Here is a 65,097-nt window from a genome sequence, read left to right as displayed (position 1 = left end):
GCATATGGAATCACCATTTGTCATACACCAAAACCATAACATTGTCTTCTTTGTCACATGCTGAAACCTCTGTAATTTCCTGTGTTTGTCAAACACAGCTTTACTCATTTTCAAGTCTATTTGAGTCAGCATAAGAACAGTTTCAGATTATGATAGAAATTCATTGGATAAATAGGAAAATAAATTTTATTTACCTATATATTAATTAATTGAAAAATGAGAGTATGCCTCAGACTATTAGAGTGGAACAAAATATTGAATCTTTCAGACTTAAGGGAACATATCAATTTGATCACACTGTTCAGAGGAACAGAGGATGAAGTGGTAGAAGTAGCATGCAACATTTAAAAATGTGTGTCTCGGGGTGCCTGGGTGGTTAAGCATCTTCCTTCGGCTCAGGTCATGATCTAAGGGTCCTGGAATCAAGCCCCACATCAGGCTCCTTGCTCAGTGGAGAGTCTGCTTCTCCCTCTGCCCCTTCCCCCTGCTCATGCTCTCTCTCTCTCTCCCACTTACTCTCTCTCAAATAAATAAATAAAACCTTTAAAAAAATAAAAAATAAAAATGTGTGTCTTGGGGCACCTGGGTGGCTTAGTTGGTTAAGTGTCTGACTTCTATTTTGGCTCAGGTCATGATCTCCTGGTGGTGAGATCGAGTCCTGCTCAGGCTCCACATTCAGCTTGGAGTCTGCTTGAGATTCTCTCTATCCTTCTTCCTCTGCCCCTCCCCACCACTCGTGAGCATGCTCTCTCTCTCAAAAAAAAAAAAAAGAAGGAAAGAAAACACTGAAATGTCTTCAGGTCTATCCATTTTTAAAATCTTAGCCAAAAGAAAATGAGTTCCCAAGTTTATTGAATCATATTTAGGTAAATCAATTATCTCTCTTCTCTCCCTATATCAGATAAGATTCAGCTACATTTAATGGAAAATCTAAAATTTCATTGCTTAAACACACAAATATTTTTCACTTGAGTGAACAAATCCAGAGGTAGGAAATCCAGGGTAGATTTGGAGGCTCCACAAAGTTATCAGGGATCCAGCCTCCTTCTATCTTTATGCTCCTCCATTCTCAACAAATGTGGCTTCCATTCTGAAATTCACAACAGGATTGCTTGCGCATGGGGCGTCCCATCTGTGTTCTAGACATCATGAAATACAATTGGGGGAAGCAAGGGTACCTGGAAGGCTCAGTCGGTAGATCTTGGGGTTGTGAGTTCAAGCCCAACGTTTGGTGTAGAGCTTACGTAAAAAAAAAAAAAACAAAAAACAACAATTGGGAGAAGAAAAAAAAAATTCTTCCAGCTGAATCAGCTCCTTTAAGACACCTTTAAGACAGCTACTCAGAAACCTTATACACAGCATTTCACTTACTTCTCGCTGGCCAGAATTTAGGGCACGTGACACTTGGTTCAGGGGGTTGGGAAATAGTGGTCTCTCAGCGAGGCACGTAGCCAACCCGAATGAAATCAGAGCTCCGTCTCTAATGAAGAACTAAGTTAGGAAATAGTAGGTAGACAGCCAGCGGTCTCTGCCATCACCCTCACAAAATACCAAGGGACATGTGTTTGTGTCAACAGTCTTCTTAATGTTTAACTTCAAATATATTGAATAAAAACATCAATATCAAATTAGTATTTAATATTACTAGTTAATATTTGACATATTTAATAATTATATTCTCTATTTCTAGGGTACTATAAATAGTTAATATTGATAATGTACTATATAAAATTAAAACAACTCTGAAAATTTGTCTTAACTTTCTTCTACCCAGTCTGAAACAAAAAGAAATAATCATGACAGACTTCGATTACTTAATACCACCACTGGTTCTGACAGGTTCTCAGCCACACCTGTAATACTCAAAGTCAGCTGCACCCAGAAAAATAAAACGTTAGAAATGTACGTGGGGATAAATTGGCTCAGTCAGAAAAGAATACATCAAGACACCTATTTGCCAAAATGAAATCAGGAAACTGAGTGTTTTGCTTAAACTATCAGGATTATCCAGGTTGATTTTCGAACATGATCTGGTAAATTTATTGGATAAGCTTGATCAAAAATAATTACTATCAAAATGTGATTTTTAAAATTTGGGTTAGCAAAATAAATTTACTAAATAAAGTGACAATGAACATGTCATCTACCTAAATTTGGTTACCTTATGTGTCATTGTATACTCTCCAATGCAAGGCACTCTTAGGTATAAAGTTCACAGAGTCAACTATCCAGGTACCAAAGAACACAGAGTGGGAGGGTCTGCTTTGTGGGTGGCGAGAGGCAAGCTGGCTTGAATTTAGGCCACAAGCTGAACTGGGGCAATTTCCCTCCCAGATGGTAGCCACAGACTTGCCGCCTGAGGCTACTTGTGTCACCTACTCTCATTGGCTCATTGTGTTGTTCACATATTAGTTTTTGCAGGTTCCTCTGAAAGGATCAGCTACAGAGGCTAATCAAACTTTCCTGTGTGGGTAGATCTCCTGGGGATCTTGTTGAAATGCAGATTCTGATTCAATAGGTCTGGGGGTGGGGCCTGAGTCCACTTTCCTCCCAAGCTCTCAGGTGGTGTGAACAACACAGAGTAGCAAAGAGCTAGTACTGAGGTGAATTTGATAATACCTCGGCAATGCCAAGAGGGTCTCACCCTCCCTGTTTCCTATCTAATGGATCTGGGGGAAGGACCCCAAAATTAACTTCTCTAACAAGTTCCTTTGTGACGTTGTTGCTGCTGGTCCAGCAATCACATTTCAAGAAGCACTTGATAGAATTTCAGCATAGATCTCAGACAGGTGAGAAATACAGAGGGCATGGACAGTAACATTTCCATCTTGTAGAATACCTACTATGGATGAAATGTCTTTGTGAATTTGGATTTTAAATTTTATATAAATAAACTATATAAATGTCATCTACCCTTAATTCCTCAATTTTCTAAATACATTAGGAGAGGCAAAGCCAAAGCAAGGGAATTCTTTTATTTCCACTTTGGATTACAGAGTTCTGGCAGAAAATAATGCTACAGGAATTTTTAGTATGAATTCTAGCTAAAACCTCAGCTATCTCAAAAGAAGCCTTGAAGTTTCTTTTTAACATTAATAATTCCATGTTATAGCATTTAAAGGTCCCTAAACATGGGCAAATAAGAACACTCCAAAATTAAAGGTGTTAATTATTGCACACTGACAACTAAATTTTAAAAATGTTGTCTCAGGGTCCCGGGATCAAGGCCCGTGCAGGCCAAGCAGAGTCTGCTTGAGGATTCTCTCTCCCTTTCCCTCTGCCCTTCCCCCTGCTCATGCGTGCGCTTGCTCCCGCTTGCGCTTGGTCGCACGCACTCTCGCAAATAAATAACTAAATCTTTAAAAAAAAAAAAAGTTGGACCAAATATAGAGGAAGTCTACACTCATTTCTAATTTTTTTTTTCTCTACAGTTTGGAAACAAACAACTTCTAACTGTAGATTGGCTTTATCAAAGGGCATTTTATTCTTATCAATCAAAAAACTTATTTTAAATAGTGTTGGGAAAGAAACAACAGGCCCAGAATGGAGTCATTTGCCCCCAGGACAGCAATCCATGACTTAACTGTAATTTCAGACTCTCCCAGAAGTGTGACCTTTCAAAAGTCAATCTGAAATTTCCTGATCAGCATCAGTGAGGTAATCTGCATAATAATGCCTGGCCCAAAACAATCCTTTCTTTTCTTTTGCTAAGGACTTTCTCCCCTCACCCCCTTCTTCTGCTATAAAAACCTTCCATTTTGCACAGCTCCTCAGAGAGCCTGTCTACTAGAGGGGATCCTGGTAGATTCACGAGTCCTGAGTAAAGCCAATTACATCTTCAAATCTATTCAGTTAAATTTTTGTTCTTCAACACTGAAGACTTTAAAATAATTCGATCAATCTTTACAAAATGTGTTATGAATGTACTTAACATATTTGTTTCTATGATGCTTCTTATATAGTTTATTCGTATATTTGAATGTGGTTATTTAATTGTTAGTGATAAGGATTTGAGATTAAGTGTGATTTTTATTATTTTTTTTATGCAACACTATCCTTTCAAAGAGTTTTTAAAAATTATGCTCACTTAATTTTCCTGAACCATACAAAATATACAAGGGTCTATCCATTCTTAGTAATGCGTTCTGCTCTTTCTTTTCCCTGTGTAAGTAGAAAGACAAATGCAGTGTTCCTTCAGATTTATTAGAAAAGCAGGTAAGAGACCAGAGACATGCAGAAATATACATATTTGTTTTGTTTCATTACCCTAATCTAATTGAGGATTTTCAACTCATACAGGGCTTTTAAAGCTAAGACACCACAAAATGGAGTTAGCTTTTCTTTTCTATGATAATAAAAATCCTCAACTCTAAAACATCTATTGTGAACAATTTCCAAATAACAGCATATTCCATTTTTTAAAAGTAAACATAAGCATAGATATCAACTTTTATAAAATATTTTTAATAAACTCGAGAATTGAAAGCTCAGTAAAGTTAAAGAGGTATTTAACAAAGCTAATTTATAATAATCGTATCAATTTTCATCTATCTTGGTGTACCATGGGATTTTTTTCAACATGGAATACTTTTGAGATCTGAATCAAGATAAGAAAAACTTAATTGTATATTTTCCCTAACTATAGATTTAATTACAGAAGAACAATTCATAATGACTTATTTATTGACAATTGATGATTAACTTATATGAAATAATCCATAAAAATATAAAATGTTTTATTAACAAACTAAATTGGTAAACAGGCCATTGGAGTTTCATAAATTTTATCAGTCATACAAATAACATTTAATTTTGAGTGTAAACAGAGAACATGGATTTCCTAAATAAAAGACAAATCATAGTTCCTTTGCAAGATAAATTTTAATAATATTTGAAAATATTTAAAATAGCCAAAACTGCTTAATACAAATTCATTTTCCGTACTTTCTAACAATTCTGGTAATACCTTTAGAGTGTCTTATTTTGCTAACCTTAAGCCTTTAGCTGTACTTTACGTTCAGATATAAAATTTCTCTTTCCTATTTAAGTAAATATAAGAAATGAAAACATAAACAAACACATATAAGTTAATGTTCAGCTAATGGTTTTTAATTGCTCAGAAAATGTTCTGCACCTACATTCAAGAATATAACATGGCATGATTTATTTCCAAATTTTTAATATTATACTTAAAGATTTCCAAACAGGTACCATTGTCAGAGTAATGTATACCTCAGACAACAGAAATTGCATTAACCCCCCAAAATTATTTTACTCACAATTGCTATAAAAATCATATATTGTGGACATCCTATAAAATAAAATATTTATTTATTAAAACTACTTTTATATTCTGTTCTAATATCCAATTTCACATCAAGAAACAGCTTTAATCAGAAGCTGTAATTGAGAATAAGAAGAATAATTACAAAAGTTTAAAAAATCAACCACTCTTTTCAATAGTTTACTAGCTAATAGATTAAAGAAAATGAAAGAGTTTTTTGGTCTGAATGAGAAATTTCTATGTGATATATACTGTTATTGTTTATAAATTTAGAGTGTTTGGCACAAAAGACTATTAAAATATTACTGAAATATATAGTTTCTTTCTATTTTAATACAATATAATACCCTATTTAAATGTTATACATTCAAAATAATTTATTAACTCATATGTTCATTCATTTATCCATCATTCAACAATTGTTTGGTTAAGTGTTGCTTTCATAGATTTCCATGTTTTAACATTTACATGCTAGAAATTTGTTATTTTAGACTTTCCATTTTCTTAAAGTAATTACCAAGGTAGGCAGAGTATTAAATTCCAATATGGATGCTCATTCCATTTTTAGCATATTTAAAAGGCTAAGCACCGTGGATCAGGATTGCAAGTCTCATGTTTGCCAGGCTGGTTTTACAAATGCTTGAAGATGGTGGGCCTCTGTCAAACTAGACAGTGCATGTTTCTGCCAAGGTATTTATATTTTAAAAAGGTAATAGTACATCCTGATGGGCAAACAAAACATATTTGTGAGTCTAAGTCAACCATGGGCATCAAGGTTACAATTCTTTCTTGGAAATCCTCCCATCTGATCCTTAAAAATCTCTGTGGCTCACGTTATTGTGGGCTTGTTCTGGTCCATGCCTTTCCAACAAACGTAGAAGCTGTAGGAACCTGATTATGCATCCATATGGGCAGAGATCCAAGGACCAAGCGCTGAAGGCTCCTGAAAGCAACCAGTGCTGGGAGCACCTCTGCAGTGTGAAAAGTGCAGTGAGAAATGAATACTTATTTACCAAATTGAAGACTGCACCAAAGGATACTTAAAAGTCCTTCAATACATAGCCACTCAGGTAGAAGAATCAATTCTCTGGCACCAAAGACAGTATTTCTAAGAATATTTCTAAGAGCAATCTCCCCAGAATTTTAAAGAAAATATTTAATTTTCATCTCAAATTAAAATTCATTTTTCATTTGATTCGACAATACCCAGCTCTCCCACCACACACTTTCATAGCATAGAGAGTAACGTAAGTTTTCGAATAGAAGATGCAAGAATGCACATTGGTAGAGTCCTGAAAAGGGCAATATATACATGCATATAAAAGAAAATTAACACATGAAACTTTTCTTTCTAGCGAATATGGAAGTTATATCAGACGAGGAGAATTTAGGGGAGCTTTGTATTTATAGTATCCTTATCTATACATGACTCAAAGTTTACTTCCAATAAACAAACATATTAGCAGATGCTGCTATCATTTTACATCCAGTAAATTCCTACATATGCATTTGTAGATGTTTCTCTGTTAAAACACATTTATTTTTTTACACATGTCTTTGCTAGCGTCCTAAATTTGGGTTCCAGATGATCTAGAAACTCAAGCCCTTCTTCTTCCTGCCGATCACTGCAACAGCCTACAGAGCCGGCCATAGACCCTTTTCCTTCATAGTTATACGAACGCACGTAGTCTTCAGAATGTCTATGCTCCTCGTCTTGTCCACACAGAAACACCTTCTGTGTCAAAAAAGAGCACATTTTATTATTTTTTTAAAGACACCTAAACATATTAGCATAAAAATAATGTCTTTGATTTACCTTTTACTGTTTAATTTTTAATCAGAGTGTGTCCTCTAATGGATTCCTACATACAAAAAATGCACATGATTGGTGTGTATTATATTCATTCTGAAAACATAGCAGATACATAAATGCTCCTCATGAACACATTTATGAAAATTAAAGATACATATTACAAAGCTAACCTGCAGTTTCCCATTTGAACATAAGATCTGTATAGTTCTAATGTATCTTTTCAGCTTCTTCACATATTTGGGGGAACAAATATAGGCTTCTGTTTATAAACAGTTATATAGTGACAATAATGTAATGTATTCAACTGGCTAATAATAACCAATATTGATTACTCTGAACCTAAAACAAGGAACTAAAACCCAAAATAAAAGCTGAACAGTCTGTCTGGTTGATGTTGACAGCCAGGCCTTCATAACTACACAGAGGATTCAGTACACTAAAAAATGTTTATAAATTATGATCCGTGCATCACTCTACACAAATCTTCCATTCCAGGTGATTTTCCTGGTAATTTTTACAGAAGAAGCTACCAGTCTTCTTACACTCCCTAAACATGTATACATATGCCATTCCTAGATAGTTGTGTAGTTTTGTAAACCTTATTTTAAAAATTAAACTTGGAAAGATCATTTTTCCCTTTGGGCTTGGGCCTGAAATCCGTATCTATGATAATTAAAGACTCAAAAGGTGATGAGTTCCACGTGCCTGAGGAGTAAAACTTTTGGGAAATCCTGATTTATAAATCATTTTTAACTTCCATGGAATAGGAACTTGAAGACATTGGCACTCACCTCGCCAAGCCGAGGTTGGGTAAAGCTGTGCCAGTCGGTATAGGTGTATCTGCCAGGCTCCATTACTCCCTGTCCTGCTCCCTTGACAGATTCCAAGGTCTGATGTCCACCTCCTTTGCTGGAATCCAAAGTGTAGCCACCTTTGACCATCTCAAAGCTTTGCTGTGTTTTGACTCCTTGGCCACCAAGAGTGCCAACAGACATGCTTGTGTCACAAATGTTGGATGTCTGTGTGGGGAGTCTAATATTTGCTTCCTAAAAATAAAGGTAGAGTTATAAAATGAGTGAATCAAATTGAAACTAACAATTTCCTTTCATTTCTTTCCCATCAAAATTCACTATGTTGAAGCCCTAACCCTCAATGCCTTAGAATGTGATCTTGTTTGAAAATAAGTCATTACATATGTATTTAGTTAAATTAAGATAAGACCACACTCAGGGTGGGTAAGGTAAAATTTGGACACGGACATGCACACAGGGAGAAGAATGCCATATGAAGATCTGATTTATGCTGCCCTAAGTCAAGGAACTACCAGTTTGTGATTCTTTGCAGTCCTATGAAACTAATACAATAGAATTATGAAGTTTAATGAGTTAACCCAGGGATGCCTCGTGGCTCAGTTGGTTAAGCATCTGCCTTTGGCTCAGGTCATGATCTCAGGGTCCTGGGATCAAGCCCCGCATCAAGCCCCGCGTTGGGCTCCCTGCTCAGCGGGGAATCTGCTTCTCCCTCTCCTTCGGCCCCTCCCCACCACATGTGCTCTCTCTGTTTTGCTCTCTCTCTCAAATAAATAGATAAAATCTTAAAAAAAAAAAAAATGAGTTAACGCATGCAGAGCAGGTGGAGTTCTGCTTGGCATAGTAAGTGCTCAGTAAACATTAGTTGTTATTATTATTACTATTATTATGTAATAATCAGCTGTTATCATTGGATCACCATACAATTCATTCGGAAGTGAAATCTAATTTACCATCACTTCTTCTCCGGGTCCTTCAGTGTTTGACACAATTAAATTTTGCTGGGCTACATCTGGAAAACATTTCTTTACTGTTCTCTTGGCAGTAACACAGAAACAAGTAAACAGAATACCTAAAAAATAAAAAAAGTATTTAAGTAAAATAGCATTTTTTCATGCTGGAGTATATCATTTAAATCATGATATTTTAAAAGTTTCTTTGCAGAACTTTAAAGAATTTGTTCTATAAATTAAGATCCCTTTGGGTCATGAAATTTAAAACAGAATATTAACAAATGTATTAGTATATAGACCATCACTGTCTTATTGAGATTATGTTATTAGGCTGAATGAGAAAAAGATCAATTAAAAGTAAGAAGGATGAAGTGAGCATAGTTTATTAACAGGTCTCTTCCCAAGTCCAGAATTAACTTAAATGTTTCTCTTATTTCCTCCACACTGAAATAGTAACTCCCTTTGATTGAAATTTAAGCTAGTATTATTGATAATTCAAATCCATACAGAACACACTCAAAGGGCATTAGGCCTAAATACAAACATGAAAAGCAGTTACATAAAATCTGTGCCCAGTTTTGAAAGTGTAATCACTGTGCTAAGGGGAACGTCCAGTTTAACCTGAAACTCAAATCAATGAATTAGGACACAGTAAAGACTATGGGGAAGGTCTGTAAATGCAAATAGGTTCTGTAGTCAAATAAATTATTGAAAAAGAGAGGAAGGCTTGAGGGAAGGTGAGTGGGAAGAAGAGATGAAAGAAGTGTGGGCAATGATTTCCATCACTTTTGCATCTTGAAAAAAAGTTCGCAGAATGCAAAATCTTAACATCCTTTGCATGTATTGTTTTCCTCAGTGGCTCACCATATGACCATTTTCCACTAACAGGAGTCTTTTTTTTTTTTTTAGAATTCCAATTTTCTTTCTTTTTTAAGTTTATTTATTTATTTTTAAGTAACTCTACACTCAACATGGGGTTCAAACTCACAACCCTGAGATCGAGAGTTGTGTGCTCTTTTGACTGAGCCAGCCAGTCACGCTTCATTGGAGTCTTCTTAAGATGTATGTTAAATCAGGGCACCTGGGTGGCTCAGTTGGTTAAGCAGCTGCCTTTGGCTCAGGTCATGATCCCAGGGTCCTGGGATCGAGCCCCGCCATCGGGCTCCCTGCTCGGCGGGAAGCCTGACTCTCCCTCTCCCACTCCCCCAACTTGTGTTCCCTTTCTCGCTGTCTCTCTCTGTCAAATAAATAAATAAAATCTTAAAAAAAAAAGATGTATGTTAAATCCCTTCATTAATAACAGTGAGCATAAACATCTATGTGAATTTTGTAAGTACTCTTCATTAATTCTTCCTGTGCATAAACTTGGTGGTTAAAAGACTATGTTTTGTATGGGAGGGAATCTTAACCAACCTCTTTATTATACTTGTGGAAAAATGAGCTCAAAGAAGAGGAAATGATCTATCCAGTGTCTCACACCTTCTTATTGGAAGAACTAAGTGTACACCTTAAAATTAGTTTAAATTTAATCTGCTCTTACTGATATGTTTCTTCTGTGAATTGAAACCCCCAGTCACATAGTACACACAAGAGTTTTAAAAGGACACATTTACCAAAGACTATAAAGGTCATTAAATAAAGAACTACCATATATATATTTTAAATATTAGATAAACCTTCAACTAACACATTTTAGATAATTATACTTACATAACAGCAATGCGGAACCCAACACCATGGCAAGAATAGCCCATCTTCCAAGTATTACGTTTGGCTTAACATCTCTCACAGTTTTAAAATTCATTTTACAGTCAGATGGGGTTGTACAGTCACATACTCTCACCGTTAACATGTGTTTTGCATGTAAACCATGTCTATCTTTTATTATGATAGGCACATTATAAATGTTATAATCAAGAATTTGCCGCTGATGAAGAATGGCAGTTTTACCTAGGGAAAAAAAGACAGCATGTATATTGATATGACCTTTTAATCACAATATTATTCCTACTTGGTATGCTTGGGGTAGGGTAGGGGTTTGAAGGTGCAGAATTTAGCTTAAAGGAAAAACTCTAGTGGTTCTTTTTTCTTTCTTTCTTTCTTTTTTGAGAGGGAGAGACGGAGACAGAGGAGGGACAGAGAGAATCCTAAGGCAACTCCATGCCCAGGATGGAGCCCAAAACAGGGCTCAATCTCACAACCCTGAGATCATGACCTGAACTGAAATCAAAAGTCCAACAGACACTTAACCTACTGACTACCCAGGTGCCCCTCATTTTTATTTCTTAAAAATGATTTTGATTTCTTGAAAAACCAGGAAAATGAATTAATATTGCTCTACACTTACATTAGACTAATCTATATTTAACATTACTCAAATATTATATTAAAATGGATTGATGTGTTTTCTTAAAAGATATTTGGAACAAGAGTCTAAATATAAATATATTATCCATTGCTTTTAAAAGGTAAGGTGTTGCTCTTTTGTCTGGGCTGCCAACATGCCATCCAGACTGAGGAAAACCCAGAAACTTTGGGGGCCACGTGAGCCACGGCCACGGCCGCATGGGCTAACACTGGAAGCACCCAGGAGGCGGGGGTGATGCTGGGGCATGCATGCTTCACCACCAGATCAACTTTGACAAGTATCACCCAGGTCACTTTGGAAAAGTTAGTATGAGGCATTACCACTTAGAGAGGAACCAGAGCTTCTGCCCAACTGTCGACCTTGACAAACTGTGGACCTGGGGCAGTGAGCAGACACGGGTAAATGCTGCCCAAAACAAGACTGGAGATGCTCCTATCACTGATGTGCTGCGCCCCGGCTACTGCAAAGTTTTGGAGAAGGAAAGTTCCCCAAACAGCCTGCCATCGTGAAGGTCAGATTCTTCAGTGGAAGAGTGGAGGAGAAGATTAAGTGTGTGTGTGTGTGTGTGTGTGTGTGTGCGTGTGTGTGTGGTGGCAGGGGGTGGGGTAGGTCTGTGTCCTGGTAGCTTGAAGCCATGTGGAGGGAGATTCATTAAATGCTAACAAGAGCTTTTAAAATAATAATAATAATAATAAATTTAAAAACAAGGTATTATCCTTTGTGGGGGATCAATAAAATAATTTCCTAGTATGAACGTTTATTTATCATAATGAACTAAGGTGAATGTCAAAACCATCAGCCATCTTAAGTTCCCACTGATTAGAAGATTTAGCATAATTACATACCATCCTTTGTTTCTAAATTCCAAAGTTTGTCGGCAGAATTATCCAGAAAGAATTGAAAAGGTGGACCATTGTCGGGTCCATCAGCATCTACAGGTTTCAGAACAGCATAATCCTGAGCATGCTGACAAATTGTCACTTCTTTATCAATTTGCGGTGGGTGATCATTACAATCTTCCAAAAGAACTACTAATGTTCCTGTGCAAGATCTGCCATCTAAGAAAAATAAAAAATAGGGTATTTCTTCACTTAAAAACGTATTTTCAACATATCTGTGATACACAGCTGACATTTGCTTTCTAGTGGCTGTCTGAACTTGATTTTCACATACTTTTGGATCACAAATACCATTGCTACAAATACAAAATAGTGATATGTCACTCTTCCTTGAAGATTGATGGCTCTATCAGATGTTATCTTGAGGTGCTTTTTAAAATGAAAAGGCATGAGATTATGAGCAATGTCATTACAGAATAGCCACTTGAAAATAAAATTGATTTCTTACAGATTTCTTTGTGAAGAGCATATATTCATCTTGAATATACAAAAACTTCACATTTGGTCATCAATCACTTCCTTTGACTTCCTCTTCTGACTCATTTCCTCACATATTCTTTGCCTGAACTTTGTAAAACTTCTCATCAAACCCACTAGGTGCACTCTTTGCTGTTTGCTTTGGTACATTCCGTTGCCACTGCTGGGACTACTTTTCTCTTTCTCTTTGCCTGGTAATACTTTGTTATCCTTCAAGAATCCACTCAGATAACTCCTCTTGAAACTTGCCGTGACATCTATGGACAACGGCAGCAATATTCTCCTTTGATTTCTCAGAACACTTTGCTCATCACCGTCTCACACACTGAACTGTGAACCTGTTCATCCTAAGAGCTAAGTCATGTTCATCTTGAGAGCCTAATGATCTGCCTAGCATTTCTTGACTAACTTATAACTTCATACTAACACCTTGAACATAATGCAATTACTATTTTATACTTTACAAAAAACTTAGTTGAACAAACCATAAAAATAAGTTTGCACCCCCTCCCTAATTCAATAAATATGTTTTGGGCCTAGGAGCTATTACTCATCTCCAGATGGCCACTGTTACTGGCCTAATGCTTTACACCTTAAGTCTCAATATCTTTAATGAAAATATTGCCCATTATTTGTGTTTAAGAGATAATGAAGTTCAAAAAACATGTCTAAATTTTACCATTTGTGAGAAGATAATAAACTACGATAAATGGTAAGATTTCAAAATTGAAATGAACAGAAAAATAATTGATACAGTTTCTCATTTTTTTGCTTCGAATGCTGGTCTAAATTTGGAGCATTAGATAAATTCAGCATTTATCATAAAGACCACTATAAATCCTAGGCAAATATAATCCATTTTTAATTTGAAATAACACTTAAGCCATATCTTGTAGTATATTTCAGTGATGATTTTCTGTTGAATAACTACAAAATTAATTTATTAAAAGTTATTTTTAAATTACTTCACAAAAGTACACTATTTTATATACCTCTTTAAAAATTATTCTATCTGAACAAATTTTACAATATCTAGAAATAAAAGAGAGATACAGCTCTTCTAATAAGAAATCTGCAATAGGATATAAACATTTTGATACGGCCAGAAATTTGTAGATAAATTTGAATACAAGTAACAGCTTCAAAATCAGCAAACTAACAAAGATGTGAGTTAATTAGCACAATTCGTTAGAGGAACATGATATAAATGAGAAGCAATGAAACACCCTTTTATAGAAAAGATACATTACTTGTGATAATTAACATATCATCCCCAGGGAAGGGAGACTTAAGAGGTATTAAGAGAAGAACTGAACACAGGCAAGTGGAAACAGTCATAGAAGATGTGACTGTCATTCATTTGAAGAAGTTAAGGGACCTGAATTTCAAAAGGAGGGGCAGAGCTATACTAGGCAGAGGGTGCATAAAACAGTGCTTTCTAGAATGACAGCAGGGAAACCGGTCTGCTTGACAAAGAAGACTGACACAAGAAACAGAAGTAAAGAAATTGGATTCAAAGAAAGCTAGAAGAAAGTCTAGTCTAGGTCATCATCTTGAAATATTTATGAGCACCAAAACTAAACATTCATGTGGAAACATAACATTATATATTTGGTCCTTGGAAGTATATATTAATGGATTAAAGTTCAAATACACAAAAGCATTGATGTCACCATGTGGTCTTACAGTAAAATGTCTATGACATCCATGTCTTTACTTCTTCATGAGCACACCTAGGTTATCCATGAGCCTGGGGCATAGATTCTTAAAGATTTGGCGTTTCATTTCCTTGTATTTTTAGCAACAAAAGACAAAGTTAATTTCTTATATTTCTATTCTCTGTATTTTCCTTCTCTTCAAATAGTATTTCATTTTCCTGTCGCTAGCTAAGCGAAACTCCCCTTTATCCTTTAATCGGGGCAGCTCTTAACTAATTTCTACTTCTTATGATATCCATACAATCTTCTATGGGGAAAGTTGTCATACCAAGAACCTCTTATGAGAATATAGTAATCCTTTCTTTCATATCATATGAGAATTTGGCCTTGTCTTCTAAATTCTAGTTTCCATGGTAATTTGCCTAGTACTTGGAACTTACTGGACTATCAACATTTGTGAAATAAATGAGTAAATGTAAATCCTTCTTTGACATCATAATTGTGCTTTTAAACCATTCAGCTTTCACTTCTGCTTATGCAGGAGTAGCAAATCACCCAGGGTTTTAGAGTGGCTGCAACATTAACGATATTTCTCAGCTAATGTTTTCTCCATTCTTTAGTAGTTTTTTTTTCTACCTATATTGAAAGAACTACATTAAAAGCCTGTGTGAGAGGTATCAAGAGGAAGGGAAGGTCATTTAGTTTTTCTTTTAGATTTTGAAAACTAGATATTTTTGGCACATGGAAATAGTACTTTACAAGTGCTTGTTTGTGCATTTTTATGGTGCATACATTAGCCTAGTAGCACATGTATACAAACATATATAAGGAGGTTGCTGTGTGTGGCTCTCAGCCTGTAGATAAACAATTTTGTGGCTAGACTGGCCCTTGTGGTTCTTATATGATTGCAAGGTGTCCCAACCATCAGGAAACTTGGGGGAAAAAAAAGGTTTATTACTTACACGTCCCGGAAATTATGTGGCACTCCCGGGGCCACACAGCGAGGTTGTGGGGGGCAGGGAGAAAAAAAGCAAGCCTGGAATACTGCTTTTATTGGGGTCAAGAGTGGGGGCTGAGGGTTCCTCGAGCTTACTCTTTACTGGTTAATTTAAGACATAAGAGTAGAAATTTAAAGAGCTCGGAAGTGAAAAAACCAGTGGCCGCAGGGGTCAGTTACTAAAATCAAGCAAGATCTCTAAAACAAAGGAGCTTGGGATGGTAGAGCTATTGTGATTTGGTCTGGATCATTTTCTAGTCTGCTTGGCAATGTTTATTCCAGATAGCCATCTTCGAAGCTGATGCCTTAGCAATCAAAGCTTACGTCAGGCAGGCACTTGCATTACAAAACAAACAAACAAAACTGTCAGGGCATACACTGTAGCCCATTGTAATGGTCCACATTCAAAAATGGCGTACTTCGAGGAGTGTACATTCAAAAGGATTTGGAAATTACTACTTTATGACATTTGAAGGACATTTCTTCACAAGGTAATTTCTAGGATTAACCTTGGAGAAGGATTGCAAACCACCACAAAAGACTTGAGTCATCTTTTGACCATTTCTTAGGAAATAGGGTAAGCCCATTAAGAGAGGCTCAGAACAGACATATCTTGAACCCAACTGTTTTAGGAGGGCTAAACCCTTTCAACAAGTTCAAACCATAATAATCCAAATATGTACTCCTAAAAAAAAATGGAGATCTTGGAGGATGCCACCATGTCTTCGGCCATTCATCACTTCCTAGTTTTGCATTACTGATGCACTGGACATTGGGTGGTCTCCAATAAATTGAGCAATCAATGCAAATCTGTTTTGCATGAACTTCTAATATGAAAGTAAACAAAGTTCACCCCAAGATTTCCTTAAAAGTATATCCTCTATTTCTAGAAAATTGCACTCACCTGTATCCATTGCAACCACGGAGACATTGTAACGGTCGTTTTTTACAAATTTTGATTCTCTATCTAGCACTTTTATAGTTCTCAAGTCACCGGTGTTTTCATTAATTTCAAACCAGTTATCTTCATCTCCTATCTTCTTATACCTAATTTTTAGAAATCAAATGCAAATGCTCAAACCAAAGAGTGGATATAATCTCAAAATATGTCATTTTGAAGAATACCTTACCTTAAGCCTTCACCACTGCGTGTTTCTGGATCCAAAGCTTTGTATCCCTGCAATTCTTCTCCAGGTTGGAGGCCATCTCTACTCTGAATAACTTTTACTGGAGGTTGGCATTCAGGACCCTCATCACGGTCTTTAATTTTAACAGTGACAGTTGTGGTGCACATAGTAGGAGTTTTTGAATTTGCTGCTTTAGTGAATTGTGCTTCATTAAGTACACCAATTTGCAGAATAACCTGGTGATTGACTTCATAGTTCAATGGCTGTTCAATAAACATACTTTAATCAGTCAATTTGTAACACTATATATAGAAGACTTATAATTACGATTCCAAGTTTTAGCACAAAAAGGAATATCATTTTTGTGTATAAAATGTTACCAAAAGCAGGTGCTAATGTAGTTAAAGACTAATAGTTGACTTCCTATAATGATAAGCACTATCAAATGCAAAACTGTTGACGATTTAACCAATTTTTCTTCTCACTTTTCTTCGGGAAGGTCCTGCCTTCAGTTTTTTTCATTACAAGTTTAAATATTAATAGAAATACAGAATAAGTGTTTGAATAAATCCAAATTTATCAAATGGGATAACAGTGATACCTAAGACAACAGAAGTATATAAAGAGTATAAGAAGAAGTATATAAAATAATTAGACCACTAGGACATGAGATTTGGTTATAATGGAGCAGTTCCTCTGAATGTATATGTAAAAATTATAGTGATACTATCTAGTAGCATCTTATATTATATTTAGGGTTTTTTTAAATTATTATATTTAAGGTTGTATAGCTCCTAATCAAAGTGCTCAGTCCTGAACTGAATAAGAAAGAATCTTGAAACAATGGTTAAACAATTAGAGACTGAAATCTGTCAAGATAACAGAAAAAGGAAAGCAAGAGAAAGAAACCTAGACCCCACAAAAACAATAAAAAAGAAAAAAAAAACCCAATAAGAGAAAGAAAAAGAGAGTGAGTGAGAGAAAGAATAAGCAATATAATAAAGGGCATTTTCTAAAAATCTTAGGAGGAAAGTACGACTTGTGCATGTAGCCTCTAAGAAAATACACTGTCCCTAAGAAATTAATCAGGGAAAATATGTCAGAGGTTAGTAAGGGCAATGGGTAGAAGGACACAGAAAGGAACTAGGTGTGTCTACAGCCATACCACCTTGAATACGCCTGATCATGTCTGATCTCAGAAGCTAAGCAGGTTCAGGCCTGGTTAGTACTTGGAAGGGAGAAAGGAACCAGATTCAGTTTATCATTCTGGGTACTAGTAATTGCGGCTGAATTTTTAAAATCCCAAAGCACTGGCTACCTCAAATATAGGAGGATTAATGGGAATAGCTGTTGAATTTTTAATAAATAGTCTGTCTTATACATCATAGAGAAGTAAAAGTATAATATGAGCATGAAGGCATTGAAAAATCTAGAGGTTTGATTTCCAGTAGTGGTTCTTCCATTTCTCTCTGTCTTGTGTTCTATAAAGTAAGGGACAAGTGGGTGTCTAAGACTCCTTCTAAGACTAATATTTGATTACTAATACAATATTTCTTTGCCTTGGTTTTCCCCATGTATAGAGAACAATGTGTTTTGTGTCTGCAATGCCCATCTTCTAAGAAAAAAAATAAGGGTTAAAATAATAATAATTAAAATATTTAAGTAAACAAATGTAAATCATTTCAGCATCGCACTGCAATTCTCTAGCCATATACATACAGGAATTACTATAGAGATATATAATATGTAGGATATAGATATGTAGATATCAATGCCCAAGTGTACATTAGTATTTTTTAAAGTATTGCTTGATCGTTTTGTTGTGGTTTACCTTGACAACACACAAGACTGCTTCATTTGTATTGGGGTCTGTGCTAATTTTGAAGTTTCCATTTTCATTTCCCTGTAGGATCTTGTAGACAGCCTTTGAGTGAGGAGTGTTTGGCAAGTCCTGGTCATGTACCGCCATTCGTAAAATCTCGACGTCAATTCTGTTTTCTTCTACTTCTGTAAAATACTAAAACAATTGCCTCTTGTTATGATAAATTCATAGCTTTAACAACATGATTTTCTACATTTAAAGAAAAAGAAAATAAAGTTATATGGGAACATGCAATCATAAATTGGAAAGAATTTACAAATTTCATGCAAAAATTACTTCTTTCCTCACTAAACTGCTTTCTCAAATCTTATCCATTCTTCAAAGACTAATTCATGTCTTAACTTCTAAACTTCTCTGAAATCACTCAAGCCCTCAGATTTGTCTCTATTCTGAATCTCCTCAATAATTATAGCCTATGGCCCCTTTTATATTAACATATTAAGCCTTCAACATTTATAGATAATTATAACCTACATTGATTTCTTATTATTACTGGATGACTTGTTATTATGCCAATTTTTGTTTTTAATTTACTTCTGATTCCTTAGCAAACATTTTAAGGAAAAAGTTTTTCCTTTTTTTGAGAAATTAAATCACATTTTTTCCTCTTCCCTCCAAAAAAGAAATATCGCTACAGAAGCATATTATATTAAAAGATTTAAAAAAGTAGTAAACCAGAATCTTCTAGAAATGTAAAATGAATTCAAAGAAGGATGATAACCTCATAGCCTTTGGAGTATAACAGATCTTGATTCTAATCCCAGTTTTTCCTCTTACATGGTCTATATGTATGAGATCATAAGCAAATTACTTAACTGACTTTTCATTTTCTCAAATAAACTAGGGGATAAACATATCCTTACAAATTGTAGGGATTCATATAAAACACTGTATGAATGTGCCTATCACTGAAGGTTTTCTCTTCTCTAACTTGTACTCTGGTATAGATTAATGAAAAAATGATCACTTACTAAAAGTTCAGGAAAGAAGAGCCATTTCCTGGAAGTGTCATCCTATATATATTTCTTGTATTGTGTACTTCCTAAGGGAAATTTCACTCATACATGATGCTGGGAGGATCTGCATATAGATAATGGGAGGGCCACACTGTACTTATTGATGTCCCAGCAAAGCAGAGGATATAAAGATAATCTCTTTTGCATCTTAGGAAGTTGAAGTGCAAAGGATACCAGAGAGAGAGAGAGAGGGCCTCTTTTCCTGCACTCTATAAAATAAATTTAAATCCAAGGCATCCTTTCCTGCACTCTATAAAATAAATTTAAATCCAAAGCATCCAATAACAGAACTTGGCATCCAAGAAAATGGTGAATACATGAACAACATCAAGGACAAAGAAGCCCTTAGATAGCCAAGAGTAGTTTTTTTCCTAGCATTTAGAAATAACTGGTTCTTCAATTATTTTTACAGAAATCATATTTTTTACATGTTATCTGTCAGTGGTAGCTCTTAAAACCAAAATACGTAATCTCACAGAACTACCAAATTCCTTGTGTGTTTTTTTGAAAAAGTAAATGAACCTAGGTAAATGAATACAAAGATATACTCACAGAAGTTTCGGTAAAATATGGTGGATTGTCATTTTCATCCTCAAGTGAAATAGTAATTGTTCCTGTATTAAATAAACCAAAAGGTTGGCCCCCCATGTCTCGCACTTCCATTACTAACTTGTATGTATCACAATGCTGAAAAAAAAAAAGAAAGAAAAAGGTATATTGATGAACACTTTTATTTCCTATAACTTGCAATTCTCATAGCCATGTGTAGGCTCTGATTGTTTTACATTCCTTTTTTTATTTTTTTACAAAAAAAAAAAGAAAGGCCACCTTAAATATAAATACAGAACAAGAGATTGGCTAGTCAGTACAATAGAAACCTGATATGTCTAACAAAATTTCAAAATTTAAAGCTATTTCACATCCACACATCACATCAGGTCAATGATCTTAAGTGAGAACTTATCTAATTCCTTGTACCTTCCCCAAATCTTTGTAGACACAAAGGAAGTATCCAGAGAAGCCCTAAGCACAGCCCGTATGGAAGCAAGCTTGGAGAGGTGGTCAGACTCCTCTGGGAGTTCATTACCAGTTTGAATATAGTTTAGTGACTGTAAAATTAGTTAATCAGTTCATTACTTCTCTATCCAGCAAAGGTGTAGTTGTGGTGATGACACCTGTGTCTGGATGTATGGAGAAATGCTTTGGATGATCTGGGATTTGCTGTAAGATTTTATATTTCAGACGAGTATGGAGAGTGTCAGGTTCATCGAGGTCTATGGCAGTCACTTGTCCCACCGAAGTTCCTGTTCAGATAAATCCCATATTGTCAACAACTTAAAAGAGCCATATGATTGAATTACAAACAAACAAGCTATGGTCGTAGCCTATTCTCCCCAAAATGACAAGTATATTGATTTTACAAACAGGTGGAGTGTCTTAAGTGCTCTCCCAAACTCCAAGCTCCCCTCACTTGGAAATTTCAGTGATGTGGGTATTTTGAATAACAGGATTTATATGCCACATGTCTGGGAAGATGCACACCACTTTTGGTAAGAGTGGTTCTCAAATCCTTCCCCCCCAACCCACCACCCCAATTCACAGACCATTTTTGGATGGGACCTTCTCTGCAAGGTCTTGGTTCTTTTATGGGCCAACTTGATAATGTTAGTGAGAGGAATAGCACAGCTTTGAATACAATAACAAAGATTTTATACCTTGATATTTTAATAAATGTGCTGAATTGTTAATATATGCAAGTAATCATTAGTATATGTAAGACAAACACTATGTAGCAGTCTGAGTATCATTTGGACAAGCTTTACAGCCCAGAGATCCAAGTATGAGAAATGTTGCTTTAGCAAACCACTAACTATGAAAGAACAATGTTAAACATGCATACATACATAATGACAAGAGAATGGAGGAGGCATTTCTTGTAACATTTTTATTTTTAAAATAAACTGGATAGTCTTATGCCCACTGATGTGCCTAGGTCACAATCTTGGCTGCCTATAACATCAAACCAATTTGCCAAGGAAATATATGTATATATTGTTAAAAGTCAGATAAACATTTCCATGAGATGATATATTTCTGGATCCTTGAATATGTATTGAAACTTTTTAAAGACTCAGATTATTTATTGCTTTATGAAGGCATCTGTGACACCTATGTACATGGTCAAAATAGAAAATATAAATAGCATTTCTGTGACACACTCATATGCATTGTGGATTAATCTAACAAAGTTGGTAACTTCATGTATTAGCTGCCTTGTACCTGTGCATAGCAAAAATGAGCACAAAAAGGTTTGCCTTTAAAGAGTATATGCTCTTCGAAGATTACAAAGTTTTATATAGAATATCCTTGGCATTCAAGCATTTTTAAGTGTTTTTGCATAATTGTGTTTAAAACATTACTGAGGAATTGAATCAAAGCAAAAATCTAGTGTTTTCCTGCCATGTGGACTTACCAGTTCGACAATTTTCAAGCACACTAAAGACAGTCACTTTGTTTTCAAAATACGGAGCATTATCGTTATCATCTTCAACTTTGAATAGCAAGGGGAGTGGGTACTCCGGGGCGTAACCGTCTGCGGTTGTGGCGTAGGCATATAGCTGAAAGGTAGGCAAGCACCGTCAGCTTGTTCGCAAATGACAAATTAGGCACAAAATTAAGCCTAGCAGCTGGGGAAAGACATAATGTTTAAAAAGTCATCCACAAAAGAATATGTAACTAAGAACCTGTGTGATGGAAAACACACCAGCACAGTGGATGCTGCCATATGCCTTCAATCCTCCTGCAGCGTCCACGTGATTCGCCCACCAAGGACCATGCTCCCCAGCTAAATGAGGCTACTCTGTTCTCCTAGAATTAACCGCGTGCCCTTCTGCTTGTTAGAATGTATGTAAATTTCCCCCAGTTATGCTAATAACAAGTATTTTATTAAAGTTTATAAAAAACAGGATTCCATTTATTTATGGATTTGCATATATGTATAAATAGATATCAACTATCTTCAGTGATTCAGTTATAAATTCTTTTCTCTATTTACCTCCATGTTCTCGTTTTTCTATCATAAACATATTTCTTGTGTAATAAAAGTGCCAATAAAATCATATACACGTTCCAAATCCCATCTCAAAATGATATATCTTGGTTTCAAAGGCCAGGATTTAATGTCCTTTTCTTTCAAAGAACATCAATTTATTTCTGCCCTCTTCTTATGTGGCTTATGCATAATAGGTGTTCAATAAATAGTTGTTGAGTTAAACAGATTTTCTTTTACTGACAGCACCAACTAAACATGCCCAAGGTGGATTCTGTATTAATTTAGTTCTTCACCGATATCAATTCTTCCTGATTTTCCTACTGTAACCATCTTCCAAAATGAACCAGGGTTAAAATTCCAGATATCTACCTCCTCCCTGTCTTTCATTAGCCTTATTTGTCAGTTGCCAAGTTCTAGAGATTCTGTCATTTCTGTGTCTCTGCCACTCATTATCTCTTTTTTATTCTTAATGTCATCATTCTCAAGAGACCCAAAATGTATCCTACATGTTATCCTACCAATTTTCCTGCAATTGTCCTAATTAACCTTCTCCAGTTTCTGCAGCACTCAAGAGTCAGATTCATTTCCACATAGCACAATTTTGATCATGATATTACCCAATCAGATTCTTTAGTGATCTATGTATCATCTACCAAAGTAACCACAAAATCCCCACTATTGTATGAAAAGGCAACATTTCATCTTCACAGTTCATCCAGAGGGGAAGAAACTTCCACTCCAATCTCTGGGATGGAAGGTATTGAAATGACCATGTTCTTTCTGTTTCCTTATTTACTTTTCCCCAAACAATCCCCAGGTAGACTTTTTCAGTAATAAAACTCATACTTTGACTTCCATCAGTCTGATCACTAGCTCTTATTTCTCAATAAATTCCGAACTCCGAGTGGAAATACAGGGGTATTTCGGTTCACCATCCCCATCAGCAGCATGGTGGTTTTCATCACCACCGTCCTATCAGGATGTCACACCTATCAGCATTCCTATCAATCTTTTCCTTTCCCCTCAGATTTTGTATGAATTTTTCTTTCTTTAAACTGCTGCTATTTTGAGATTTTTAGCTACAGAAAACTATGAATTGTTTTATGTCTTTATAAGATGACAATTGTCCTCAGGGATGAAGCCTGAGACATACTGATATTTGTATGCCAAAGCACCTAACACAGTGCCCAAGGAGGTAATTCTTCAATAAGTAGCTTTTCACATTCAATTCCATCCATCTTTCCTTTTTAGAATGATAAACTACCCTTTAAATTGGCCCTTTGTAAAAAATTATCATAAACATTCTCCATAGAATCACTCGCAATGAATTCTTCTACTTCATCCCATTGGCATTAAATTATCTCCCTATCTAACCTAAATCCATCCTGCTATAATTTACACAATTTCTTGCTAGTGTTTCTCTTCATCAGAAATGAAGATCATCTGGTTCCCACCATACAATCATTTATAGTTTGAAATAATGGTGTTTCCTGATGTTTAACAACAAGTAAATATCATCATCTCACATTCCACAGATTCAGACATGGTGATTTTGTTTCAGGTACTATTTCAGGTACCTGGTTTTATTTTTTTTACTAATAATGAGCTAAGTATCTCCAAAATAAATCAAAATTGAAATCATTATTGTAGAGAGGATGATCTAAACTAGGAATATAGCTGAACTTTAAAGCATAGCCTAGCTCCTAGGAGAATCCATTTATGTTCCTGTAATAGAGAAACTAAATATAAATATTTTCTTATTTAGTCATTAAAGTAAACTCAATAATAGTACTGGTTTTATAGTAGAGTTCACATTATTTTATACTGAAAGCAATAATCATATACTTGAATATTGCTGTAAGAAGTATATAGAATATTATACTTTAAAATTAGTCATATTTTTAGCTGAGTTAGAAGAGTATTATTTAAATTTCATGTGCATTTTTGATATATTGTTTCTCCCTTGAATTCTTCTGTAGCTTGAACAATCTCATCTCTTTTAGCCCTTTCCCACTGCAATTTGCTAAATTTTTTTTTTTTTTACCTTTGGGAAGATGCAAACAGTTGCCAAAAGGAGTGGGAACTTGAGTTTGACCTTGTAAAGAAAGATATCTAGTGTAGATTGGGCAGAGGTGGGGGAAGCAGTGGCACCAAAGTGGAGTGGGTACACAATGTGATTAGCAACACACATATAAAGACAATGGGTGGACCTGTGCAGCTGAAAAAGAAACATGTTGCAAGATAATAAGGCTCTGGTTGGATGGGAAAGGGACTAGCCTGAAACCAATTTTTCCCTATGTATTTATAAAAAATACAGATTCTCCTCAACACTCAAAGAGAAATAGGTATGCAACTGCTTTCTTTCATAGAATAACCTGGAATTATTGAAGAAAATCCTCTTCTTATACAACTATTCTTTGAAAAGCTTGGATAAAATGGACTTATACACATCCCTGAAAGATTAGATGAATTTAATGGTTTCAGACAAACTCCTCAAACTGTAATAATGATGTGACTCATCTGGAAAAATATAAGCCAAGATTAAACAATTTAACATGGGGCAAGACAGAGAACAGGAGCACAATGAGGATGTGTATTGAATTAGACCCATGGCAACCTGTGCCAATAATCAATGAAATCAAATTATTTCAAGTAACAATAATTGAGTAATACATAACATTTGTATAGGTTAGATAAATGCAAAAAACTGGGAAATCCTGTCAAAATCCTGTTTTGAGGACAAAATCCTAGAGCATGTGTATTGTGTGACCTACCACTAGGATATTTTTAAAGACCTGTACGGTTTACATACTGATTTTACCAATATTTAATTTGAGTATTTAATGTTTGCAACAGCTCTGAGGTAGATAAGACAACTATTAGTAGCCCGTAAGACAGAGAAGGAAACAGATTCTTGAAGGTTGTGATGCGTCTAAGGCTAAAAGAAAAAGTGGCAGATAATGAAGATCTACTAATTTCCAGAGAAATAAGCTTTCCAATATAAAGCTAGTAAGTGAAATTTATTTGATAGAAAAGCAAAGATGTATTATTTTAGTTTGCACCTCTATGTTGACAGAGAAGGCTTCCATTCTATATTGCCTCAAGTGATTCCATGTTTCATCATGTTTACATCTGGTTGTTATACTTCCCTTTATGAATCTTACTAATTTGCAAGTGGTATTTCTTAATATCAATTCAATCTTAACTATGTTAATGGAAACTAGAGAAACATGGATAATTCTGAAATAAAAATTATCCAGAAGCCCAACAATAAGCATAATTTCCAAACTATTTTATTCCTTTTGTCCTTCAAAAGGTGTTAAAAAATAGCAAAGTAACTTTTTTTTTTTTAAAGATTTTATTTATTTATTCATGAGAGACAGAGAGAGAAAGAGAGAGGCAGAGGGAGAAGCAGGCTCCCAAGGAGCAGGAAGCCCGATGCGGGACTCGATCCCAGGACCCTGAGATCATGACCTGAGCCGAAGGCAGACGCTTAACCATCTGAGCCACCCAGGCGCCCGCAAAGTAACTTTTTAAAAAAAGTAATCTCTTCATCCAACATCGGGCTTGAACTCACAATCCTGAGATCAAGAGTCACATGCTCTGCCAACTTAAGCCAGTCTGGCACTCCAGTGTAACTTATTTTTTTTTTTTTTTAGATTTATTTATTATTTATTTTAGAGAGAGCGCACGGGGGTGAAGGGCAGAGGAGAGGGAGAGAGAGTCTTAAGCCAACTCCATGCTGAGCACAGAGCCCCAGGTGGGCATGGTCTCACGACCCTGAGATCACCACCCTGAGATCACAACAGAGCCAAAACCAAGAGTTGGTCACTTAATCGACTGCACCACCCATGCGCCCTTTTTTTTTTAATAAAACTATTCTCTCCTCCTTTTCTCTGACAATGATCCAGTGAGAAGCAGCTGAAGACTTCAAAAATTCAAAAACAGGATGTTATCAGCAAAATAAGAAATGAAATGTACATTGCAGCATACAGAGTTATTATTTCTCCTCAGGAGTGACTACTAGTGTTAGATCTTTTCTTCTTATACTGGATCTTTAAAAGAGGCAGAGGGATGCCTGGGTAGTTCAGTGGATTAAGCATCCACCTTCAGCTCAGGTCATGCTCCCAGGGTCCATGGATAGACACCTGCATTGGGCTCCTTGCTCGGTGGGAGCCTGCTTCTCCCTCTACCTGCCGCCCCCTCTGCTTATACTCTCTCTCTCTAACAAATAAATAAATAAAATCTTTTTAAAAGGGGGGGGCAGAGAATTTACATATTTACACACACACATACCTATATATATATATATATATATATATATATCAACTTTTTATTTGGTTCCTTGATAGATCAAAATGTTTGCAATAATGCTTAGTGTACCTCTCCTATTAGAGTCTATGTAAGCTATTTCTTAAAGTAATAATATAGTATTATTATGCATAAGGTATGTCTGTTTAGAGAATTTGGGTGGGAGCATAAAATTATAAAGAAAATGTGTCATTCTAACCCAACCATTTAATTTAATTATGAAATCCCTAAAGTGGGACATTATGCTGTTCTAAAAATTTTACAACCTTATCCAGTGCTTTGACATCCTTAGGATAGGGTCTTCACCCTCCCCACTCCCCCTGTGATCATTCACTCCTTTCATGGCTGCCTTTGTGTGGCTACTAGTTCCTGCTTATCTTTCGGATATCTGATCAGATGTTACTTTCTGGACTGCCCAAGTATGAGATAATTTTCCCTTTTATGGACTCCTTTAATGAAGAGTTCTTTAATTCAAGAATCCAAGCGCTTGAACAATTTAACTCACCATCTCCCTGAAACTCACTGTGAATTTCTCCTGTATGTCAGGTTAGACCTCAGAACACTAAGGAGATATGTGAAGTTTGAGACAGAAAAAAGAAAGGATTTAATTTTCAGAAGAGCTAGAATTTTCCTTTGGGTCAAATTAGATAGAGTAAGAGAAACTTATAAACTTATTCTGGATTACTAAAGAAATAAAATGATATCCAAAGTTCTCATGGCTGGAGGACAGTCAGAGAGAAGAAAAGAAAAGAAGCACAATATTATTCAAGAGGTGAAAGCAGTGAACCTCAATCTTAAGATATGTTTAGAATTATGTTGGCTGACTTCAAATTTTCAATTGCTGGGGCCCCATCCCAGAACAATTAAATCAGAATTTCTGGGAAGTGACCCAAGCATCAGTATTTTTAAAAAAGTTCTCATGTGATTTATAATGTACAGTCAGGTTGAGAATAATTGAAACCTGTTATTATAGGGAACTACAAACTCAACAAAATTACTGCTATTGTCCCAGGGTTCTACAGATCAAAGCCTGGCCTTTAAAATTTGTCATTATATTTTACATAGCTTTTCTCCCTTTTTCTTCCCTTATGATACCCATTATTTTTCTTCATTTAACAGCACTAATAGAAATTTGAAGTTTACATTATACATTAACAATATTTAAAATGTTAAATCAAATAATGCTTCTAATATGTAAATAAGCAGCACTGAAAATATAAAAACCATAACTAAAAAGATAATTCTGAATAATCCAATGATCTTACTGGAAACTGTTCATATTGCTCACGGTCTATGCTTCGTGTACAAAAGATATCCCCCGTGTCCTTATCTATGTAGAACAAATTGAAGGGTTCTTTGTCCACTCCTGGTCCACTTATGGAGTAAAAGATGGTGTAGTTCTGTGCAGCATCAGATTGGACCTATAACATTAAGTGACAATTTAGTAAAAGAACAAATATGCTATGATAAATACCTTCAACCTAATCTGTCGTGATGCTTTAATTTTTATCACTTGCTCTCTTTCCTATTCACCTATTCTTTCTTTCCCCTGCCTATCTTCCCATCATTCCCCATATTTTTCACATTCTTATTCACATTCTACAATGTGCAAAGCCACAAACTGGATCATCTATTTGATCCCAAATTCTTCTGAATTCTCTGCATATTTCTGGAAAATCTTGGAGTCGAACATACCTTCACAATTCCTAGTAACTTAGTTCTTATTCCTGTATAAAGCATAGTAACAATTTCAGTGGTTTTGAGTTATTTGGAATGGAAACTTTTCTGATTAAAAAAAGTAAAAATAATGCAACCTTCCACCCACAATTAATTCATAATTTCAAAGCTGGTCTATTTTTACACTCCAGCCAGCTGGCAGTGACATCACCTTTTTGGTATAAACAGAAATACTGGTCTTTTTTGTGAGGATAAGTGTTAATTAAGGGGACAATTGAATTATGCAAAATCTGTAGGCATGTCCTCTGTCCTAGAATGCTGAATTCAGTCTGGTAGAGTATTCAGGAAAATCTGGATGTGGATTTAAGAGCATCAGAAACTCAAAAAATTAAACTTGTTTCTAAATGTTGAATATGATTTCTGGAGGAAAGTGACAAAATACACTGATTTTTTTTTTCTAGTCCTGGTGAATGGATGATCCTTATTAGTACAAACAGGTTAAAGGCCTGATTCCATTCAAATGGAAAGTTTTAAAAGTAAACAAGCAAAACCTCTACTATATAAAGTCAAACAAGGTAAAATGTACCTGCTGAATATGTTGTGGAAATGGACCTAATGAGTTCTCCATTAGTGAACACGGAATAGGGGCCCATCGTCTCTTGCTGCGTTTGAGAACTGTGTCTCTGGAGTGCCTCTTCTTGGGAGCCTGCATGTGGTGAGAGACGAAGAAATACAGCCCTGCCTCTCGTCAGGAACTGTGATTTTCACATGTACATCAACATGAGGAAAATAAGGAAGGCTTGTACATAATGATATCACAGGTAATACCCAAACCGTTTCTGTTTTTTATTAAGATACATACATGCACACGTAAGAACCAGTTTCATTCGATTTAACCAGTTAATAAACCAGAATTTTGTAGGGCGTTGCTGAAAGATGCCATCTTGAGAAGTATAAACCCCCTAAACTGAGATAATCTGTTAACAAATATTTAAAAACTGATTTTATTCCACTAGGCGTGGTACAACCAATATTTGTTAAAACACGGGCTACAGAGCAAAACATTTGTATAACAATGCAAAGACAGAGGTCAGCATTTGTTCAAGTATATTTTATTTTATGTGATGTGGGAACTCTACAGTATGAAAGAATGTTTTATAAGCCTTCTCCTAAATTTGTAATATGTGTAATGCATATTAAAATGTGAGCATATTCTAAATTTGGTGAAGAATTCTTATAATCAGAAGGAATTTAGCTGGAAAAGTCTCTCATAAATTAAATTACTTATTAATAAATTATTCCACAAGACTTATTTCATGGTGCAGAATTTGCTTAAAGTGAGATTTCTGTGAATTTCAGTAACCTCTCCCTTCCCACTCCTCGATCACTAGCACTCACTGCAAGAAAATGAGCCTAGAGCCAGAACATTCCAACCAGTCCTGTGGGCTGGCTATACTTCATTCTCTGAAGAGAGGGACCCCGTGGCATTTTCTGTTAAGATGGGAGTAAGCTGTAGACAATCTCTTTAAAGCGACTGAAACCCACAGTCACTTGGGAGAAAGCCACTCAGGGTGGAGTGCCACACCTCCAACCTGAATCAGTTTTCACTGACTTTTAGACTCACCCCTGCCTGTTCTTCAGGTTGGTTGTGCTAATTGCCACACCGCCAACCCCTATCTGAAACCTTTGATAGGCTGCCGAGCTGTTCATTTTTACACCATTTTGTAGGTAGCTCTACCACTCCTTGAAACAGTCTAGTCTTTGCATAGGTTAATTAGAAGTGGAATAAATAAACAAGTGAGTGTTCAGGAACAATGATTCTAGCGGGGAAGGAAATACATGAAATGATGGACTCTCATAAGCAAACTGTATACCTTCTTTCCTCCCACGTCCAGTACGATTTCTATCTTTTTCTGTTCTTGGCTCTGGCTGTCTGAAGGAAAAATGGAAAAGCTCTTCCTTTCAGAAGACAAAATGAGGTTATGTGTTGTGTAAATGGAGCCATCTTCTAGAATCCTGAAGTCAGGATCGCTCGACAGGATTAGGCGGGCCGACGGGAAGCATTCCTTCAGATTCACTGCAGGGAAGACATTTGCAGTAATTTGTAAAATAAAACAGGAATAGAACAGGTTTTACAGGAATGACAACTGACAGTAAGTCCACGAGAAGCAAAAAGAGGGAGGTTACGCTTGGAGCTTGTTGAGTACCTGCTATTATAAAATTGAGGGGCCATGGAAATTAAATAATTAAATAAATGGAGTCATAGTTTCCATTATTTTCACCATAAAGTAATTTGTGAAGAGATATAAAATATTTTCTTAGTGTCCCTGGATTTATTGTTTCCACTTTAACTCTTACTTACGGGTTTGTACATATACATACAAATTTATCATTTTATACGTAGTATATAACTGTACAGTATCAGTAGATTTGAAACATGTCAGCAACAATCTTTGATAACTAAAACTATCTTGCAAAATGTAAGAAAATTGGCCTATACTTGAGTAATACTTAGTATATATAATGGGGTTGTTATCAAAATATTTCATTTACAGATTCATATTTAACATATTTAGCATATTTGCTATGTGTCTATAGGGTATAGGTTGTATTATCTTTTAAGTGTTTTTAGAAGATATAAGGCAATGGATTAATTTAAAACTTCAAAGCACTGGGCAAAATGATGTCTTTCTTGGAAAGGACACCACTTCTGTATTCAAGGTGTAAACTTAAGGCCAAAGAAAAACCTGATAAAAGGAATGTGACCCTTGGACTCAGAGCGACAAACCTATGCTTGAGGGATGGCTGTGATAGTAAGACTTGTTGAAATTTTATTTGACTTTCCCCACAAGTTATTCTGTGTAACAGATCACATAAATTCTTAGGGGGGGGGTACTTGTTCATTATAGTCAACCTCAAGCACAAATATTATTTAGGGACATTTAAATTTTAACACATCTGTTTTATATCTAATCAATTAAAGAGCATTGGCTTTGGAATTTTGGCAGCAGATTAGTTGATATGGATTAAACTATGCCTCTGGTTTTCATGCCTTCATTAGTCTGAACTAAGCTAATTTAGCCCTTTGATGTTTGCTAATTTTTCTGGCAAGAAAAGTATACAACTAACTTGGTACTTCTTTAATTGTTTCTAACCGCTACCAAAAAACAAGTAGTCCATCTTTCATTTTATGTTGAATTTTAATGCCAAGTAGCTATTACATGGCTTTATCCCAAACTTTACAAGAACAGCCTGAAGCTAAATGTAGCAGTTAAAACTATGAAATTCTTAATGCCATTTCTCACCTTTGCCTACAAGTGTTTCGGCCTGAAGATGAGAAGGAACTTGAAGAGAAATTTTCTGACAAGCATCGCAAGATAATATTAAAACCTCAAAAAAAAAAAAAAAAAAGAAGAAAAAATCAGGAATTATATTTGATCACAAGCTTTCACATTACAATTTTGTCTTATTGATAAAAATAATGTCAGTTTCAGAAACAAATTTATCTTCTGGTCCTTCAATATTTTTCATATTCATTTTATTTTAAAGATTTATTTATTTTATTCTAGAGAGAGAGAAGGTGGGGGGTGCGGAAGGACAGAAGGAGAGGGAGAGGCAGTCTCAAGCAGACTCTGAACCTGATGCCCAGTGCCATGAGCCTGAGATCAGGACCCTGGCCGAAACCAAGAGTGCAATTCTCAACAGATTGCACCACCCAGGCACCCCTATATTCATTTTAAAAGGGAAAAGCAAAGGAAGTGGCTTTAGGGGCACCACAGTCATTTAGTATTAATGAAAATTAAAATGAACAGTAGTTCTTAGAACCCAAATCCTATTGCATCATTTAAAAAAAATGGGTTACAAACAATTGATTTTATATAAAGATTGTCTTCTCTAAGGCCATCCATAAATGTCACTCTGATTTCTTAGCATGAAGAAAGTACTTAACTTTGGAATTTAATGATCACATATTTGTACACAAATCATCATTTCCAACAACTCCACACAATTTGAGGTTATAGTTGATTAAGGCTAGAAACCATGAGGATTTTTTTTTAACCTCGTAAAGAACAACACCCACAAATCTTCACTCATCTCAGATCACTCCTGGGACTGGTTTGGCATAAACTTGAAAGTCTAAATGATCTCGAATCAAAAAACTGGTCTAAAAAGAAGTATAATTCAAAATATAGGGCATAGCCTTCAACAGGGTAAAGATCGGTAACTAAATTCGAGACACAGCTATTGTTTTAGAAAGCTAGGTAGTTAACGGAAAGAAGATAAACTATCTGGGGAAAAAAGTTATTAGCTTAAAAGTATCGACAGTTTCAAAACATAGTTTGCTTCTTTTTCTTGGCATTTTGTATTTATTTGCTTCCTCTTCTGTTTATCAAAATGACTGCTTTTTGATTATTTAAATATAAGATAGAGCAGAGCTAGATTTCCCAGAAACAGGTCAATTTTATGATTAATTTTTCTGAGGATGTATTTCTAGAGTTATGGGACATATTTTTTGGGAGAAAGAAAGAGGAGGGCATTATCGTCCATACCCCGAGTGTGTAGTTCATTTCCAACTCAATTCAATTCCATTTGCCGTATTATATCAGCCTATTTAAATAGTTTGTAATTTTACAAAAACTCTGTTATGCAGATAATACCAAAAACTGGAATTTAAAAAGTCAATTTGTATTCACTTTAATTAATTAATTATATTTATTTATTTTTTTTAGCCTCCCTGTTATATGTTTTCACAACACCCCCACATTTCCCTTCCCGGAATGTAGCATAAGGCTAATCATATAGTCATGCACTGTTCTTTCTGTTTCCAGGCCACAGTTCCATTAGCTTGTAAGCTACTGAAGGGGAAAAACCACACCTCTCTTGTTCTCTGTCAGAAACTCTGTGCTCAGCACATAGTAGGTGTTTAACAAATAGTTGCAGAATGAATTTGTTGGAATTGTATTCAGTTTAAATCACCACTTTTTAAAACATAAGACGTTCTTATTTGACTTTTTTAATATACTCATTCCTAATGCCAAGGAATAAACTAAATTATATCCCAAGAACTTTCTGAACATAAAGAATCCTATTAGTAATGATCTAAATATATGACATGGAAAGAATATTTTTTAATTGACAAAATATATATATATGTATGCACACATCTGTGTGTATGTATATGTGTGTGTATATAATATATCTAACCTATATATACACACACATGATTCTCCTAGGATGTAGCCACATTCCCACTCCCACACCAATCTTGTTTCCGTCCCGCCCTAGGACCCCCACTTCTTCGCTTCTGCCTCTGTAGGCAGAGCCAATGGAGGTCTGCAGAAGTCCTGTTCCAGTCTTCAAATGAAATTCGCAGCTTAATGACTTAGAGGGAGCTGGGGTCAGACAACCTTTTAGCTATTATGGGGATTAAGGATGGATGGGCAAGGGATGAGCCAAAGGATACTGGACACAGCAGAGACCAGAAGCAAAAGAAATCTGGACAAATCCCTCAGAAATCTTTCACTGCATTTTACCTAATACTAATTTAAGGTGGTCTCTGAAGTTGTTGTTGTCCTCCCTACCCCAGGAAGTTACAGAATGAGAATTTGACCATCAACCCTGCATCATATATTTATATGGAGAAATTGTTTACCCCCATACAGTTAAATCTTTAAATTCTGAAAATATAACTTGAAGCTAAAGGATTTTGCCAAAATGGAGAGGAAAAAAAAAGGAAATTCCCAGCTCAGAAAATGCCAGATGGAGATATTGGACAAGTCCCCTTTCCCTCATCCCCACCAAAGAAAAATAGCACCTGAGTACAGACGTACAAAACTCTGAAAAACCTAAGTGGAAGCCAACTTAACGGAATTTTTTCAATGACAGTCACATTTTTCTTTATTGTTTTTCTCAAGTTAAACCCCTTGCTCAAACTAGGAGTTCTGCTCGTCTCTTAGCTCCTGGTGGGTAAAATGAAAGTCCTGGATAATTTGCAACTTCACCCAGGCTCCTTTTCCTCTTCTTGCAGCTCAGTGGAACTAAACTGTAAAATATCGACAGCTTATTTAATGACTCCTAGCAAAAGCAAACCTCAAAATCTTTGGGCCAAATGCCTGAGGAATGAAGTCATTCCACTACTCCTTAGGAAAACACCAGAGCAAGACTGAACAGGGGATTCCCTTGAAAAATGTTAACGTCCTGGCAGTGGGCACGTGAAGAATAAACAAAACACCTGTCATCCCAGGTCACAGATCTCTCAACCCTTCCTTGACTTTTCCTCAGCTCTGTTTTTGTTTTCCCAGTCTATCTTCTCTGCCTTCCACTGCCACCCTTACTGCCTTTCAAGCCCAAACTGGAGGGAGGAAGCACGTAGTGACATGCTTGAGTTCCCTAATCCTTTGGTTGTTACTCACCGAGAGACAGAAAAGGAGCTGCTTACAGAAGATGCTCCCTGGGGCAGCCGAGGCCACAGCCATCAGAAGTGGTCCCAATGGTCAGGGATGGTGGCTGGATAATAGGGCAGCTTGGGATGCACAGGGTGGCTTTAGCAGATTCCCCAATGGCTGGCACGTGCACGGGGTATGCTGTGGCCACCTTGACGCAGCTGAGCTGGGTTTGGAGGAGAGTCAGGAGGCAAGCGATAAAAGACAGGAGAAGGAACAGCAGGAGAATTGCTTTCCTCCTATTTCCAGGTCAGTCCTCCTCCTTCCAATTCAATTACCTCTGAATGTGCAGAGGTTTTCCTACAAGTGGGGAGGGTGGGGTACGAAACACCCCAAAACCCAGTCACTAGCTCCTCCTCACAGCTTTCAAAATTTCTCCTGCCACTTGACACATAGGCAGAAGCAAGAGGGAACACCCTCCATCCTCGCCCCTCCTCCTTTTCCCCCCCAGGTTGATGCTCTCCAGTTATTACCCACTCCTACGTCCTCCCCTCCTTCTCGGCCTTATTAACCTGTCTTGCCCCTGGGTACAAACAGAAATGGTGCACACACTCCCTATGAGGAAGTGATGCCGCCTCAGCTGTCGTTTTGGCAAATCAGGGGCCGTATGCATGTGCAGTCACAGCCATGGGAAGTTATCTCCCCATCTAAAGGTTTAGGTGTTGTCTGCTACCCACGACTCTGCGGCTCCCAGGGACACCTGGCGCTCCGGTTACAGCGGGGACCTCGCTCTGTCTACTCCCTGTCATCGGCTGGCCACTATGGTTTGGTCTTCTAGGGGTCATAGAGAATTTAGCACAGTGTATACGGACCTCATAAAAGAGAATAAAGAAACAGCTGGGATGTAATTTTTGTATGGCATTCTTTTTTGTTACTTGTGAGGCACTATTTTTTTTTCCTTGAGTATCATTATTTGAGAGCAACTAGGATCTGAGACCAACTCTCTTTCAAATCACTCCATTCATCCTAATTACCGGTGCATCGCATGCAGGCTATCCTAGCCTAAAAGTACCATATTCCATCCAGTTTAGTTTTTTTAAACACTAATGACCCTTGCAAGGAGGACTAAAGCATCATTTCTCCTGTCACGACTCAGTGAGTTCAGTATCGATGGCACCCATCAGCAGTGATGGACGTTAGGAAACGAGGGTAAATATTTTCAAATGGCAATTGTTTCATTTGGCCTATAGAGAAGGAACTAAAATTCATATTTCCTGAGCCACTCCTAAAAATCAGGAACCATGACAGGCATTTCAGTGAATCCTCCGAAACAGCCCAGCGAGGTCTCCTTGTAGATGATGAAACCACGAGAAAGTAGGTGATCATCCTTTGCCAACTGACCCACAGACGATGGAGAAGTCAACATCGGAACTGGGCCTGACTGCCACTAAAATGCTACTTTTTCACACTTGTGCTATTTCAATGATAAATAGAGACCCATATGTTGAAAAGGAGCAGAAAGTGATCAGGTGTGGGACGCCTGGGTGGCTCAGTCGGTTGAGCATCTGCCTTCGTCTCAGGTCATGATCCCAGGGTCCAGGGATCGAGTCCCACATTGGGCTCCCTGCTCAGCGGGGAGCTCTGCCTCTGCCTGATGCTCCCCCTGCTTGTGCTCTCTCTCTCTCTCTCTGACAAATAAATAAATAAAATCACTGAAAAAAAGAAAGAAAGAAAGAAAGTGATCAGGCCTGTAAGAATTCAGCCTTGCTGAATAAGCCAGGTTGGGACTAGTAAAATGTATTCAGAAGCAGTTATAACCTAACACCTCTTAATAGCAGCCCATCACTCTGGAATACTGTGAGCACCTGGCCTCTTTTGTGAGAGTCATTCTATAGTCAAGTAAAATGGTTGTTAAACCATTTACATGATGAATTTTTATACATGAAATTACTCTTCCTGCTCTTGCTACTGACATTTCTACCTTGTGTTTAACTGAAAAGTAAAGGCGCAGCCCAATACCCATGCTGCTGAGAAAGGAAGGATGAAAGATTTTCTTTTGGTTATTTGACAGTGGGAGCAACTCCTTTCCTGTATATAAATATGAAAATAGTAATATAACTGCTTCTTTGCACGTAGAGGCTGGGAAGATTTGGAAAATAAAAGACCAGGGAACAAGAACTAAATATATCTTGTAGTATTTTATTGCCAAAGGTATACAAAGGTATACTACTGATAAATATATTCTGTGCCTGCATTGGAATTTGCTCAGAAAATAAAGTCACTTTAATTGGATATCTTCATATTTGATACTTTGGGAGAAAAGAAAAGAATGGAAATATAGAAATAGGAATAATTACCTGATGTATATGTGCAGATCCAAGTGTAATTCTGTCTGTGTATGTTTCGGCCTGATTATCTAGGTGTATATTTAAATATAGGTATCTAAATATGTTTATAATACTATAGATTATTCAGAAAAAGCTCTATTTTATTTTCATTTTTATGTGTATGTTAGTTGCATTTTGTTTTAATCTATGTCTAAATTACCAGCATAACTGAATGATTGGTGGTGTAGTACAGTGGTTAGAAGCTTAGATTCTTCAGATTAAGAGCTTAGATTCTGTAGCTAGATTACCTAGGCTTCAACTCCTGGCTTTACTCCTTACTAGCAATATGCCATTAGGCAAGTTACTTAACCCTTCTGCACCTCAGACTCTTCATCTATAAAATGGGGATAATAACAGCTGCTAATTTATAGATTATTATGAGGATAAATGTGATAATACATAGAAAACACTTTGAACAGTGTCTGGCTCATAGCAAGTGCTAATGTTTTATACCATGTAATTGCCTAAGTGTGCAATAAAAAGTTAAAGAGATGGCACTTAAGTAAAACAAACACAAAGTTATTGTAAATCCAAGGTCTCTTATGTAAAAGCTATCTAAAGATACACAAACAGATGTATTCATTGAACACATATTTAAGGGTCCATATACAGGACTCTTACCTCTGGTAGAAGATAAGCACCATATACCAAAAAAGAAAAGGAAGACAGGCATCTTATTAAAATTTTAAAAAGGTACAAGTTTCTGGAGGAAAGTACAAATGTAGTTTTCTTTCTAGTTCAAAATATAGGGTAAAAGAAGACACTATAGCAAATATTAAATATCTTAGCAATTCAGAGAGAAATTAAGAATAGACAAGGATTACATTCTAAATACAGAGTCCTATAGAAGGAAAAAAATATTTAAATATGTCAGTATTACATAACCTGTTTCCCACCACAGATTTATGGTCATACAGAGAAAGATTTAAATCTAAAGACCCACGTGGCCTTTACAGTTCTTTAGTTTTTAGTTTAAGACATGTTGAGAAAATATGCCTTCTTGTGAATTTCCAAGAATGTGTCTTATGGAAATACAGTGACAAATTTCATAAGAAATGTTTATGCACAACCAACTTGTTGAAAGTGTTATTTATGAATAAATTCAAGACCTCAAAATAGCCACATACTGATAGAGTTATTCTGTCAGTTGACCCAATTTATTTTAGGAATCTGTATACATTGATGAATCCATAACAAGGCACTTTGTGTTAAATATACATGACCAAAGATAACAGAAACTACAGGGGTAAATGAGAGTGTGTGATCTTAATGTGGGAGGGTAGAAGTGTATGAACAAAGAAAAAAAAGTCTTAGCTATAAAAGACACATTGGGTCCCATGAGTTCAATGTACCACAGTGGAAAGCCCCTTCAATTCCACTGGACTCATAATGCTTTATCTGGGTAAAAGGTTATTGAAAATTAAAAGTAATCCATAAGTACTGATAATTATTAGCAATGTTTTCTTGAGGTTACTTGCATAGAGTATGGATTAATTTTACCTTAAAAATGACTGCTTCCCATTATCAAAACTGTTGGCAAACCTATGAAAAGAAAGATCAGCATAATGTCTCTGTATGATTTAGAACTCTATTTGGCACTCACACCTCATTCAAACTGGCTTAAGAGAAACAAAACAAAACAAAATAGTTGGGGATAAAGGGATTTGTTAGGTCATGTAATTGGAAAGTCCAGGGATATCTTGGATTCAGGCATAGCTCGAGCCAAGTGATCAAATGATCTCACCAGGATTCAGGCATAGCTCAAGCCAAGTGATCAAATGATCTCTCCAGATCTTCCTTTGTGTTGGTTTCATTGTCATTCAGTTTCCTCAGTGTTGAGGCAAAGACGGCCACCAGAAACACTAAGATTATATTCTACCAGTTTGGTAATCCATAGTTGAAAGAAGGTATCTTGCTTCCAGTAGTTTGGGCAAAACACAATTCCACTGGCCAAATTTTGTCCATAAGTTTAAAGTCCAGGGGCAGGCCAGATCACATGGGCAAAAAATGGCAGAGAGGTCATTGCCCAAAACAGCTGTAGGCTATTGACAGAAAAAGGAGGCATAGTAACTCGGCAGGCAAATATCCTCCAAACTGTCCATTTCTTTATTTGTCATTTCGATAATACTAATTATGCACCAAATCATTTATTAACAGCTTCTATACTCTAAGCACTACCCACGGTGCTGATGACAGAAAGCTGAGAAAACATGACCTTTGCTCTCATGGACCTAAAAATCTATTATACATTTTTGAAAATTAGTTAAAGTACTTCATATGATATAGTTTGGATTAAAATCATAGTGAAATGGACATAATGAATATTTTAGATTTTATTCACTTCTTGAAATTTCCTCTAATTTTTATTTTCTTTGCTGGCCTTCAAAGTTAAATGTTTGGAGAGCATGTTGTTTTTTTCTATGATACATGGAATCTTACTGTCAATTATTTATCTTACATATTAAAAATAATGTTATTAAGTTGATTTTTATGGGTAAGAATAGATGCTCACTACCTAAACTTTGTTAAGATAGAAAATTAGGGGGGAAAACTTCATACATGATCTAAATGTAATCTTCCAGTGTATATCTTCTAGTCTAGTTTCTGTTTATAGAATTTTAAACAGTTATACTGTGCTACAAATTTAATTTTGTAGCATACATTTTCCCTTTAAAAATTTTTATAAAACAAACATTTGTCCCAGATCATGGCAAGCCCTATATAGATATATCAATAACTATATTAAAATCCTTCAAATAAAGGCATTACAATTGATTTAACCTCTCCCTAAGATTGAGTACTTAAGTTTTTCCAAATTTTTTATTATTATAAAAACCATCCTGAAAGCTAAAGCCTTTTCTGGATTTAGGATCATTTCTTGAGATAGAGTCCTACACATAGACGTTCTAGGTCAAAAAATGTGAGATTTAATGGCTCTTGGTATATAAAACCAACTTATATCCCCAAAACAGAGTACTGATGTACATTCTCACTGACAACGAACACAAACAGTAAGGATCCTAGCTAGGATGGAATAATAACATTTCCTTAAAAATCCTATTTTGATGGGGCGCCTGGGAGGCTCAGTCGACTGTTAAGCGTCTGCCTTTGGCTCAGGTCATGATCCCAGGGTCCTGGAATCGAGCCCCACATCGGGCTCCCTGCTCTGCGGGAAGCCTGCTTCTCCCTCTCCCACTCCCCCTGCTTGTGTTCCTGCTCTCGCTATCTCTCTGTGAAATAAATAAATAAAATCTTTAAAAAAATTTTTTAAAAAATCCTATTTTGATGAGTAAGACGTTATCATTTTAATCTGAATTATTTGTCTGATCATGATGTCGAGTCCTTTTCACAACTGCTAAGCCACTGCATTTTTTCCATGATATACACGCTCTTTGAATATGTTGGCATAAATCAGCAATTATAAGGAAATTGGCACATTTGAAGTAAACCAAACAAGTTAATGATTGAAACTCTCTTCAATGGAGCTGCTTCTTTGAAGTAAGGAGATCGTTACATTTTTAGTTTCTAACCTTTTATATATTTGTGATTGAATTTGATGCCAGTACAAAAGTATTTTTGCCTTATAAGTCCTTTGAAACACTAATATTCCCTGAGAAACTATTGGTAACAACCACAAAACTCACCTAGAGCTTTATAAGTTGATTTGTTGGCTGGATTGCAATGTAAGTGTTGTCATTTCTATAGGAAATGTGATACCGACTCAAAGGAACCATTTCTAATTTATTTGTTATTAAACTGAAAATAAAACCGATTCCCGGGGGGCTCCTGGGTGGCTCAGCCGTTAAGCGTCTGCCTTGGGCTCAGGTCATGATCCCAGGGTCCTGGGATCGAGCCCCGCATCGGGCTCCCTGCTCGGCGGGAAGCCTGCTTCTCCCTCTCCCACTCCCCCTGCTTGTGTTCCCTCCCTCGCTGTGTCTCTCTCTGTCCAATAAATAAATAAAATCTTAAAAAAAAAAAAAAAAATTCCCCAAGATTCCTGCAGCTTGTTTTGGATATAACAACAACAACAAAAATGCCTATTGAGCAGATTCTGTATCCTGTTTCATGAAAAGCCCCTAAGAATTGGTTCTTACCTAAGGTTAATTGAACAGACTGTCATCTCAATGGTCCTCTGCTGCTTCATGGGTCTAAGGTGAAGGTGAGGAATTAGACTGCTGGTCTTTCCATGGGTTGCTATGAAAGCTGCTATTTCTTACATTCCAGAAGATAATTAGAAAGATGAGAATGGGAAACAGAAAGTACTCTGCGTGATCAAACAAAACACATTCTCTTGTGTGGATAGAGAAACATTTTGTAAATCATGCTGTCTTTTGGGAAAAGTTTCCCTATGTGAATTTGAACTAGAATGTTTCTGAGAATTTCTGCCCTTACTTTGAAGATGTGCATGCATGCGTGCATTGTGTTTCTCTAAAACAGATTGGAGGGCTCAGGTACAGTGGAAACGCTCGGTGTTACCTCAACTTAGCTGAGTCTGTTAGGCTGAGTGTCTTGCTATTTTACCACTATTCTGAAAGGAAAGCACAATTATGGTATGTTTTGCTGAAGCCCTGGTGGTGTTATTTTACACCAAATAATTTGACTTCTAGAGAATGTGCTGATGCACCACTATGTCCTGTGGGCTATTCTGGTCTGGTGAGGACGGTGGATATTGATCTTAATGAGAGGGGGGTAAAGAGATTCATACCATGAGCAACTGAAAACAGGAGATTGGGCCAGTCCAGGAAGTGGAATCAGTGAATAACTTCTGGTGATTTTCTTTTTTTCTTTCCTTTTTCTTCTTCTGCCTGGGATTGAGAGGAATAGTCATGTTGTGAATGGTTTTAATTTTTTCTGATGTAAGATGTTTTATATATTTATAATTTAAATCTTTAAATTCATATAGTATATCATACATTATATATTATATATGGAGAGGGAAAGAGAGAAAGAGAACCTAAGTCTAGGAAGAGAATCCTAGGAGGAATCAGGTCACAGAGGAGAAGCAGGCTGCAACTTACATTGGCCCATGTGATAGCCTGCCAAATGCCCTATTTACATATTATACTAGAAAATGGATACTAGAAAATGAATATAGTGTGATGGAATGGTTGAGTTGTACTACCTAAAAAATGGAATGTAAAGCATTCTATAATTCTAGTCTTTTTAAAATGAAATAATTGCATACATCTCAATGTATCAAAACAAAACCACAACATCTAGGATTTTTAAATTCAATGGCACAAATTTAAAGACAGTAGTAATAGTAAAAAAAAATTATAGAAAATATAAATTTTAAAATAATATGTTTGACAAAACTATTAAAAATGAATTAGAGTTGGGAAGACCAGGAGTAAAGAAAAAGAGATAAGACATGAGAAAAGATAGAAGAGGAGAGAATGATTGATTCAACTAGCTGTATTGAGTGGCTATTATGCACCACACACTAGATCAGGATTTGCTCAAAGAGAAGTGCAAGGTGACATGGCTACAATAAGCTCACTATCTGATGGGGCACAAAGGAGTCATAATTAACCAACCTAGAGCAGAAGGGGCAGGGAGATCTTTCCAGAAACATGGCATTTGAAATGAGTCTTGAAGGACATGTAGGAATTTATTAATAAAAAAGGAAAGAGAGAACAGTATTCCATGTCAACAGGACAATTAACAATGACACAAAGGAGAGAGCGCTCAAGATTTGCAACATGATCAAAACAATCTGCATGGCTAAAACAAAAGAAAGCATAATAAAACAGATGTTCATTTCAGAGCTGATTAAGGAAAAATATTATAAATCAATTTGGAATAATTCCTTTGAGCTGTGCACCTTATATGTGTCCTGACCTACCTGTGAAAGTCTGATAGATGGGGCGCCTGGGTGGCTCAGTCGTTAAGCGTCTCTCTGCCTTCGGCTCAGGTCATGATCCCGGGGTCCCGGGATGGAGTCCCGCATCAGGCTCCCTGCTCAGTGGGCAGCCTGCTTCTCCCTCTCCCACTCCCCCTGCTGGTGTTCCCTCTCTCGCCGTGTCTCTGTCAAATAAATAAATAAAATCTTAAAAAAAAGGCAAGTCTGATAGAAGGGAAAAGTGCCTTCACCAAAAAGGACAGAAGACTTTGTTCAATTGATTTTCTAGGTCCCTGATGCTAAGGACTATGAAGAATGGAGCTCCTAAGGTTATTATTCAGATTTTACTCTTTTTATCTTCAAATTTTATAATTTAAGCTAAGTATCTTCTTTAAAGTACTAAAATATCATATGAGTTTATAAAACCCTTAGAACCCTTTGTATGCATTAGTTCACTTACTCCTTCATTTCCAGCTGAGAAAACTAAGAGAAAAAGAATGTGCCCAAGGTTACACCATTGATCTTGGATACAGTCAGATCTAGGTCTATTGCCTGTAAGTCCATATATCTGGCTTACTGATTTGAGCAGTAAATTAGTGAAAAATAGAAAAATCAGGCAAAAAGATAAGGGTTTTTTTTTTTCACAATTACAATTTCTAGAATTGGATGTTAGGTGTTTTGTGGTCTCAGCATATCATTCAGATTTTAAATTCTGTAAACCTTTTAGTGAATTTCAGTGAAAAGAAATGGCAAATATTGGGAAAATCCTTAATATTATTAGTTGTATCATAAAACAAATAGACAAATTATAGAATGGAAAGAAATCTTTGCTTGGACAACTACATTTCTATTTTCATTAATAAAGTATATAAGAACTTTTACCCTACAGATTTAGTGTAGAATATATAAATAGTTACAGATGGAGAAAGAGACAGTAGTAGTCCATGAATATTTTTAGACTAACCTACATTAAAAATACACTTCTATATTTTAGATTTATGTTAATTGTGGTTTCCTTAGTGTAAATGGATTAAGAGTGAATAACATTAAACAAAAGAAACTACACCCTTTAAAGTACACTCCCTCTAAGAATTAGCCTCAATTAGCCACTGGGCTCAAATTATTATTGCATTATAAATGCTTCTGCAATCAATTGGTAACAGACGATTCCCTTGCCATGGAATAATTCAGGAAAAGTCAGTCTAGAAAATGTAGAGTTTAGGAACTCCCAGATTCCATTCATAGAGTTTGGATTCAGATTCAATATTTTAGCAGGTTCTCAGATAGTATGAGTCTAGAATAAGTCCACTATTTATTAAGTATCTGTTATGTGGCTAATAGGGAAGAACAATTATGCCCTAAAAATGCTTACAATGTCACTAAGCAGACAAAATGTATATTTATCAAAGAGAAAATGGAACAACAAATATATAATCACATGCTAAGTATTGGTACAGAATTGAAGTGTTCCCAGCATTTAGAAGAAGGGCATTCAGTGAAAAATAGGATAATCAGAAAACCAAACCATCAGCACATACTAGTTACCTGAATTAGTTAGCCTAGTAAGGTGACCTTTCAAGAATACAAGCATAGCATAAGACGAGGGTCCTGAGCTCAGACAAACTAAAAGTACATTAAAACGAGGAGAGGCAAATTAATGGTGTCTTGCTAACTATAAATGAAACTGAGGTTCAGAGGGAGATGAGTATATCCCATAAATGGAGACATGAAAGGTAGATAGGGATTCAATAAGTAGAAGGAGGATGGAGAACACCTGAAAAGAGAGAGGTGCAGGAGAACTGATCAAAATGGAGTAGAAAAGGGGCGCCTGGGTGGCTCAGTTGGTTAAGCGACTCAGGTCATGATCCCGGGGGTCCTGGGATCGAGCCCTGCCATCAGGCTCCCTGCTTGGCTGGAAGCCTGCTTCTCCCTCTCCCACTCCCCCTACTTGTGTTCCCCCTCACGTTGTCTCTCTCTCTGTCAGTTAAATCAATAAATAAAATCTTTAAAAAAAAAAAAAAAGGATTAGAAGGGAAAGCTAGGGGCGCCTGGGCGGCTCAGTCGGTTAAGTGTCTGCCTTTGGCTCAGGTCATGATCCCAGGGTGCTGGGATCGAGTCCCACGTTGGGCTCTCTGCTCTGCAGGGAGCCTCCATCTCCCTCTCCCTGTGCCTACCATTCTGCCTACTTGTGCTCCCTCTCTCTCTCTATCAAATAAATAAATAAATAAAATCTTAAAAAAAAAAAAAAGAAGGAAAAGCTAATCCAAGTAGGACCAACTTTCCAACTTTATGAACCAATACTCATCATGCCCCTCCTATCCCCCTTGGTGCTTTCCTAGGTTTTCAGCAGACAGGCATGGCCTCTACTCCCAGTGGAATAAGAGAAACAGAGAAAAATGTTACAACAGACCATGATGAAATACAGCTATGAACAAATGCCATGAGTACAGAGAAGAAAGTCATTCAGCATGGCAGATAAGGAAGGGAAGGTTACTCGATTTGGTGTGTTGCAAGGGAGGAGTCACTTTTTAGTGGCTCTTAAAAGAATAGGAGTTATCCAGAAAGAAGGGTCCAGAGGAAAGACAATCTCCAGAAAATTGTATAATCAAAACCAAAAAAGCATGAAAAAACCATGCTTATTCAGGAAATGATCAGAAACTCCTAGCCACAGACAAAATCTCAAGTGGTATCATACAAAGAATGGTTAAGGAAATGGAGAATTTTCATCCTACAGAAGAGGACAGTGATGGTATATAATATTTGTTTTCAATGATCACAGAGGGGAAATTTTACACTTGGTTTTTCTGTTCTTGTTTTTATGCTTTAGAACAGTTTCAGATTTACAGTAAAATTGCAAAGAGAGTACAGAGAGTTCTCATATACTTTTCACTTATTTTCCCGTTATTAATATGATATTAATAATTATCAATTTCATTAGTTATTAATATCATTACTATGGTACATTTGTTATTATCAATGAACCAAGACTGATACATTATTATTTTTTTAAGATGTATTTCTTTTGGAGGAGAGAGTGCAAGGCAGACGGGCAGAGGGAGAGAATCTTCAAGCAGGTTCCCACTGATTGCGGAGCCCAACGCCAGGCTCGATCTCACAACCCGAGCTGAAACCAAGAGTTGAATGCTCAATGGACTGAACCACCCAGGCGCCCCATGACTGATACATTATTATAAACTAGAGTTTATACTTCATTCAGATTTCCTTAGTTTTAACCTAATGTGTATTTTCTGTTCCAGTATCCCATCAAGGATAACACATTACATCTGGTCATTATGTTTTAAGTCCCTCTTGACTATAACAGTCTCTCAGACTGTCCTTGTTTTTGATGACCTTGACTGTTGTAAGGAGAGCTGGTATTGCATGCCGTGTTTGGATTTGTCTGATGTTTTTCTCATGATTAGATTGGGGTAAAGTGCCATTTTCATTACATCCTATCAAGGGTACATACTAGCAACATGACTTATCTTATAATAAATTTGAAACATGCTAAGAAGTAGAAAATACTCTAAAGCAGATAATTAAAAGGGAAGATTTAAATACATTATTTCCAGTGACTCTGGATCAGAGAGAATGAAGTTATTTACCCAAGTTCACATGGGCAAAAAGTAGCCAGACCAAGACTCAGACCCAATTGTTCTGATTTTAAATTACACGTTTCTTCTTTTAATTCATCAGGTTATAATGGATATCAAGTGAACAAATGCCAGTAAAGTTCCTGCCGGGGGTGTGCTAAAGCTGTGTGTCCAGGTTCTTTAGGGCCAACAGTATATATGTCTTCTAACATCTGCACTAGGACGCATCATGTTGGTAGCTCGCAATCAGCTACGGTGGCTATATACACACGGCAGTCATCTCGTGTTCTAAATCAGAGGGGTTTTCTTTTTAATTTAATTTTTTTTTCTGGAGAGTTCATTTGTATGTTTTGTTTTGTTTTTAGACCTGGACAATCTCATTCTATTTCTAATTGTAAATTTAAAAAAAAGAAAAAGAAAAAGACAATATATCAATACATTTCATTTTCTCGAAGAGGAATTAAAGCAAAATAAAAATATTAAGCCTGATTTAAAAATCTAACTGCAGAGGGTTTGAAGATCTAAGTGAAAAATATCCATAAGTAAAAAGGAAAGAATATAATGAAGAAGAGAAAGGAAGAAAGGAAGGAAAGAAGGAAGAAAGAAAGAAAACCTCATTTATTATTGTCTCAAAATGTATTTTTTCTTCTTATTGTTGATAATGATGCTGTTTTATTCATTTGTGTTTGTTTTCTTTGTTTGTTAAATGTGGAAATCCTCCTGTGTCTGGAGCAAAAACTTGATATTTACTGAATACAAGTTGCAAAGTGATCTTTCTAGGTGAAATATGTATTTCTAGAACCCCATGCTGATTGGAGAAGTACAAATGTACATAGCAGATACTGTAAATTAAAATGTTGTATATAATATTTGAACTATGAAAATAGAGGAGTTCTTCCATCCCTACTCCACCCACTTGGACTTGGGAGTTGCAATCTCATCCTGGTTGAAAGATACCTGTCTAACAAAGCAGCTTTGTAGACAGTCTTACTGGGCAGAGCCACTTGGAAAGACTGGTCAGCAGAATGGGACTCCCTTCCCACCCCCAATTAGTGGTATTATCTCTAAAATGAGGATGAGCATAAGGTGTTCTGGTGTGGAAGATTTGAAAATTGAAGGAAAATGTGCTTGATTATATGCATCCTAGACCCAGTGTTGTCAGACTCTAAGAACGTCAATTAAGAATCTCCAATTTGTTTGGATAGAACATGATGATTCAGAACTGGTAAGGAAAGAAGCCTCTGATTGTAGAGAAAGAAATGCTCCCCAAAGAAAAATATCACTTAGAAAAGTGTTTTTGGTGTTCAGAGTGATTATATATACACAAATATTTTACCACTATTTAGTGTGTTGTTTTTATATGTTGTGTGCATGTGTGAATGTGTATGTATAAAATAAATATTGCAAATTGGTTCTTGAATGCTCTGAAAGGCGTTGATGGATAGCTAAACCAAATACACATACACAAACACATACACACACAGAAAGAAGTAGAATGTTTTGAAAGGAAATTTTTTTCAGTGAGAGGCTGTAGTTAAGATGAGTTTGAGGAAATTTTGTCATAAAGCAAAAAACAGACCAGTCTAGCTTGTTTTGCATTTTTATTGGACATCTCCAGTGTTTCTCAAACTTGGCTAGTAATCAGGAGCAGTTAGGGTGCTTATTAAGGTGCAGATTCCCTTGGTCCACCTCAGACTTACGGCATCAGGTTCTTGAGGGAGTGGCCTAGGAATCTGTATTTTTAACAAGTGCCCCAGGTGATTTGAATGAGTAGCCAGGATAAGAAACACAGCCCAGATCAGGGATTTCCAACTTTGGCTACACACTTCAATCAGTTGGAGAGTTATATATATATATATATCAGTATATATATATATATCAATGGTGCCCATTGATGTCTGGGCACCACTTCAGACGAATTAAATCAGAACTTCTGGGATTGGAGCTCAGGCACATTCTTAAAACAAAACAAAACAAACAAACAAAACACCACAAAACTTCCTGGTGATTTTAATGTGCTACCAAGAGTGAGAATCACTGGCCTTACCTTAATAGGAAGCTGACAGAATACTACCCTAAAACAGGAATCAATGAAATCCTAACAAGAAAACACCTGTTGTCAAATCTGTGGATACTACAGACATTTAGGAAAAAAGTAGCAAATTTGGGGCATTTCTAGATGTTCTGATGACCACAGAGGTGAATCTCTTCCTCTTGTCCTTTCATATATGCATTTTTGGACAGTTGGCAGGAAGGGAGGAAATAAAGTGGAAGAACTCCCAGCATAATCTGATAATAAATGAAATGAAATGAAATGAAATAAAATAAAGTAAAATAAAATAAAATAAAATCTCTAAGGACATCTCACCCACTCCCCTTAGCAATTTAAACTTGAGCCTATCCTATTTATACAGATGTCTACTTGTTTAAGAACCTCTTTTTATTTTCATTATCCAATCTTGTAGTGAAAGTACACTCCTTTAATTTTAATAAATTCCAATAAATGTCTAAATGAATAAAAAGATATAATCAAGTCCCCAAGGAAGTTGCTCCCATCTTCACAATTTGAAAATCCAGGGAAGGGCAACAAACTGGGCAGTTAGGACATGGCTAGGATTAATGTTATTGGAGGAAACCTTATCTTTTAAAAAAGATTATTTTTTTTTCAGTTCAGAGTGTGAATATCATTGTCACTTATGCAATAAAATATAGAATTAATTATCAAGTACAACTTACAAAGCTGGCATATTTACCTATAAATAGATTTTTTGAACAGACAGAAATGTCCTACTTCACATTTACCAAATCAGAAGGATTTATTTTGCTTTTACATACTTTCTGGTATATTCTAGAATATACAAGCTTTACAAAACAAGCTGTGGCATTTTTTAAGAGGCCTTATTTTTTAGAGAAGTTTTAGGTTCACAGCGATCCTGAGAAGAAAGTATAGAGATTTTTCATATACCCCCTGCCTCCCACATTACCAATATCCCCCGTAAGAGTGTTACGTTCATTACGAGTGAGGACACATTGACACACCATGATCACCCAAAGTCTGTAGTTTACATTAGAGTTGACTCCTAGTGGTGTACATTGTACAAATGTGGGCAAATGTACAAGGACATACATCTATCATTATGGTATCATACAGTGTAGGTTCACTGCCCTGAAAATCCTCTGGGCTCTGCCTATTCATCCCCTTTCCCTCCTAACTCCTGACAACCACTGATCTCTTTAGTGCCTCCATAGTTCTGCCTTTTGCAGAGTGTCATTAGAATTGGAATTATACTGTATGCAGCCTCTTCAAATTGGCTTCTTTCACTTAGTAGTATAAATTCACATTTCTGCCATGTCTTTTCATGGCTTGATTGCTCAATGATTTTCAGGGCTAAATAATATTCCATTGTTTGGATGTATCACGGTTTATCTATTCACCTACTGAAGGACAGCTTGGTCACTTCCAAATTTTGGCAATTATTAATTATAACTATATATAAAATTAATTATAATTAATAAAGCTGATATAAACAGCTGTGTACAGGTTTTTGTGTGGACCTAAGTTTTCAGTTCCCTTGATGGATTATATAACAGATGTAGATTTAGTTTTGTAAGAAACTGCCAGTCTGTCTTCAACAGAGCTGTACCATTTTGCATTCCCCCAAGTAATGAATGGGAGTTCCCATTGCTCCACATTCTCACCAGCATTTGGTGATGTCAGTGTTCTGGATTTTGGTCATTCTAATAGGCGTGTAATGATATCTCATTGTTATTTTAGTTTGCATCTCCCCAGTGGCATTTGCTGTGGAGCATCTTTTCATATGCTTATTTGCCATCTATGGATCTTCTTTGGTGAGATCTCTTAAGTTCTTTGGCCCATTTTTTAGTTGGCTTCTTTTTCTTACTGTTGAATTTTAAGAGTATTTTGCATATTTTGGATAACAGTCCTTTGTCAGATATATCATTTGCAAATATTTTCTCCCCAGGGTGTAATGTTTGTGTGTATGTGCATGTGTGTTTATGTGTGTGCTTGTGACACATTGCCAAGTTATAGGTAAGGGTATGCATTTCTGTATATGTATTTCATTTACTACAATATTGTAGGTAATTCCAAGTTTATGTTTGTATTAGCTTGCTAGAGCTACCATAACAAAATACCACAAACTGGGTGATTTAAACAATAGATATTTATTACCTCAGAGTTCACAAGATGTTAGCAGGGTTGGTTACTTCTAAGAGAAGGATCTGTTCCAGTCCTTTCTCATTTACTTACAGATTGCTGTCTTTTCCTTACATTTCCTTACACGTCTCCTTACATTGTCTTCTGCCTACATGTGTCTCTGTGTCCAAATTTTACCTTCTTGGAAATACAAGTCATATTGGATTAGTGTTCACTTTCATGACTTCATCTTAACTAATAAATCTGTTTCCAAATAAGGTCACATTCTGAGGTACTGGGGGTTAGGACTTTAACATATGAATTTGGGGGGCACACAATTCCACCCATAACAATGTTAAAGTCATTTATCCAATTTTCTTGATCCGATCAAAACAAAACAAAACAAAACAAAATCAGTTACGGCCCGTGTATTTTCATCCACTGTTAGTTACATATAACTCCTATTTAAGTCCACGTATCTACTTAGACATAACTTTGTAGGCAAAACTTTCCTGGTTCTATTATCCCCATCCAGATTGGTATTAGCTACTCTTCTGATATGAGGCCTCTTCACTCTAGTAGGTCACCTCCAGTGGACTTGTAAGTTTTCATTCCTGGATGATAAATTCTTTATGTTCAAGATCATGTATTCCCAGTGGCTGGAATTATGCCTCCCACATAGGGGGAAGCAAGTAAGTATTTGTTGAATAAAAAAGAACAAGATTAAGTATTGAGAAATAACTTTGTCTACACAGGACCACACACTTCAGAAGTCATTCTTGTCTTGGCTTAGCCGTGTCCTGTCCCTCTGTCTGGAGTGCCTCCTCACCACCTAGCATGTGGCTCCTCTCTCATCTACTATGAATCAGCTTAAGTCATCTCAGAGAGTTTGTCCTGGGTACCCAGTGTAAAGTAGATACCTTGGTCCTCATTATTTTCTCTGCCAACTCCTTCTTTGTTTTCCTCTTAGAAGTTACCACAACCTAACACTGTATTTTACTTATTTTGTTTTTGTTTTTGTTTTTTGTCTCTTTGTCTATCTTCCCCGTCAGAATGTGTCCTCCCTTAGAACAGGGTCTCATCAATCTTGTTCATCATTGTATCCCCATAATCTGGCACAGTGCCCAGCACACAGATTTTGTCCCCTTTTGCTGCTGCTGTACTTTCACTGGGAAAAAAACACAATGAATGCATTTTTTTTTTCTTTAAGGAAAAATGGACAGATTTATGTATTCTGAGCTTAAAACTCCTTTCCAAGAATCGGTTACAGAGGTTTTTGTTTTGGTTTGTTTTGTTTTCCAAGCAGAAAAAGAGAGGGATAAAGATAAAGAGAAGAAAAAGGAGAAAGAGGAAGAAGAGGAAACATTGCCAGTCTCTTGGAATAATGCTCCCACCCAAACAGACGTGGGTTTAAATGCTGGTTCTACCTCTTACACTTACATACTTTGAGTAAGTTAAAAAACAAACAAACAAAAATCACAACTTCTCTGCAAATCAGTTACTTAACCTGTGAAATTTCATATTTAGTTTCATAATTAAATATGAAAATGCTTTTTTTTCAGAGTAGGTACATTTTGTGAACTTGAAAATATTTGAAATTGAATTTCCATTGACTTCACACAAGGTAGGCAATTTGTTAGGGTGTAATATTCTTGGGTCACAGCTTTATTTTTCCTTAAACTTATTTTATTTTCTGTTAATTTTTACATTTTTGCACACTGTTTCGGATTTTTTTTCTTGGTCCTGAAATGGAAATATTTTGCAAATATATCTCTAGGTGTGGGTCTCTTTGAATTTATTTTACTTGGAATAGATGTAGCTCCATCCATCTTTATCCATTGTAACTTTTGTGGCTGTGCTCTTTTTTCCTTTTTAAATTTAATATTTTAACAACAAAGTATGTAAATCTCAAATACATTGCTCAAAAAATATCGCCGTTTGTTGCCTTATTCCTCCCAAATCCCAATTCTCACTGTTAAAAGCAAGTACATTCAATTTTTAAGCTACTTGTTCTGTCATTTGCCACCATTTTGCTAAATACCATGTTTGTACATAAACTTATTTCCCAAATTTAGACCATTGACTTTCTACAATGGAAAATATGTGTTTATCTCTCTTACATCCCCCATCCACAATTCTCAACCTCTCACCCAACTTCCTTCATAAATTTAGATTAAATCAGTGTCCAGTTTCTACCTTATTATGACTGTTGATTAATTTAGACATATCTAGCAGTTGCTCAGTTCCATTTATATTTTGTAGGAATTCTTCCTGAAAATTTCTGTCCTCCTGCCCCAAGCTGGCCTTGTGGAGCTCTAGGCCTTCAGTACAGCTGATTTCCTGAGACTGCTCATCAATATCATAACAGAAATTTCCTTTGTCAGTTTTGTCTCTTTTGTATGTTTTTGTTTTTTGTTTTTTGTTTTTTCTGTAATTTTTGATGCCCCAGTAGCAATGAGAGCACCCAGTGCTCAGATCTTGGTTTCTAAGTCTCCAGTTAAGAGCCACCTGGGTGGTTCAGTGGGTTAAGCATCCGACTCTTGATTTCTGGTCATGATCTTGAGCTCCTGGGATTGAGCCCCTTGTCGGGCTCTGCACTAAGCAAGGAGTCTGCTAGAAGATTCTTCTTCTCCCTCTGTCCCTCCTCTCCCCCTGCTCGCTCCCTCCCTCTCTCTCTCTCTCAAATAAATAAATAAATCTTAAATAAATAAATAAATAAATCTCCAAATAAAAAATCTGGAAATCCTTTAAAACAGATTGATTGCAGGTTTGAGGCAGGAAAATACCAGATGAACCTAGCACATCTCATAATGTCAGAAAGTAAGGAAATGCTCAAAAAAGAAAGGGATGGTGGCATGCCAAAAGGACATAGAAGCCAACCTAAAAGACTTCCCAATGGCTAAAGTTAGAATAACTTGAGCAACAAAATAATTACATATCACTGGACTATAACCCAAAGGATAAAATAAACATTACAAGCTCATACTGATGTAAATAACTAGCTAAATAAATAAATGGGGGTAAATAGACAATTCTTCTTACATATGAACTCTAATTAATAGATGTAGAGGGAAAGGAGATAGAAAATTACTTCTACAATACTACAATAGAAATTGCCATTGTATGGCCTGGATAAACTGACTATAGCATCTTCTATACCTGAATCAGCTCACATCCCTGTACTGTCTCAGTAAGTAATGCATAAGCCAAAATTGTCCTTGACTCTTCCTTTTCCTCCTATTCTCTTCCCTTGCTGCTACTGCTTTATTTATGATTTCTCTTCTTTAGTTTGAACAACTGCAAGGTATTCCAATAGTCCAGTTGAGACGAAGAGACCATATATCAGGTTTGAAGCTTATTGGTCAGGGCCAGCAGAAACCCAGGGGTCAAAGGTTAAGAGAGTAGATATAGTGATGAATTGCAGCATCTGAGCTGGATATATCATCATTATTATAATCACCATTAGAGTCATAACAGCTCCTCTTTATTGACTGGTTTCTATGTATCAGACACTGTTAAATGTTTTACATGCATTATCTCAAATCGTGCTCATAGCAAATCCAGAAAGCTGATACTGTTATTATGATGTTTTATAGATAAGAAAACTGAGGCCTAGAGAGTTCAAGTAACTTCCCCCAGGTCAAAGAACTAGCACTTCGTGGAGAAGAATTTGAACTTACTTGAAACCAGTAGGGCACTGTGAATGGGCAAAATGTAGGAATCAAAGATTAACAGTTGGAAAGCACATAAAATAATAGCAACAAAGTGAGAGGATTGAATTATAGGAGATTGGTTATGATCAGAGAATAGAATGTTTGGGTTTACTATTTTACTCCTCAGGTAGTTCTGGGTGACAAGTTTCAAGTTTTGTTATGGAAGTAATGCATCCACCTGGTGCCCACGTATGCATAATATGGAGCATAATCTTGAACAATGAAGATGCAAGCTGAAAGATAAATAATTCTCCCTTTCATTCTCTAGCCAGAAAGTTCTGGGAGACATTTCATAAGGCTCCCTGTGTATCAGTCACTTGTGCTGGTGACAGACTCAATAATGCACCTGTGTATTGTCTTTTCTTTCTCTCATGTTTCTCTCTCCTGCCTTCCACTCCTGCTCTTTGAGATTGTTTCCTAAACAAACAACCTGCACTCAAGTCTCTACCTTGCCTTAGGCTCTGCTCTGGAAAAACCCAGGCCAAAGCAATAGGAAGTGGCTTTAGAAGACAAACCTTCAGGATGAATGCTCCTTGCTAGAAGTGAGCAGCCTCTTTCAAGATCTACCCCTGCTCTTCTCATTGCTTTCAGGACTATAATCAAGTTTAGGTCTCGTGTTAGCCAGACTTCTCCAGAGAATCAGAATGAATAGAACCAATATATATCCAATAAAATGTGTGTGTGTGTGTGTGTGTGTGTGTGTGTGTGTGTGTAGAGACAGCAAGATAGATTTATTTTAAGGAACTGGCTTATGCAATTGGGGGGTTGGGAGTAACAAGTTTGAAATCCATACAACAGACCAACAGGCTGGGAACTCAAGTAAGAGTTGATATCTTGAATCCAAATTCTACAGATCAGTGGTCTAGATACTCAGACAGAGTTTTTATGTTGCAGTCTTGAGGAGAATTCTTCTATTTCAGGAAAACTCTGTCTTTGCTCTTAAGGCCTTCACTTGATTAGATGAGGCCCACCCATATTATGGAGGATAATGTTTTACTTAAAGTTTATTGACTAATCACATCTAAAAAAGTGCCTTCATAGAAACATCTAGACTGGCATTTGACCAGACAACTGACACCATAGTCTACCAAGTTCATACATAAGATTAAGCATCACAAATCTCAACATAGCCTTATGGGGACATAAAATCTCTACTCTGGAGAAAAATAGCTTATACACCAAAGGAATTGAAAGTTCTGGTCCATATGGACTGGCATGAACTATGAGATCACACACGGAAGTTGGTATTGAACTACAGAAAGCAGGATATAAAACAGGATAAGGAAGAAGTTTTTGATATGAGAGCATTTTTCTTTGACTAAGGATATTTAATGCCCAACAAGCACCCTTGAAGCTGATCCTAATATGCTGCTGAGAATGTTCCTTGAAATTGGGACATGGAAATGGTCTACAGTAAATGAAGTGGAGAAGCTGAAATTTGGTGGCCACAAGGTTTGTGAAGTGGGAGTATTTTAATGAATTTATAACATGAGATGGTAGAACTCATCATCTGATTATGTTTCTTGAGAGGGCCTAGAGGGTACTACTTAAACTAAGGAAATGAGGGATACACCTGTGCAGGGACACTGGCACTTTGAGGAAATTGATAGCAATCGTCCTCTGTAGGGCTGGAGTTTATAGTAAACAATGATGCCACAACTTCCTATTGGTGATGGGGATAATGAGATTCTGGGATGGCAGAGGCCAGATATAAGTTTGACATAGTTATTATAATGAACAGCAAGGCTGGAGTGGCAATTAAGGTCCTGGACCCGGTAATATCTGTGGTGATGGATTAACAGTTTACGGTGTCCTAAGAGTAGAGATATATGACCAACCATCTGGGTACTGCTTTATCAAAAGGGGTTGAATGATGTAATGTATGGTGATTAACATAACATAATAAAAAAAAGGGGGGTTGAGAAAAAGTTTAATAGCCCCCATAACAGAAGATTTATGGTTCTCTGTCCAGTTTCCAGATGTAAGTGAGCTTACAGATGCAGAATCCATGGTTCTCCCTGAGGAAGGCCCTGTAATGCAACTGTTTTTCCCTCATGTTCTGGGAATTATAAAATATACCAAGACATAAGATCTTGGTCTCACTTGTGAGAACATGAAAACATTCATTAGGTGGTAGATATTATATATTTGGAATTGGGTCCAAGTAGGCCCAGAAGGCACAAGTAAATTATATTACCAGACGCCCAGATTCCTGTGGTACCTATTTCTTTTGTATTCATGTCTCTTCCCCAACTAACACATGTTATCTCACAGGGGCAATTATGGTCGATGGGTGAAGTACGGAAAAACAAAACAGAAACTAAACCTGTTCCTGGCTCTCAAATGGATCAACACAATGTGTTGAGGTTAATTGTAAGTGGACAGCTGCCATATTACAGCCCCACTCAGGGGTGGCCCTGATGGTGAAGGGAAATTCTCCCAATGGGTAAAACCAAGAACGGTATACTTTGCTTGTTTTCTCATGTTGTATGAAGGAAGAAGTGGCCTGAATTATAGCAATTCCTAACTCGTGGGCAGTGATGAATGGACAGGCTGACTGGTCAAAGTCCTCAAAGAAATAAGAGTAAAAGATTGGGGAAATTCAGGATGAAGGGTAGTGGGGATGGTAGTGCTTGTGGTAAAAATAGTGATTCTTAGACTCACCTGCTAATGTTAGTTCCATCTTATCTTCTGAATAGTAGCGATCTATTTGTAATAAATTCCCAACCTTCCAGCTTTCTTCCCTCTTTCCTTATTGCCTTTAAGATTTCTCCATGGGGCATGGGGGGTGGAGGGGAGGGTGCCTGGGTGGCTCAGTCAGTTAACTGGTCATGATCTCAGGGTCCTGGGATGGACTGCCATGGGCTTCCTGCTCAGCAGGGAGTCTCCCTCTCCCTCTGTGTCTGCCCCTCCCCACACTCATACTCTCTCTCTCTCTCTCAAATAAATAGATAAAATCTTAAAAAAAAAAAAATATTTTTCCATTGGGGAGACAGTGTTGTTTATGCAAACTTGGAGAGTTGAAGAGGACATACATTTCTGTGGGGTTGTGCTGTGTTCCGGAATGAGTTTCTGATCTAAGAAACACCCCTTGGATCCCCCTCTGAATATTTTCCAAACACAGAAGTTTCCAAAGCTTGTAAATATTTGTGCGGATAGTTGATGTCTTTAAAATATTTGATATTCACAAGCTATGACTCTTATTGTCTTATATTTATCAGTAAATGTTCGCAATTTTCTTCATATAGATTATACATGTATCTTATTCAGATCATTCCTAACTATATGATTTGATATGACACGATATGATATTGTTGCTGCTAATAAGTTTTTTTTCCAGAAATCTACTGCATATGTTTATTTAGGTTGTGTCCTGAGTAAGGGCCCCTAGGGAAGGGTGAGCAAGAGATGAAATCTGGCCATAGCCCACTCCCATCAGCTGTGTGCCCTGGCACGAAGCTGTGTGTGCTAGAAGAAAGAGCTTCTTTTTCTATTTCATGGAAAGTTACCTCCTAGTCTCCATGTCCTGTGTGTGTGTGTGTGTGAGTGTGAGTGTGGGTCTGTGTGTGTGTGTGTGAGAGAGAGAGAGAGAGACGGAGACATAGTCAGAGACAGAAAGGGAAGGAGGGAGGGGTTTTAATATGGTCATCTTTATATTTTAAAATATGTTGATTTTTACAGATTTCTTTACTTTTTAATCCACTTCAATAAACCATATTTCACATTATTTTTAAGTATTTTTTTCCACTGAAATCTGGCACACTTGCTCTGAACAAAGGTCCACTGGGACAGAAATACTGGTTGGTGCTGCTTAGTTTCTGGGCATCGGTACTTCGACTTGCCAAGATGTTGCGTGTATAGTTAAAAATACCTTAAGGGTTAAACTCAAAAACATATAAAGAAGGCAAAAGAATTTATAAGAATGACTCAGATGAGAGTCAACTAACTTAACCTATATTCTGTGATCAGAACCATAGTCAGCTTACCATACATGTTTCTGTAAAATAAATTACAAATATGTGTTTCACAAAGGTTCCTGGAAGCACCAATAAACAACCCTCTGTTAGTTGTTTACTAATTTCAAACCCTGTAATGTGTTGATTAAAATGTTATGTGCAGGGACGTCTGGGTGGCTCAGTCGGTTAAGCATCTCCCTTCAGCTCAGATCATGATCCCAGGGTCCTGGGATGGAGTCCCACCTTGGCTCCTTGCCCTGCTGAGAGCCTGCTTCTCCCTCTGCCTGCATTCCCCCTGCTTGTGCTCTTTCTCTCTCTCTCTCCTTCTGACAAATAAATAAAAAAATATCTTTTTCTAAAAAAAATGTTATGTGCAAACAGCAACCATTTTTCTCTACTTTCTTCTAAACCCTTCAAATTTTCTTTTGCTATTATATCACACTTGTCAGCATCATGTTGAGTAAGAGTGAGATAAAGCATTTCTCTTTCATTTATTAATTCATTGGAAGAGCCGTGCATCACCATGAGGTATTTTCTACTCTACGAAGACATGCTTTAGATGGAGCTGGCCTTCGACCACCTCATGCCACAGGGAGCCACAGAATCCGAGCTGTGAGCCAAGGTTCTGTCTCTGGCCCTCCCAGAATTGATGCCTTAGCTATCTTTTGTTACCACCAGCTCTCAGCGCCCAGCGAGGCTCTCCTGTTTACACCTGTTACTTAGGTTTCCACTCACAGGTCATCCCATTGAACTTTTGACTTTGCGGCTCTGGGGCAGAACCCAGCTCTCATCTCTCCATCTCTGAAGTCAATCAAAGCGTTACCGCGTCCCAGTTAAAAGGGCTTTGCTCTAGATCTGGCGGCATTTTTCACATCCTGGCTCTGCTGGTGACTAGCTGCGTGATCTTGGACAGGTGAATTAGCCTGTCTCTACCACAGTTTTCTTGTCTGTTGTCCCTACCTGAGAGGTTCCTGTGAGGCGTATTGGGGATTATGGGTCCGGTGCATAATTAGTGCATGGCGTGTAGTATTTGCTCAATATATAATAATATTTACTAAATTGGGCGGGGAGAAGGTGGCCCTGCCCTCTCCCAAGTCAGGGCGACCCTGCAACTGCTTTTCTATACCACTCTTAGTTTGGCCATGGCCTGTCACTCTCTTGCCTACAAGTCACCACGTGGAGATCCCTGACTGTCCAGCCAGCCACAGTTTCCTTTATCATCCCAGCCTTTACAGACCACGACACAGCCCCATGGAAATGCATAAGCATACTGGGCTTCACCGGAGCTTTATAGAGATGAGTGGGTGGTAGAAACTAGGAAGCAAAAACAATAAAACAAAACAAAACATCGTAATATTAGAAACACTTCCTCTTAACCACCACCCCCCCACCCCCACCCCCACCCCCCCCCCACCCCCGCTGTAACCTACCCAAACACGTGACGGGAATTTCTTAGTAGCCTCAGACACCCGGGCTCTGGCTCATGCTATGCCATTTGAATTCCCTCTCTTTTCTCATTCTTTCCTCTCCTAGTCTCTGCTCTGCCTTCTTCTCTCTGCTCCTCTAAATTTGTCTCTATTCCTAATGTAGCATGCTTTATGCATTTCTTTGTTTTCTCATCTTCCACTCTTTGCTTCAAGTCCTCAGGTTTTATCACCCACAATATCACGGTATTTCCCTAAACAAGGACATTTTTCTCTTCAAGCAAAGCTCGAGGTTACTAAGGTAACCTCATCACACTGTCAAACACCTGTAGGGACCCTGATCAGACAATCAGACAGGTAGGAGCTTGTCAGTTCGGCTGGGAGAACTTTGTTCGTGTTAAGACAATGTGCTTCTCTTCCTAGATTAAAAAATAATAATAATGACAATAATGTTATTAGGGATAGCTGCCAAACTGTCAAATGGCCTTTTGAGTATCTTCGAAAACAATTCTTTATTACTGATGCACACATTGATAGGAGAGATTCAGCTTCATTCACAAAAATCCCCTTTCTTGTTTTCACAGTTCTCTCATGCTTCTTTAAGTTGGTTACTATGCCTACTGATGTATTCATTTCTGTTTATATGGAGAAGCCAATGGTTCCTGAAGACTAGTGAAAAGAATACTCTTGTTTCCTTTAAACCCAAGACTCAAAACCTTCCTCAAGTTTTACAATATTTATTTAGCTTTAACATTTTCCTCATGCTATTTTAAGTGTTTTATATCTGGTAGTTTATTTACTCCTCACAATAATCCTATGACCTAGATGCGATTATTATCCCCCTTTTAAGGATAGCACAACCTAACGCATTAAGTGACTGTCTAAAAGCACATGGTAAAGACATGAAAGAGATGAAATTTGAATCCAGGTAGCCTGGCTTTAACCACTACACTAAATTTCTTCTCTAACAAATAAAGGAGCAGTTGATGAGAAATATATTTCAAAAGTATACTCTTAGAGTGAAACCATCCCCTTTGAAAAGGACTCACTGTAAGTTCATCTCAGTTATCCTCCTAGAAAGATTCAGAGAAATAGGGCCTAGTCTGAAGGGTGTATGGGGTGGAGAGTGGATTTGGGGGAGGAATTGATAAGAAAGAAAGTGAAATGGGAGAAAACACAATTTTACAATTTTGCTTCCGTCCATGCCTTGCTCTGTTCCCAGAGCTGGCTATAGGAAGCATCCTACAACTGCCTTTACCACACCCGTCTTCACCTTCCAGCTGTTGTGCTCGTCCCCGAGAATCTGGGTAAGTGTTCTCAGAGTGGCGTCTGGATTACAAGCATTGGGAAACAAACACCCAAGTGCTTGGCAAACCTGAAATTCCTGATCTCATTCCAGTCCAGATTAATCTGTCCTGGGCTGGGGGAAGGAGGGGATCAAGGAAAATGCATGTTTAGCAAGACCACAGGTAATATCTGTGCACACTAGAGTTTTTGCAAACTGCTGCTGGACAACTTTTCTGCACATGCCTTTTTGGTGCTGGCCTGCAGTCCCGAAATAACTGCAAAGCCATTCTCTTTACCTAGATTCTGCAGTCCTGAGGACCAGACACCAACATAAATAATGAGCTTGTTTACCCGATAGCTCCATTTTTCCTTTGATGTGGCCAACAGATTGCAAAATGCAAAAATCTCTTTTCCTGTGAAAGGGAGCCAAAGTTAAACCTCAAAAAGGTTGGTGTAACTAACCTAACACTAATAAATCTATAGGCGGACAACTTTATAAAATAAAAAAAATCCATTAGTCTACTCTTACAAGAGCTTCTGCTAGTATTTCTAGGCGCTCTAAAGTATCTCTCTTCATTCATTTGAGAAATGTTAGTGTAAGCATCTTACTGTACATCCTTGAAATCAAGTATTTTGTTTTTGAAGTAGGCTTTGTGGTTTAAAATATATTTTCAAATGCCGAGCTATGAAAAATATTCCTAAGCATAAATATCTGTTGCTAAATTAATATAATTCTACCACATATAGTACCAGCACACTTCAGATCATCCAAAATATATTTGAGCCAAAAGACTGATGTCCCAAATCTGTAAATTAATGGGAATTAAGAAAAAGAGGTAAATGGAGTAGTCAAATCATTTTCCCACATTGAACTTTAGATCTTTAAATTGGATGATAATTTATTTAATAGAATATAGTCAGCTTCAATTGCCTTGTTCTTAGTTTAACATGAAGTGACAATTAGCATTCTTTTAAGATTTGCAAGTTTTGAGATAGTAAAGTAAAACTGGACAAGATTCTATTAATTTGGCTTTATCCAATCTTAAATCATTTTGGATAATGTTGACACATTTAGTTTCTTCTGTGGGCTGGTTGGCTCTTCCAAGGCATATACTTGAACAAGTTTCTACTCGTGGTGCTTATCCCAAATCAAAATGTGAGTCAGTCTATCTGTGCATGTAGAACAACTTAACATCTGGTTAAGTAACGATCACACAGAGCATTTCTTGCTATGTATTGACTAGACATTTGCTGATTCAGAATAATGGAGAGCATTAAAAGATGCTACCAAGTCGATGCTTGAAGTTCATCTCTTCATAGGTTCACATTGAGAGTGTATCATTTATAACTCCAAGGACACAATCCCAGGGTCTGTTTATCATAATAATGTCTTATACTATCAAATCATCTTTTATCAGGGATCTCAAAGGGATTCTACAACACTAATTTCACCTTTTCCTATGATATGTAGGGACAGCAATTCCACAGCACTGAGCAAAGAGTTGGAGAACAGCTCCAACCTGCTCAAGCCTTGAGAAACTGAGTGGATGGGAGGCCCAAGGTGAGCCCGTTTCCTATCAGTAGCAGGCACAATGCTATGCAAGACAGTGCTCTGACTCAACTTTTGTGTGCTGGGAGAGTTAGAGAAGTCCTCCTTTGTTTGGGATTTTGTCAAGAACTCAAATGAATTTAGATGAAAATATAACCCTTATAAAGGCAAGAAAACTTTTTGAGTGGATGTTGATGTAAGAGGATATTTTCTCATACTGTGCATAGACAGGGGCCCAAAGGTACAATTAGTATTATCAAGTCCCTAAGCTAAGCTACAGTGTTCCTAGCCAGGACCTCCTGGGGGCTTAAAAGTGACCTTAAGTTCTAGTGACCAAAGGTCAAGGTTTGCCCAGACTATCCCAGTTTATACTTTTGTCTGGGACGTAATTATAACGTTGTTCCCTGTCAATCTCAAAAGTGTTCTAGATGGGGTCAGAATATATATGATCACTAAGATCACCTTAGGTGCATTGTTCTGTATTTAAAGACCTCTCTTGAAAAGAAAGCAATAGAAAACCAGTGTGTAAACCACCACTGCTCAGCTCTGCTCATTCTCCCTAAGCCTCAATTTCTCATAAGGCATTTGGGTAATGATACTTCACAGCGTTGTTCTGAGGACTAAATGTGGTAATAAAATAAAGCACCCCCCCACACACACGCACATCCTTGAAGAGCCACGGTATAGTCTCAAGAAGTTCAAGTCTCAGTCCACTCATTTCCCTTTTTCCTTTATCACACCAAGAGAGAAATCTAAGGTGGATTCTATTCAAAGAAATGTGAGAAATGAGAGTGTATTTTTCACTTTATAGAGTCCTCAGAGGCCAGAAATCTTCATGATTCCAGAAGCCTCAAGGTTCCTAACACTCCTCTTTGGGAGGAATATAAGATGAGAAGACAGAAGGTTGGTTCCTCCTGACATGAGGTCAGATTGTATGACCAGCCTGCAGGTGGTAGGGAGCCAGCTACTACATGGGACCAAAACTTTCAGTTCAGATTAAACTCAAGTAAACATAAGAAAGAAATTTCTAATTAAACTGAAATGGGATCAGTATCCCCACAAGGTACAGAATGTCTTGCCAATAAGGAGGAAAAATATGGGTGGGTTAATCATTTGATTGGGATATGATGCAGGAGGTTTCCACCTCAGAGAGGGTTAGCTCAGTACTGGGAATGTCTCCTCCTTTGTTTCTGTCTATGCATGTCACTCATCTTAGTACTGTACAGTTCCTATATTTTCCAAGAGATATATAATTTAGTCCTTGTTGTTTTCTGTTGTCATTAAGTATATTAATTCAAAGGGACCCTCCATTCATTTTGACTCTTCCATAATTTTTATCTCAAATGCCGAGCATCGAACGACAAGTCAACAAGTACTAGACGACTAGTACTTTCTGACTAGAAATGCAGACACATTTCCACAGAGATTTCCCCGTACTTGCCAAAAATAAGGATGGACACTGTAGTCAGCATCACCTGTGGCCATACAACTATTTTTCATGTCTCCACAGGAGGCAAGAAACATGGCATTCAGCAAACTCTAGAAAGGCAATGGCCCTTTGATTACGATGCAAACTTTTGACTCTGGAGACTGAAACTACAAAAGGCTGTGTCAACAGGCTGGTGATGAATACAAACAAAATATACTTCAACATTACAGTAACTACTATAAGGGAAGCCTGATCAACTAATAAAAAATACAAGTATGTGAAGAATAATTATAATTGTCGTTCGGAACATAAGACATCTTGGGATAGTTTGTTGTTTGAAAGTCTGAAAATGTTTGATATGTTAGGTCAAATATAAACCAAAACTAAGATTATATGTTAAGATGAGATGAAAGTGACAGATTCTGGCCATGACATCGATCATTTCAAATCACCTAGATTTTGTTAAAATAATATAATTAACCAATAGATAAAATCTATTAAGATTGGAGGAAAACATATCTAATATACTATCAGAACTTACAAATGTATGAACAATAAATTTAGCTTAATTGGGAAGCTTTTTCCAAAATCACTGGCATTTTGGGGCAGGTGGCTGGCTCAGTCCTCAGAGCATGTGACTCTTGATCTCAGGGTTGTGAGTTCGAGCCCCATGTTGCACGTGGAGCCTACTTAAACACACACACACACACACAAAAGCAAAATCACTGGTATTTTGAACTTAAAATACAGTATTAAATTTAGTCTATTAGAAATTGAGGTGTGCAAATATTTCCATTTATGTAAAACAATACATATAAAATATACTTAATAATAACTGTTGAAATCTGCTCTCATATCTATTGTCCCTCTCTGGGCTTAATCCTATGTTTTTCTAAGAAGCTCTTGTTATTTTAGCTTCCTGCTTTCCAGGGAACAGCCAGCAATAAAGTTGCCCCTGCCATCCCCTCTCCTCAACAAGTGCATTATAGGAGAGAGTCAAATAATGTGTACTTCCCCTAAATGGTATATACAAACCTAAGAGATCTTGAATTGTT

The 65,097-nt window shown here is 36.8% G+C and overlaps 1 protein-coding gene and 1 pseudogene across 3 annotated transcripts; one reads left to right on the top strand and one right to left on the bottom strand.

Moving 5' to 3' along the window:
* Window positions 1–4,443: 4,443 nt before the first annotated feature.
* DSC1 (desmocollin 1) lies at window positions 4,444–35,098 on the bottom strand. 3 transcript variants are annotated; one of them, XM_078060471.1, is made up of 17 exons: window positions 34,737–35,098; window positions 31,629–31,713; window positions 30,198–30,400; window positions 28,910–29,029; window positions 27,912–28,067; window positions 21,757–21,901; window positions 20,421–20,587; window positions 19,836–19,970; window positions 18,217–18,402; window positions 16,389–16,648; window positions 16,163–16,305; window positions 12,073–12,285; window positions 10,570–10,809; window positions 8,860–8,978; window positions 7,889–8,143; window positions 7,101–7,146; window positions 6,883–7,019 (listed from the first exon to the last, which is right to left on the bottom strand). In XM_078060471.1, exons 1-16 carry the CDS (start codon window positions 34,797–34,799, stop codon window positions 7,111–7,113), a joined length of 2,526 nt encoding a protein of 841 aa, XP_077916597.1. In that variant the 5' UTR covers window positions 34,800–35,098; the 3' UTR covers window positions 6,883–7,019; window positions 7,101–7,110. The 3 variants fall into 3 exon arrangements, with proteins under 3 accessions (XP_035952595.2, XP_077916597.1, XP_077916598.1); XM_078060472.1 differs by having other exon boundaries at window positions 6,895–7,016; XM_036096702.2 differs by lacking the exon at window positions 7,101–7,146 and having other exon boundaries at window positions 4,444–7,019.
* Window positions 11,361–12,010, top strand: LOC118538624 (large ribosomal subunit protein uL15 pseudogene; annotated as a pseudogene).
* Window positions 35,099–65,097: the final 29,999 nt, after the last annotated feature.

Source organism: Halichoerus grypus, chromosome 13, assembly GCF_964656455.1.
Source record: "Halichoerus grypus chromosome 13, mHalGry1.hap1.1, whole genome shotgun sequence".
NCBI lineage: Eukaryota > Metazoa > Chordata > Mammalia > Carnivora > Phocidae > Halichoerus > Halichoerus grypus.
This window is presented reverse-complemented; position numbering and strand designations above follow the sequence as displayed.

Excerpts from the sequence above, each read along its gene's own strand:
- DSC1 (XM_036096702.2), bottom strand. The coding sequence starts at position 34,799 with ATGGCTGTGGCCTCGGCTGCCCCAGGGAGCATCTTCTGTAAGCAGCTC. Across the intron at positions 21,902-27,911 it reads AGCAATATGAACAGTTTCCA|CTATATGCCTACGCCACAAC; the intron begins GTAAGATCATTG and ends CCTACCTTTCAG. Across the intron at positions 18,403-19,835 it reads CATATTTTACCGAAACTTCT|TATTTTACAGAAGTAGAAGA; the intron begins GTGAGTATATCT and ends CAATTGTTTTAG.